Source organism: Trachypithecus francoisi, unplaced genomic scaffold (assembly GCF_009764315.1).
Source record: "Trachypithecus francoisi isolate TF-2019V2 unplaced genomic scaffold, Tfra_2.0 Lachesis_group11, whole genome shotgun sequence".
NCBI classification, from domain to species: domain Eukaryota; kingdom Metazoa; phylum Chordata; class Mammalia; order Primates; family Cercopithecidae; genus Trachypithecus; species Trachypithecus francoisi.
In genome coordinates, this window is record NW_022681456.1 from 51622941 (window position 1) to 51695029 (window position 72089).

Sequence of the window (72089 nt, forward strand, 5' to 3'; positions counted from 1 at the left end):
AATAACACTCTGACAAGCAATATCCATTAAAACCCATATATATGGTTATTTTATATATATAGATATATATATATACACACATTTATTTTGAGACAGGATCTAGCTCTGTTGCCTAGGTGAGAGTGCAATGGCACATCATAGCTCACTGCATCTGTAACCTCCCCAGGCTCAAGTGATTCTCCCACTTCAATCTCCCAAGTAGCTGGAACTACAGGTGCATACCACCATGCCCAGCTAATTTTGCTGATTTCTAGTAGAGACAAGATCTCCCTATGTCACCTAGGCTGATCTCAAACTCCTGAGCTCAAGTGATCCTCCTGCCTAGGTGTCCCGAAGTGCTGGGATTCAAACATTTATAATTTAAAATGACCTTATATCATAGATGTTCATAATTATAATATTGTTCAAAACTGCTATCTGAACTATGGAGAACATTAATGTGTTTATTAATGATGAAAGAAAACATCACAGACATGCTGTTCTTGGAAAATCAGCTTTAACCAAGACAGCAAGGGAAAAACATGTGACCTCTCCTCTGCAATTCTTCTGTTACTCCTAAATTTAAACCAGAGCCCACAAACTTAAATGGCTGAAAAACTGTACCATTAACATACAAGCATAAAGAGAGATGGGTATCAGTCAATAAGTATATTTTGAGTGCCATCCATATTATCTGCTTAATTTCAGTGCTGCTTATAACAACCAAACAAGTCACATCTCGGTTTAGAGCAGTGTATGAAACTTGGCTTAGACCGCATCCTCATTCTGGCTCACTTGTAGCACACAGTGTCTTTGTCTTTCATCTCCAATAACTCCAGTACATCCTACACACCTCTATATTGATCTTCTAAATATTAGGTTGCCAGTATTTTTAATGGCAAAAACATCAATTACTTTTGTGCCAACCTAATACCTAAACTGATTATGTCGTTTTTCTGTTTAAAATGTTCTTTGTTACTTGATGCAAACACATCACTTTCCAATATCATCATCTTCTACCTCTCATTTCACTGTGCAGCCTATGCTCTGGCCATACTAAATGTCTCACTGTGACTCTTCAGTGTCTCAAGTTTTTTCCATGACCAACATCTATCCCCTAATATCCTTCATTTCCCTAAGTTTACATAATTTGTGAATCTTTCCTTTAAAATCGCATTTTTTTTTTTTTTTTTTTTTTTTGAGACGGAGTCTCCCTCTGTCGCCCAGACTGGAGTACAGTGACGTGATCTTCGTTCACTGCAATTTCTGCTTCCCGGAAGCAATTCTCCTGCCTCAGCCTCCTGAGTAGCTGAGATTACAGGCATGCACCACCACACCTGGGTAAATTTTGTATTTTTAGTAGAGAGTGGGTTTCACCATGTTGGTCAGGCTGATCTCAAACTCCTGGTCTTGTAATCCACCCACCTCAGCCTCCCAAAGTGCTGGGATTACAGGTATGAGCCACTGCACCTGGCCAAAATCAGCTATTTTTAAAATCTAGGACCCTGGTTCTATCTATACCTATTCTACTTCTCATATAGTACTTCAATATGTATGTACTACATACATGTTGCCAATACATTCAATATGTATGTATTCTGCTACTTACAAGGCAAAGAAAAATGCTCACTTATCTCTACATCAAACCTCACAAGATCTAGTACTCAAGAGGTTTTCAATTAATGTGTATGTGTGTGTGTGTGCTAGACAATTTCAAAAGGCTTGCTTCCCCTATTTTCATGTTAACTGAGATTATTCGTTACACAATTCATATATTTACCATTATTTTCTAGCCTTGACATAAGTATCTTCCATATCTGTGATTATGATTTGCTGCCTTTCTGTAGAGCTTTCATCTACTTTTTATTCAAGTAACAGAATAACGGTCCTTGAAAATTTGAATGTTTTTAAAGCAACTGAAACTGTTTAGCTGTCTGCTTTTCACCTAGCAGATTTTTCTATGACATCATGTATCTGGGTCTCAATTAGACTTCATAAGACAAAATGAAAAAAGCACAATAAACTTACACTTGGTGTGTGCATGTGTGCGAGTATGTGTGTTTTTAAATAGCAAGGACTGGAGCTAGTGATTTGAAAAATTCATGCTGTGGTATTCCGGAACATATGTTATCATTTATATATCCATAAAATCTCTATTTTCTTTATTGGACTTACAGTATTGTTAATACCTGTCTTTGTGATGATTCTGCTATTATTGTAATACTCTTTTAATTAGACTTCCTTAAAATTGATTTCAAAAACTGATGGAAGAGCATATAGTCATTATGTACCTTCTTGAAGAAAGAAAATTATATATATACAAAATGGAGTTTAAGGATTTATTTTCTCAGATTTGGGTATTTTCCCTGATCTCTTTAAAAGCATCACCTACATTTTTATTAAGACATTCTTTTTTACTAATAAATGTTATAATTTCTTATTGGTTAATTATTTTAATATTGCTCTGTCCTCTTCCATTTATCTGGCATAGTACAAAGTTCTAAAATTGTTCTCTGATTTCCACATTCATCTGAGAATTCAGGTTATGAATTCAGGCTTTGATGACAAATGTAGTTTGAAGAACATTTTTGCCAGTTATTACTTCCATCTTGATCAAGATTCTTAACCTTTCTAAGCCACAGAGAAAATGGAAATAATACTGAAATCCAGGCCACAGAGTTGGAAAATTTAAATAAGAAAATGCATGTAAAACAAGCTGCAAATTTTTTAGAATATAATAAGCATTCAATAAATGTTAGTTGTCATGATAATGATGATGATAATATTTTCTCCGTGTCCATTTACACCATGCCCTTTTCAGTCTAGCTTCCACACATGTTGCTTCATACCATAACAATTGCCTCTCTGTAATGATGATGATTCATTAATTCATTCAATAAGATCTTCTATGATGTACCAGACACTGTTCTAGTGGTTGGAGATACAGCAGTATATGAATAAAAATCCAAGTCCTTTTAAACTTATATTTGTGTTAGGGAAAGAGGTAATACACACATAAGTGAATTATGTTGTGCTTTAGGTGATAATAAGCACAATGGAGAAAAATAAAGCAGAAATTAAATACAGATAACCAGGAAACAATGATGTTTTAATGAAGGCATATTTGAATGATGTTTGAATAAAGGCAAAAGAGGTGGTAAGGCACTTGTGCCAATATCTTGGGAAAGAGCATTTCAAGTACAGGGCAAATGTTTACTATGTGTGGCAACTAGAATAGATCAGAAAGCTATAGAGGTTAGAGTGTGCTAGAGATCAGTTCCATTTTGATGGTATAAGCCATTATCATACTTTGCTTTTCCTCAAGTCAGTGGAGGTCTTGAACCTTTTGATAATCATACCTTTCTCATTTTAAGATAGCTGTATATGTCTGTTCACAGTAAGAATAGGGCAAAGGTGTGTTGTATGAAAGGAGAGAAGGTTAGCACTCCCCTTGACAAGAGTAGGGCGAAGGTGTACCACAAGGTGCCTAAGTGGAACACCTGTTTTCCACACATACTATTCCCTGTCCTTATTGTGCAAAAGCAGCTCTACCTTCTGCTGATCAGGGTCACCACTACTCCTCTTCCCAGGTGGTCCCTTGTAGTGTATCCTGACAAGAATGTTTCTTGTTTGGGCACTGGGATCCCTGGCACTAAAATATTCAGAGTGATGGGGCCAGGAAGCACAAGATCTTTCAATGGCTGTTTGGAAGGATTGATAAGTGGAGTCACTCATGCTTCTACCCTTTAAAAGAATGACCTGTGTACCTATATATCTTCCCTACTGCGGGTGCAGCACTATACCATGGTCTTTGATTTAGTGAATATACTATGTCCTGAAGGACAATGCATCATCTCTCCAGGGTGCTTCTTTTAGTTCCACCTTTAGAAGACTGCTATAGCATTGTATGAAGCTAGCTGCTTCTGGAAAGTGTTGTACAGGATTTGGCCAGTAGATTCTATGGACATGGGCTCACCCTCATACCTTCTATATTGTAAGAAGAATCTCCTGGCCAGATTTTATGCTGTGTGGGATTCCGTACCTACGCATTAGGCATTGCATAAGCTCTTCAGTGGTAACAATGACTGATGATCTGCAAAGAAGAAAAGAAAACCCACCCCACAGTAAGTATGTTTCCCTATGAGAACAAACCACTGGCCCTTCCAGGACTGAAGCTGGTGGATGTAGCAACTTGCCACAAACTTGCTGGACAATTTTCTTAAAGAAAAGTGCCATATCTGGAGCTAGTTTTGGTCTGTTGTTAACAAGTTGGCCAATCAGAAGTAGATTTACCCAGGTAAATGGGGTCTATAATTTTGATGTTCATATGTCTCTATCTGCCAGTGTGGCCCCTCTGGTCCAGCCTTAGGCTTGATTTCAGATGTGTTATTTCCATCTTGTGATGGACTGCTGATAGGGCTGTTTTATAACTCTATTATTTGGCAGGTCTGAGATAAGCTAACTCATAATGAGTAGTTCTGGACATATATTCACTTGAAGCCACATTGGTTAAACACGCAGTTTCTACCAGTTCCCAAAAGCATGCCAAGTGTTGCTTCTCAGCTTATCAAAACATATAATTATCTCCTCTGGATACTTGGCCTTGCTCCAGAATTCCAGTGGCCTGCATCTGATTCTTATGAATTTGCTGTAAGCTCCACATTGCATCTTTTCCCATCATTGACAGCTCCGGGACCATAATGTCTGCCAGATTGCATAATACAAGTTACAAGGCTGATTGCATCAAGACATGCACCTCCTACAGCATCCTTTCCTTCTCCAGGCCCTATTCAATGTTGGAAGCCTTAGTTTCACCTGGTACGTGTGCCAGAGCAAAACTCCTAAATGTGGAATGTGTTGGCTCTACAGCTTAAAGAGGTCTACCAGACACTATGGCTTCATTCTTTTTGGTAAGAAACGCAATGTCTTTTTATTTGTGGAGAAACTCAGCATGCCTTTGACCACTAGACCCCTAATAATTTCACTGGAGTGAAACGTCTCTGAAGCTGCCTAGGATTGGTTTCCTATACTCTGGAGTACATGTGTCTCCCCACAGTTTCTTGTCATCTCATGCTCATCCTGTCCAATCAACATGATATCTATCAGTATAAGACAGGAGTGAGATGTTCTATGCAATGTCCAGGTGGTACAGGTCTCTTCAGACTAGATTATAACAGAGAACAGAAGAGTTAACATAGCCCTGAGGCAAACACATAAATGAAAATTGTTGTCCCTTCTGTATGAATGTTAACTATTTCTTATTCTTTTTCCTAATTGGAATGGTAAAAAACATGTCCACCAAATTAATGGCTTCAAATCTTATACCTGAGGGTTTAATAATGTGTTCAGCAATGATAACACGTCAAGAGCGGCAGCTGCTATTGTTGCTATGACTTCATTAAATCCGATATATAGTCTGTAGCTATTCTCCATAACTATCCATTTATTCAGGGGCCAGGCTTGTGAATTAAATAGAGATTTAACATGAAGCATCTCCCTTGTATCCTTAGTCTTTAATTGTACTGCTAAACCTCTGACATAACCTCATAACCTTTGGGATATGCTGTTGGTTTTTATTTTACTACTTGGCTGAAGGTGGATGAGTGCAGGGTGGAGAGTTTCAGAAATTTCCATTTGGCCTTTCCTGATATGATAGCTCTTACTCTCCAAACTAAGGACTTCTATAGCCAGTATGCCAAATAGAAATATTCCGTAGGGACTGGGGAACTGACCACTGGATTGGGTTCCTAGGCACCATGGGCACACTGTGAGTTGGAATTTAGCCTAGACTCCATTCTTTACTTGCTCTCTGTAGATTCCTATTCTAATAAGAGGATGTGGTGGAACTTTGGGCCTAGTTTGTTCTAGCAAATTTGTGCTAGAAAATTCCTTAAATATTCAGTGAACAGTGTTTTTCTGGGCTCTCTAGTGGATCTTCTGCTCTTACATAACATATCCATTTTAGCATACCCCCTTTTTTTAGCCTCTTAATTCATTTCTCTACCATCTACTAGGCTAACACAGTGTACGTCACTACTTGTTGGCTAAAATTCCTTAGCCCGCTACAAGCTTCTAAGAGCTACTCAAGAAACAATTTTGCTTCCACTGATGGTGTCCTTGGTTGAGTATTTAATCCCAAATTCCAAGAAAATATAATACTTCCTCAGTCAATGAATTCTTGCTTATCTATACTTAAATTCTGGCACTCTTAATCAAGCACTCTTAAAATTCTATCTCAGGAGAGCTCTCCTGGATCCTGTTCATTAATGACAAGAATTCTTGCAATTCCTTATTGCATACTGTCTTTATCTTCCCTTAAAAGACTCAGCACATCCCCCACTGGCTTATGTTGGGATTTAACACTGGTCACCAGCTTGGTGGCCAGTAAAGGAGGTGGAAGGACACCTGATGCTTCATGTGAGGGAGGCTCCTGCAACGTATTTCAGCACAGTGAAGTGCTAATTCTTACCAGAGAAGAATGGGTCCCTCCTTTGCTAGACCATAATCCGACCAAGTAAGTAGTCTCCATCCAGATGTACTCGAGCCATATTTAACTTCTCAGGTTTTCTCTACCAGGGCCCTTTGTATAACAGACACCTTGATTTAACATTCAAACATTTCCCCTGAGCTTTGTGGCTTCAACAATTAAATCACTCTGTTGACCCATTGTTTCTGCCCTTCCACTGTAGGTCATAAGCATCTCTATCACAGGGCTCTCTGGCTATCCCACTTAGACATGAACTAGTTGTTAATAGCCCTTAATCACTCATTATCTTTCTTCTGGAAATCAATACAATTTAGCAGTACTCAGCCAACTCCACTGTCTTTGTAGGCATTTCTGCCAATATTTTTCAAATGCTTACATTATTTCACCTGCCAAGGAACTCCTTTCTATTGAGACTTCCTCCCCTCCTCCTTCCCTCCTTCCCTCTTTCTCTCCTTCCCTCCTTCTCTCCTTCCCTCCTTCTCTCCTTCCCTCCTTCTCTCCTTCCCTCCTTCTCTCCTTCCCTCCTTCTCTCCTTCCCTCCTCCTTCCTTCTTTCCTTCTTTCCTTCCCTATCTTTCTGTCATTACAGGTAACATCACTGGCAATGTGCTAACACTTTGCGCCAAGGAGTATCCATTTCTCATTTATAAGGGAGAATCATGTCCTCTCCAACTGTTGGATGGTGAGTGAGTCAGTCTCTTTGCACATTTAACGGCCTGTTTTTTTTTTTTTTTTGAATCACCCAACTTATATACCTCTCATATTTGTCTAGGTCCAACAAGAGGTAGACATTAAGGTAACCAGGCAAGGCTTTTATTAGAAAAAAATGCCTCTGTGACAGAAATGGGGAGTGAGCTGGATAAAACTGGGGGATGAAAATCTGACCCCTTATAAAAGAAGGTTGAAAGGAAACAGTTTGCTCTGCAATGTGAGAAGGTTCAGCATGATCATCAGAGTCCTAGAGCCAAAGCTGGGTATAAGAAGAGACCTATGTTCTTCAGGAATAATCTTGTTTCAGGATCCTCGTGTGCTCAGTCATTGGCTCAGAGAAGACAGTAAGAAGCACACCCTTGGTGAAAATATGGTAGATTCAGAGTGCAGCAGCCTTTGGCTAGTTAAGGTCCTTAGAGTTGAAAGTCTGAGGTGTACCTCATGCCTGCCACAATTGGTGAATAAAAATAATATGTTAGTCCAGGGTTTGGGGCGGGCTAGGTTAGAAACTCAAATAACTATAGGAATGAGGCAGGTAACATCAATGAACTAGGCAGCCTGGCTAGTGGAAAGAAACATTGCTCAAGCTTGAAGATAATCTCGCCTCAGTGCTGGAAAAACAACAGAGTTTGGTGCTGTGAGGGTATGACTGTTGCTAGAAAACTCAGAGTCTAGCATTTCCAGATCTTCTGATTTTATTTTTAAGAAGCACGAAATGTAGGAATTTACATAATGTATACATTTCAAATAATGAGAAATAATTTTTAAAAACTTACTGTAAGCCTGGCGCTGTGGCTCACGCCTGTTATCCCAGCACTTTGGGAGGCTGAGACAGGTGGATCATGAGGTCAGGAGATCCAGACCATCCTGGCTAACACGGTGAAACCCCATTGCTACTAAAATACAAAAAAGATTAGCCGGGCATGGTGGTGGGCGCCTGTAGTCTCAGCTACTCGGGAGGCTGAGACAGGAGAATGGTGGAAACCCGGGAGGCGGAGCTTGCAGTGAGCCGACATCGCACCACTGCACTCCAGCCTGGGCAACAGAGCAAGACTCTGTCTCAAAAAAAAAAAAAAAAAAAATTATTGTATTGGCCGACTGTATTAAGTTGATTTTGGTCTACAGACTTGAGTTTGCACTTCTCAATTTAACTCTTAGTAGAATATTTGTCCTTCTTACTTTCCTTTCTGTTTACATATTGCAGGAAGAATGCTAGGTCTCAGATTATTCACTCTGTACTTCCAAACTCAAGATCTAGTACCTTCATCCCCTATCCTTTCTTCTCTGTACTTGAATTCTTCCCAGTATTTGAATTCTTGGCATTGCTGCATAAAAGCAAAGGATTGAGATAGCCTTGTGGGGCAAATTCTGTCTCCTTGTGATGTGCCAATGTCATACATAGTCTTTGATAAAGATGCCTCAAACCCTTCTTGACCAGCTGCCTTTGATACACTTGCCAATATCCTTAGTAGACCCATTGCTGCTATAGCATAGCCATTACCATTTCAATTCACCTTCCACACATAGGCATCTGCCATTTGCCAGCTCTCTTATTTTTCAGATTGGCAAAGCAAGAAATAAGTTTTCAGAATTTTTTTCCTTGCTGTAAAACCTCAGCATCAACATTTTTCTAAAACCAGGGTGGGCTGAGAGCTAAGGTTTGCCACATTTAATCAGTCAATGGATGTGTAGTAGTTTTCATCTGAATCTTAGAGGAGTCCTTGACCCAGGTAATAATATGAACATTTGTGTTCTTTATTTTTTTTTTTTTGTATTTAGAATCTCTTCTGTGAAGGAAGTGGAGTTGGCCTTCCCAAGCACCCTTTACAGCACGTTTCTATGCTTTCTATTTCAGAGTCATCATTTCCCATTCACTAATAATAGAAACTTACAGAAGTAAATCTCTCTCCCACACTCCACTCCACGCTGTGATCATTCCTTTCTTTGAATTAGTCTCATTAAATATATTGTTGTATGTTTTTACCTTTGCTGAAGTGTCCTTCCTAGTAAAGATCATTTCAAGAGACTGGGGCCCATTCACAGACATTATTTTCAACCCCATGTAGCCCCAAGAACTGTTTGTTTATTCTTAATGCTAAAAAGCAGTTTAAAATAAGAAATGAAATATGTTATTATTTACTTCAGCCTGGGCGACAGAGTGAGATCCTGTCTCAAAAAAAAAAAAAAAAAAGAAAAGAAAACAAATATGTTATTATTGGAGCGTGTATAGATATAGAAGACTTATTCATCCATCTTCTTATAAAAACAATGCCATGAAGCTTACATGTGCTGTAAGAATGTTATTGAGAATGTCATTCAGTGCATTAAAAAGGATCTTTTATGAGAGTCTGCAGGATGCATTTTGTTCTCATCTCAGAAAAGTTATTGTTCCCCTTGGGAAACTGTTACCAGAAAGGGGTCCTGATTCAGATCCCAAGAGAGGGAAGAGAAGGTCTTTAGATCTTGCACAAGAAAGAATGAAGGAGAAGTCCAAACAGTACAGCGAAAGCAAGTATTTTAAGACAGTAGAGGAATAAAAGAATGACTACTCTATAGGCCACTCTATAGAAGGCTGCTGGATCCCCATTTTTATGGTTATTTCTTGATTATATGCTAAACAAGGTATGGATTATTCATGCCTTCCTTTTTTAGACCACATGGAGTAACTTCCTGATGTTGCGATGGCATTTGTAAATTGTCATGGTGCTGGTGGGAGTGTACCAGTGAGGATAACCAGAGGTCACTTTATCACCATCTTGGTTTTGGTGGGTCTTAGCTGACTTCTATACTGCAGCTTGTTTTATCAGCAAGGTCTTTATGACCTGTATCTTGTGCGAACCTTCCATTTCATCCTGTGACTTAGAATGCCTATCCTTCTGGGAACGCAGCCCAGTAGGTCTCCACCTTATTCTACCCAGCCCCTATTTAAGATGGGATTGCTCTGGTTCAAACGCCTCTGACAAAGCTAGGTTTTTTTTTTTTTTTTTTTCTTTTTGTCTTAAGACAGTAACAATTATGTAGCTGAATAAATATCATTCTTCTGGAAAGCTTGGAGCCAATTCGTGAACTCTCCACAAAGGTTAAGGCCCTATATTTTGTGTTAAGCTCGTGCTGGCTCCATTTTACTTCCTTGTCCTTATTTTCTCTTTACTTTGCTTTTCTTCTCTTTTTAAAAGACTAGCTTTATCTTGCTGTATGGCCTGTGCCTTTTACAGTATATCTTCTTTCAAGTTCTTTATGGACCAAAGCAATATATAAACAAATTATACATAAAGTCAGCACCCCTCCAACTAACAAGTTCCAAATGGCACAGAATGGCTACATTTGAGATGTAAATACCATGTAAGAGTCCATGGGAACATTTAGTCTGTCTGACTCAAAGATACATTACCATAGGTGAGATTCATTTTAGAGTTGTTTCCTGAGTATATGGTGACATTTTTTGAAAGAACATTGCAGAATGAATGTATTTTGTGTCAATTAGAAGAAAACTTAGGAAGTATGGCTGCAAATGTTACAGACGTTAACCTTCTTTTTTTTTTTTTTTGAGACAGTCTCACTCTGTCACCCAGGCTAGAGTGCAATAGTGCAATCTCTGCTCACTGCAACCTCCACCTGCTGGGTTCAAGTGATTCTGCTGCCTCAGCCTCCCGAGTAGCTAGGACTACAGGCACCTGCCACTGTGCCCAGCTAATTTTTGTATTTTTTTTTGTTTTTAGTAGAGATGGGATTTCACCATGTTGGCCAGACTGGTCTTGAACTCCTGGCCTCAAATGATCTGCCTGCCTTGGCCTCCCAAAGTGCTGGGATTACAGGCATGAGCCACCGCGTCTGGCCTGATGTTGATACTCTTAAATTCTTGTTTCTCACAAGCATCAGGATAATCCTGTGAAATGTGACTTTCCAAAAAAAAAAAAAAAAGGAAAGCAAACAAACAAACTGGACCTTCTAAACCTAGACATTTCTAAAGTAGACAATACTTTCTACTCTGCTCTTCTATCCGGATAGAGGTAAGAAGAATGTTATGAGCAGGACGGGGTTTCATTTAACATCTGAGGCTTATGGCTTCTTTTAAAGGCCTGTTTTAGATCGATAACTTCTCAAAAGCAAACTCAAAAGTCTATCTCAGTTGATGTTGTCTTTAATATTTTTTCGTGCAATAAGATCATTGAATTCTATATTTGATCATTTGCAAACTTTGCAAAGCTTTGTTTTGATGGTACATAAATTTATCCTTATTATTTATATACTAAAATTTAAAATACTGGTCTCGTAACTTAAGTTTTGTCAAACTGCTAAAGAGTTAAAGTGTTGTGGGGGAACTAACTTCTCCAAAATGGTGGATAAACCATTTCCACTGCCTAGAACCCTCCAATAGCTTCCCAATGTATTTAGAGAATAAACTCTAACTCAGTGTCATGACTTGTAATTCTTCCCTGGCTTGATGCCTACCTCCTCCTCTGACCTCACCTCCTGCCACTAAGTCCCTTGTTATCTGGGTCAAATAGAATTCTTCCTTCTATTCTTCTAATAACCCATATTGGTTATTATGTGCACTAATTCCTCCCTTCCATGAAACTTTCCCCTTGAATCTTTAAAAGGCTAGTTCTTTCTCCTTATTCAAATTTGACTTAAATACACCTTTTAAGAGGGCTTTGCTGAACATTTAGTCTATGTTAGACTACTTTCCTGTGACCTCATGCAATCATTCTCCATCGCATTTTTTTATTTATGTTATAAAACTGATTACAACAACTAGTTTATTTCTTAGTTTACCTATTGACTGTTTGGTTTCCTCTGATGAATGTAAACTCCTTGAAGGAGTGAGCTAGTTTGTCTTTTGATTGCCTCATCTCCTGTTTCTATGACAGACCTGTTCTGTTATAATCAGTTCTCAATCAACATTGCTTATTTTAATGAATGGAAAAAAAAAAAAAGTGCACTGACTTACAGAGACAATTCCAGATATGAATCTCAGTGGTGCTTTACCAAGGTGGTGAGTGGCCATCCTGGGAATGTCTTCTTCCTCTACTCTTCAGCAGCTGGGATAATGAGAACTGAGAGTGCCAAAAGTTTCTTCACTCAGTGATAGTGGGTTTTTTCCCATGGAAAATTGGAATCCTGGAAATATATCACTCTTAGTTTTAGAAGGCTCTATATGTAGCACAGTGGGGCATTCTGTAAGTTTTACTTTTCACTTTGTCAAATCTCAACAGTTACACTTGAAAACCTTGCATACTTTCCACTTGAATCTCCTAATTGAAAATTATATAGATTTTGCTTGTCTATGTTATTTTAAAGTTTGTCTCAAAACCATCAAACCCTGAAACCTGGAGTTACACAATGTGATTATATAAACCAGAAAATCATTAGAATGAAATTGCCTTCCAAACTCAGTAATATTGTCTTTTTTTTTCCTGTTTTACCACGTGTTTGATGGAAACCTACTTCATAATTTAACCTCATATTTTATTCAAAGTATGTAAGAGATAATTTGTGAAAAACCACGATGAGAAAATGATCATATGAATTGAGTTTATATTGTGTGCTAGGCACTTTTCTAAGCTCATTGATCTTATTTATTGCCAAAACAAATTTCTTTGGCAGTGCAGCTATGGTTCCGTTTTACAAACAAGGAGACTGAGGAAAAGAATGTAGCGATAGTTAATGTGGAACAAGGATTTGAATCCAGGTCATATGATAGGTGGCCTTTGTAGCTTTCATCTGGGAGAAAGAAGAGTGTTTTCTACCCTCTTAGCAGGGGACCCAGGTGGACATTGCTCTATCTATTGTTTGCCTGAATCATAGTCTGGGCAGATTGGAAAGTATTTTGCCCTAGGGGTGTCCCCCAGAATCTTCCTTCTCCTCACCTAAAATTCTCTTGCCCACGGGTCTTTGGACATGCTGTTCAATCTTTCTATAAACATTTCTATAAACATGGATTTATTTAGTTACAAAATATTTGCTCACCCTAGACAATTTTACAAGGAGTAAAAATATACAACAGTATAAAAATCCCTTATAATCTCTATTGTTAATCATTGTTCCTTTCCTTCCAGTCTCTTATTATCTTCATTTTATGACTAGATACTTTGTGTCAACATCTCCTTATGTGTTTGCACACATCTCTCTCTCCATGCATGTTCCAGGAGCAGCTCCTTCATGGTTCTTGTACACCTGTCATCCCTCAATCTTTTAGATTTTAGAGACATCTAAAATAAGAAAGTTAGTAGTTTGAACAATAGGCTGTATCCCTGCTACTGATCTAGAGGCAATAATTAGTCAACTTCTCCCTCCTCCACTGTTCATTCTGAATCCCCATCCCCTCAGATACTACCTCATCAGGCCTTGGTGGCTTACTGGATTTGTGTGACTCAAACCTTCATTTCTGAGGGGTCTGAGTTATTGATAATTATACCCTCCCTAGGCTGGAGTTACATATATGTTTGATCACAGTTATTAAGGGGCTAGGGAATACCAGAGATAAATGGGTTCCATATGTATCCCAGTTTGTCCCCATTGTGTAACAGCATCCCTACCTCCTTCTGCTGAACACAATTATCCTTGCTGCAACAATGACTTCTCTTCTTATTTGCTTGTTCTTGGGCATAAGAAATCCAAAGTTCCTTGATAGCAGGCATAACTTGTAGTTCAATGAGACCTTTACTGTGTCGTTTGGCAGGACCTTTGTGGACCAGAACAGCAAACAATACAGATTTCAGAGTGGGTTTCAACAGGAATAAAATTTCTCCAAGGAGTCATTGGTAGTGATGGTAAGGGTTATGGTAAGATAGGCCAGTCATGTTTGCACCCCTTGGTTCCCAGACCCATGCAATCTTCCTATTAATGGCACAGTACCATATAGCATTTCCTGATTTCATGCATGTACAACATCATGAAAGATGCCCCCCCGCCCCCAACACACACACACATCAAATGTTGCCTCCACGCTAGAGCTTCAGTCATTCCATTGTTCTATGAAACTTGTTATTTCTGGATGATGAGGGATGTGTTATGACTACTCAATCCCATGGGCATGGTACTCCTCCCATATCTCCATGCTGTGAAGTGGATCTGCTGGTTGGATGCTGATATGCTTTGGCTGTATCCCCACCCAAATACACTGACATAATACATTAACATTTACATAATATATTTAGAATCACATGGTTTCCAGTGATTAGATTTAGTCATGCCTCAAAAGGAACAGAAGACAGTGACTAGGCTGCACATTCCTTATAAAGGATACAGTAATGGTGTACTTAGGATGACTAATATTAAGAATTTAAACAGTGATTTTTTTTTCCTCAGAGGAAGCAATTTTATTTTCTAAAAAGCATTTACCTCTGACATATCAATTCCTGATTTCAGTGGCTGCAGACTTAAGTACCCCTGTGCCACACTTAGGACAAGTAAAGTGCATGTCAAGTAATAAACTACTTTTAGCACAGAAATAACAGAAGATATGCTCACATCCTGTGGTGTGAGGCATAGTGGGACAATCTCCACATAGAGATCATTCTTTGCCACTAGTGGCTAATGTATTGTCACTACTGGGAGCACCAGTGAGAGGGATACACCATGAAGATAACTTGGCTTTCAACTTCTGGACATTGATAAGTGGTAGAGGAAAATCAGAAATTCAGCAAAACCATGCCAGAGAATAGCATCTCTGAATTCCTACATGTTGTGGGAGGGACCCAGTGGGAGGTAATTGAATTATGGGGGCAGGTCTTTCCCGTGCTATTCTCATTATAGTGAATAAGTCTCATGAGATCTAATGGTTTTAGAAGGAGGAATTTCCCTGTACAAGCTCTCTCTGTTTGCTTGCTGCCATCCAAGTAAGACGTGGCTTACTCTTCCTTGCCTTCTGCCATAATTGTGAGGTCTCCCCAGCCATGTGGAACTGTAAGTCCATCAAACCGCTTTTTTGTGTGTGTAAATTTCCCAGTCTTGGTTGTGTCTTTATCAGTAGTGTGAAAATTGACTAATACAGTAAATTGGTACCAGTAGAGTGAGGTACTGCTGTAAAGATAACCAAAAATGTTGAAGGAACTTTGGAACTGGGCAGCAGGCAGAGGTTGGAACAGTTTAGAGGGCTCAGAAGACAGGAAGATGTGGAAAAGTTTGGAACTCCCTAGAGACTTGTTGAATGGCTTTGACCTAAATGCTGATAATGATATGTACAATGAAATCCAGGCTGAGGTGGTCTCAGATGAAGATGATGAACTGTTTGGGGACTGGAACAAAGGTGACTCTTGTTATGTTTTGGCAAAGAGACTGGCAGCATTTTTTCCCTGCCCTAGAAATCTGTGGAACTTTGAACTTGAAAGACATGATTTAGGGTATCTGGCAGAAGAAATTGCTAAGCAGCAAAGCATTCAAGAGGTGACTTGAGTGCTGTTAAGGGCATTCGGTTTTAAAAGGGAAACAGGGCATAAAAGTTTGGAAAATGTGCATCCTGACAATATGATAGAAAAAAAAATCCCACTTTTTTTTAGGAGAAATTCTAGGCAGCTGCAGAAATTTGCATAAGTAACAAGGAGCCAAATGTTAGGTGTCCAAGGCATGTTAGAGACCTTTGTGGTAGCACCTTTCATCACAGGCCTGGAGGTTTAGGAGGAAAAAATGGTTTCATGGGCTGGGCCAAGGGCCTCTCTTCTGTGTACAGTCTAGGGATTTGGTGCTGTGTCCCAGTTGCTCTAGCCATGACTAAAAGGTTCCAAGGTACAGTTTGGGTTGTTGCTTCAGAGGGTGGAAACCTGAAGCCTTGGCAGTGTCCATGTGGTGTTGAGACTGAAAGTACATGGAAGTCAAGAATTGAGGTTTGGGAACCTCCACATAGATTTCAGAGGATGTATGGAAATGCCTGGATTCCCAGGCAGAATTTTGCCGCAGGGGTGGGGCTTTTAGGGAGAATTGCCTTCCACCATGATTGTGAGGCCTCCCCAGACATGTGGAACTGTAAGTCAATTAAACCTGTATTTTTTTTTTTTTTTTTTTGCCAAGTCTCCGGTATGTTTTTATCAATAGTGTGAAAATGGACTAATACAGATGCCATGTTACAGGGTTTGAATGCCCGTGGATCAGGCATTCTCTAAGTCTCAGGCTGGTGGTGGCAACTGAGTCACAGCAAGCAGGAACGGCAAATGCACATCCTAAGTAGGTGTCTAACCCTTTGAGAATGAACCACTGCCCCTCTCAGGATGGAAAGAGCCCAGTGCTGTTTATTTCCACCATGTGGTCAGTTGGTCCCTTGAGGAATAGTGCCACACTGGGATGTCTGGAGCTGTTATAGACTGAATTGTGCCTTTCCAAAATTCATATTTAGAAACCCTAACTCTCGATGTGACTGTATTTAGAGATAGGGATTTTCAGAATATAATTACATTTTAATAAAATCTTAAGGCAAGGCCCTAATATGAGAGGACTGTTGTCCTCATATGCAGAGGAAGAGACATCAGAGTTCTGTTTCTCTCCCTGTACATCCCACAAAAGAAAAGCCACGTGAGAACACAGTGAGACGGTGCAGTGTGCAAGTGAATGAGGGAGGCCACACCAGAAACCAACCCTGTTGGCACCTTAATCTTGGACTTCCAGGCTCCAGAACTGTGAAAAAATAAATCTGTGTTGTTTAAACTACCCAGTCTGTAGTATTTTGTTATGCAGCCCTAGCAGATGAATATAGTGGCTGACTGGATAGAAATTCAAAGACGTAGTAGCTGAATGTGTGTGTCAATTATGCTCTCTCCAGAGGAGGCTCTGAGTGAGTGACTGTCACACCTTATTATTTTATTAATCAATTGGCAGACAATTTTTTAAAGTTGGAATTGTTTTAAATATAAGAATTAACTACAAAATTTTAATAAAATGCCTTCTCCATTCAAATCACTTTTTTGTTTTTAATTTTCTTAAATTGAGATAAAATTAATATAACAAAGTTCAACACATTAACAATATTAAAGTGTAAAATCAGTGCTTTTTGTTGTATTCACAATATTTTGCAATCATCACCACTAAGTAATTCCAGAATGATATAAACACCCCCTAAAAACCCTACTCTTATAGAGCACCTGAATATTTCAGTTACGAGTGCTAGGGAAGAGATAACTAATACTATATGTTAGCCCTTAGAGCTTTCAGCAATCTGTGAAAAATTCAAATAACATGTATTTCTGCAAGAAGGTATATTTTGCCTTCAGTTTCAAAAGGCATGTTATTGAAATTGCTAAAAATAGAAAGTAGAATTGTCTTAAACATCTTTTTATAGTCCATTCATTAAGTCTTTTGCATGAATAAAAGTGAATTTGATATTTTTAAAATCTCAAAATAAATCCATAAAAAAATCATTTCCCACTTATTTGGAGTTGACATCTCTGAACCACTGCATACATTTATAAGTAATGTGGCATATTTTTATTGTGCATCTGCTGTGTTTTACCCAACTAGGTGGTCAGGATAAAACAATCAAAAAGACAGGTGCTCATTCATGCTCATCCTACTCTTAAGGAAATTATACAGTAATGTGTTCCTTATCAGACCTTCACTTAAGATGTTAAGATCAAAGAGATTTTACATCTTTTGATGAAACTTTGGAGGCCTGTGTATCTGTTTTACCTCTATTACCATTTGTATGGTCAAGTAGAGCATAATGAGAGGAAACACTGGGCAGAGTATCTGTCATTTTATTCAGTTGATACACACTGTGAAGATAAATGTTTCTAATAAGGTAAGCAAAAATGAGCATTGTCATACAGTGCATAGCAAATGAAAGTAAAAACATTAAATGCAAATGAAGGAAACCCAGTCCAAATCAAATTTATGAGCTATAGAATTGAGACCTGGGTATGTTTTAAAAATTGTTTTATGTATTAAGAAAATATGTATTAATATTTTCTTAAATTGTATGTTACAGACCACGAGTGTCCAACCTTTTGGCTTCCCTGGGCCACACTAGAGGAAGAATTGTTTTGGACCACACTAAAATACACTAACATTAACAGTAGCTGATGACCTTTAGAAAATGGCAAAAAAACAACCTCATAATGTTTTAAGAAAGTTTATGAATTTGTGTTGCATCACATTCAAATTTGTTCTGGGCCACATGCAACTCACAGCCTAGGGGTTGGACAAGCTTCTTATAGACCATTTCTATAATGTGTTCTATAAAATAATAATTTCCGGTGATGAAATTATTTTCTTCATTATTTACCAAAGATATTTTAATCTTTTAAGGTGTTTAAGGTATCTACTATTTTTGCAGTGAACAAAATTCTGTTGTTGAAAAGTAGTCTACAGTGTGTGGGTGTGTGTCTTTATATGTATGTGTGTGTGTGCATGTGGGTGTGTGTCTGTGTGCACACTGTTTGGTATAATCCTTATATTGCTTTCTACCTCATCTAGTTCTTTATTTACACTACATATATTCTGGAGTTTATGCTAAATTACTCTTCTATATTAAATTACAAATCCCCTCATGAGGAAATGTCTCTTCATTCCTTTAGAAGTTAAATTTAATATAGTCATAGTAAAGTTTATTCTCAAGACTTTTAGCTATGTATAATAAATATGTCTAAGTAAGAACATGCATTATTTTTATATCATCAAACTCAAGGACAGTATCACTGGAGTAACTTTATAGCATTTTATAAAGTTAAATACATACAATTCTTTGGTTGCAGTTGCCTGGGAACACATTACATTTGAAAATACTTCCAAGAATCACAGTAAGGTAGAAGGAGTAGATTGGAGCCAAGCAGAAGATTTTCCTTTATAAATACAGTTTACACTAAACGCCTGTCAAGGAATACAACTGGAGTTGTGGTGATAAGTTTGCTTCTGAGTTAGATAGAAAATGTCTACCTCTTAATTAGTCATATTTGTTAAAATATAAAAAATTGTCCTATCTTCTCTCATGGGATTTGGTCACTAGACTACATAATTAATGATGTATAATTTATGAAGGTGTAACTACTCCCTTCGTAACGCGAGGAAACATTTTAGTCGCCTTATTCCTCCTAATAATTTAGTTTCAATTTTGAATGTGTTTCCAGTTTATGAATCACAAAAGGGTTATGAATAAAATAATCTTTGTGATGTCATTTTGCTTTCTGAGTAAGGAAATATTTGGGTCTGGAAACAGCAAAAGCAAAATAATACCCAGTGTTAGGGAAGGCATGAAGAAGGCAAGTTGTGCTGTTCAAAAGTGGGCTGCTCTGGCTTTTTGCAAAATATAAATGTGTTCTTTCTTTCTTGATTATTACTTTTTGCCATGGGTATAAGCTTATTATTTTATTATAATTCACTAAACACCACTTCAATTGGTTTATATTTTCTATAAAGTACCCTATTAACTAGTACTCCAATTACAGGTATAAAACACAATCTGAATGTGACCTTAATGTAATTCAAGAATTGCATAATCATGTAATTAGAGTTCTGATTGGTTTTATTTGAACAGGCAGCAATCCGCATCTCAAAGATGTAGGAAGCACAAGTCATTCCTGCAGCAAAGATATTATTGCCTGTGTTTTATGTCTCTATAATATGTGACAACTTATGTTTGTTCTACGTATGTATCTAAAATGGCAGTTCAACAAATACTGTGGATAAAATAACCCAAAACATCAAACTTATTTATATTACAGGTTGAACATTCCTAATCTGAAAATTCAAAATCTGAAATGCTCCGAAATCCAAAACTTTTTTGTGCTGACGTGATGCCATAAGTGAAAAATTCCATGAAGACCTCATGTCATAGTCATGGTCAAAATTTTGCTTCATGCATAAACTTATTTAAAATATCACATAAAATTACTTCAGGCTATGTGTATGAGGTATATATGAAACATAAATAAATGTTATGTTTTGGTTTGGCTACCATCTCCAAGTAGTCTCATTATGTATGTATAAATATTTAAAATTCGCCAAAAAAAAAATCTGAAATCTGAAACACTTCTGGTCCCAAGCATTTCAGATAAGGCATATTCAACCTTTATATCAATATGCTAGATATTCTCTGGGTAGAGTCTCATGCTCCTTTGAAGTCACTTGAGATAGGTTCAAACCTCCAATTCCATGATCTGTGGAAATATAAGCCCCTTTTCCAAGTGCTACATGAATTTATTGGGGCTTCTGTGGTTACCATTTCTCTACCCTTGAGCTCAGGTTTCTGCACATGCCGTGTCTCACCCTGCCCAACTTACCCCATTCGCAAGACTTACAGGGAAATATCCCACAGGAAAACACTCATAACTAAAGTAGTTCCATAGAAGATTGATTGGGAAGGATATCATAATGAGGTGCTGGATTTGTGGGAGGTAAGGTTGAAGTAATAGAAATAACTAGAAAGGAGACAGTTGCTATTGGATGCTTCTTAAAAGCCTCCTGTTACACACCATCTCTCTGGTTTTTCTGACTTTCTTGCTGTTCCGTCTTTGTCTTCATACATTTATCTCTCAGGAGCGGAACAAATTCCTTTCCTTGTCTCCTAGAGAAAAATTTACTCACAATTGTTTGTTTCTTGGTTTTTCCTGATCCTAATGTCTACAGCACTTAACCTCTGCAGAAAGTAGCTTAGCACGGTAATTAACCAAAGACATTTTTTTTTCCTTAGGTAAGTTCTTATTTTGTCTTGTCCATATCACTTTTGTGAAGGAAATGTTCTTATGTGAATGAAGCAGAAATGGTTTACTTGCAATAGCTGAGTTTTACATTCCCAAGTTAGGACTGCAGGGGGTGTCCTGAGGCTGGTGTATGTACCCAGCTCTTCACAGTGATGGCCATATCAGTTGCCACATTCACTCTATGATACAGCTACCTCTGCAAAAGTAGGGCAGCGTTTTCATAGGCAAGGGCATCTTTCTCTCATTTCAAAAGAGCATATTTACTACTTACAACTTTATATGAAAAGTGGGTCTTTTCCTTTAGTTTAAGAAGTGACAAATATAACCTCCAAAAGCACTGAAAAAGAAAGAAAGAAGTGACAATTGTGTTACTGGTTTTTGCAGTATTAGCAAAACCTGACATTTTTTATATAATACATTACTGAATTTTTACTGCTGTACTTTCATAATAAAATTACATTTACTACACAATAATTTATAAATTGAAATACATGTTATCAAGTCAGAGGATAGCTTCTTAACATATTTTTCCAGAAATATTGTCTGTAAAAGACCTTATTTCCAGAACAGGGCCATTAATCCAGAATATCTGAATAGTTGTCTTAGAAATGCTTCATGAGTTACAACAAAGAAACCAAAAGTAATTAAAAACATTTTATATCTTGGCAGGTGAACAGGGCCAAAATGGAACTGAAAAATTAAAATTAACCCAATAGTGGTTGAGATTTTGCTTTCCATTTCATCCTCAATCCATCCACTTTCTCTGAATACACCAGCTGACACACACCTAACCATTTTTGAAAGATAATATAGAAATATTTATTTTTGCAAATAATATGAGCCAAGTCCACAAAATGCCAGACTTACCATAGGCCTTACATGCTTATACTTTAGACATGTCTCCATATCTAAGAATTGTTTTACACTGTTGCTTAGCAACAATCTGGTCATTTAATTCAAAAGCTATTTCTAAACTACAAAGCCTTTTGTGTAAAAGAAATCAAATAATCTGATTTTTTGTGTGTATAGAAAAAATGCAGGGAAGGTCTTCTGTTTTTCATAAAGGGACTATAGTATTAAATCTGGAAAATAACACTCTGATTGAAATGTTTGTTATAATTTTTAAGTCTTTTTATTTAAAATATTGAAAATAATGAAGTCAAGTGTCCTTTGCTCTGCTTATTCAGTTGCTGGTTAATGTGACATCCAATTTATATCCTAAGTTAAATGTGTCTGGGAGCTAATCTTTTGAGGAAAGCCAGTTGAAAAGGTGGTCCTTTGGGTTTTGTTTGTTTTGTTTTGCCTAAAGAAGAAAAGATTAAGGAGATACTTAATATTTAAAACACATAAACATGTATTTAACCATTGTACTTATGCATCTATTATAGAAACTTGCTACATTCTACCTGGTATTAGAGTTTTCTACATATTTTTTCTCTCACACTATTGATTGTACTATTTATAATCAGGTATCCTTTCTTATTTCAGTTTTCTATAATCTATTATTATCTTATATAAAACAGGCTCTTCATAGATATATATCAAGTTTAATATATTAATAATAGTTATAACAATAATAACAATGCCATTTTTGACCAGTTATCTATGTACCATGCATTTTACTAATGATCTATTTTAAAGGTAAGAAAAATTATGGCTATTTTTTCTGTTTCTATGAAGGACAGAGAAGACAGAAATCTTAAATTATAGCTACTGTAAAGGTTGGGAAACACTAAAATAGGTGACCAAGAACTTGCATTTTTCCACATTGTGATAATAAGGTAAAGTTAAATGCTTATATTTTTGGATACTAATGGGTTTCAATAATTGTTTTTTACAAACTTAGATCTTAGGCCACATCAGGAATAATAATTTATATCATAGTGCAGTGGATATTTGTTGATTTGATCTGTGTCAAATTTTGTATCACTATTTTTGGTGTTTTCTTTTTAACCTAAGAAGTCTTCTCTCCATTCTCATTTTGTGTGGTTTCAGTGCGACAACCCCAGCCCCCAACTCGAGAAAGAGGAACATAAGCCAGGCCTTGTCTATGACAGTGGCCTTCCCTTTGGCTATGGCAACCAAGTTAGCACTGTATAGTACATGCCCCCACAAAGGAAACCATTGGTAGTACTATTGTAACTGGGGAAAAAGGTGCGATCTTTTTATTGGGATTGCTAAGCTGATTAAACTAAAGTCTAGAGCTACTTTCCGTCACTGTTTCTTCAGCAATGTCTTTCTGAAAATGAATCTAGGGCAGAAAAAACATTGCTGAGGCAAACATCACAGAATAATTGTTGCAGTTTTGAAAGGAAAATAAAAACATGGGAAATAATTCACTATGCCTAAAGGAAAAAATTAAGCTAAAAACTGAGTCACACAAGAAACTGCTTTTTCTTTTGTTGCTAAGCAGATAGCTCCAGGTTAAAGGTTAAATCTCTCCACAGGTAACTACTCTGTGTTGTCCTATCTTATGTAAAGTACCAATTTACTGAGGAAGAGAGGAATATATAATTGACTATTCCCCGGCCTGCTCCCTTTCTATTGCACTTGTGGATTACCATACACTCCCTCCTTCCCCTCCAGCCCACTTTTCCTCTTTAAATATTGACGTTCTCAAATTCATCTTTGGAGAAAGTCACAGACCACAGACTTTCTGTGATTTTGTGTTCTTTTCTTCCAGGCATGTCTTTAACCTTGGCAAAATAAACTTCTAAATTGATTGAGTCACAGACCACAGACTGTTTCTGTGATTTTGTGTTCTTTTCTTCCAGGGATGTCTTTAACCTTGGCAAAATAAACTTCTAAATTGATTGATTCCTGTCTCAGATGCTTTTTGGTTTACACTGTCAATATTCACCAATAGATGTTAAAATCATTGAGTGAAAGTTTGAGGAGAAAAATGATATTAACATAGTCTCAAAGTGTCTCCCTGTAGTTATTTATTAACTACAAAGGGGAAAATATTAATTTTACAATGGAAAAACTTGTTAGAGAAACCTTAACCAAGTAATCAAGGTTAATATTGACAGAAATAATATATATTGGCACAATGTTCCCCCAATAATACGTACTTAGAGGGGAAAAATAATTACTTCTGTAATTTGTGCCAAAAGAGCAAAACCTCAATCTAGTCGTAAAGAAACATCAGACAAAGTCAAATTGAGGCACATCTACAGAATAATGGACCAGTACTTATAAAAAGTACCAAGATAATGAAAGGTGAGAAAAGATTGTGGAATTGTTACAAATAGAAAGAGACTAAAAAGACACAACATTAAATGCAATGTGGCAGCTTTGATTGGATCTTAGAAAAGAAAAAAAAAGACTTTCAGGAAAAAAACTACCTGATGAAATTCAAATAAGATCTGTAGTTTAATAGTAGTATAGTAACAATGTTAATTTCCTGGTTTTAAAATTACAGCTATCTAAATTTTTAACAGTAGAGAAAACTGAGGAAAGAATATATATGAACTCTTTGTAATCTATTCCTGACATGGTTTGGCTGTGTCCCCACCCAAATCTCACCTTGAATTGTAATAATCCCCACATGTCAAAGGTGGGGCCAGTTGGAGATAATTGAATCATGGGGGCAGATTCCCCCATACTGTTCTCCTGGTAGTGAATAAATCTCATGAGATCTGATGGTTTTATAAATCAGAGTTCCCTTGCACACACTCTTTTCTCTGCCACCGTGTATTATGAGGCCTCCTTAGACATGTGGAACTGTAAGTCCATTAAACCTCTTTTTCTTTATAAACCACCCAGTCTCGGGTATTAGCAATGTGAGAACGGACTAATAATTCCCAACATTCCTGTAACTTCTAAATGAATTTTGAAATAAAAAGTTAAAGAAACTGAGTCAAGAGATTAACAAAAATAGACTCCTGATAATTCTACCTACCTCTGTCCAGCCATATTTGAACAGAAACCTACCACTATACTTTTCAGGTATGTGGGTCAAAAATTATTTAATCATTTTATTTGGGTTTCTTCTCACTTCCATGCAAAAGAGATATGACTAATATATATTTCTTTTTTCCTCTGGTGAATTTACTATGGCCTGTGTAGAAAATACCTCATTACCAATGAGGTGCTTCACATAAGGGAATTTTCCAGATAATTCTATACTTAAGGCAATAATTTTTTCAGTTTAATAATCTTGCATGGAGCCTTTTCTATAATGTACTTTTCACTTTCCTGGCTTTGCTGTGGAGTACACAGAAGATGATTTTTTATTCATTCGATGACTGAGTCATCACCCTGAACATAAATCATCTTGTATAATAATAGCATGTGATGGTATCATGATTGATTGAGGTGTGGAAATGTACGTTTCTATTCTATATTAATTGGCCTCTGATAAGATTTTTTGTCTATATTCATAATTTTTGTGAATCTTTCTCAGCTTATATGGTTTTATACACATTTTTCTGCTCTAAACTATATTTATCAGTTCTTCCCCCTGTAGAACTTGCTGCTACGTATCTGCCTTAGAGAACACAATATTAATAAAATCACATCTAAAATAATAGTCGTGCTCTGGATGAAGATCTTTCATGTAATCAAAGTTCTTGTATTTTGTGCTATTGATTTTGGCTAAATAGATTGGTTGGTTTCCTTTTCTTCATACTAATAAGTATGGACTGTGATCTAGAAGGGTGAATTTGGTGAATATATGACCTCGGAATATGAGGGTATGGCTGTATTAGAAATTAAAGTCTGTAGCTTATATTATTATTAACTTTTCTTAGCATTTGTTTTCTCAATAAGTCATCACTATCCTGTTCACTATGATAACTTTTCCAAAATGACCTATGAAAAATGAACATCATATATAACAAGAACTAAAAGTAATTCCCTTGGGCAGATTAAATGTTTCTCCATGTGCCAGGGACTGTGATTACTTTGATTACTTCTTCCTGCTTACAGAACTATTCGTGATATGTCTGTTATGACAGGTCTTTTGTCTTTGCTGATGTGAATTTAGAGGCTTTTCTTTTTCTTTCTTTTTTTTTTGGTATAAATTTGTCCATTCCCTACAGCCAACTTAAATGCTTATCCCTTTTTATCTCAATCTCCTTCGGAATGTGTCCCTTGCACATGTACTGAACTTGTAATTAATCTGAGCTGATTGCACTTTTCTTCACTGCCCATATGCATCTATTATTATCCATTCTTCTTTTTTTTTCCTTCCTTCAAGTCAGCACCAGCTATACTGTGCTGTCATTTCCTTGGCTTGGAACCAATTCTCTTTTGCTGCCAAGTGCCATAGATCCTATAAAGTACTTCTGTTGCAGTAGTAATTTTGTTACCTAATATAAATGAACAGCAAAGCTTCAGAGCCGTTACTATAAATAGCATAGAGCTTCTCAAAAGTCTCCCACTGATTGTTCATTAGACTGATTTAATCTCTACTAATAGTTTTAATTCATAAATTGACATTTTAGCAATTCATTCTGGATTTTTTCCCACCACAGTGCACATTAATTTTTCTTATTGTATGTAGAGAAATAGTTCTTCATTGTTTGTTTGTTCATTTTCAAATATTTATATGTAAATATGTCTAATCTCAAAGAGAAAAAAAGGAATTAAAAAGAAAATCCATGATTTCCCATTATTTCTTATCCTTGTGAACTATTTGCCCCTCAACCTTTTGAACAGAGTATAATTTGGAGGGCCTCCTTTGGTACATTTTGTCAATTAGGATCATCAGTTGGTAAGCAAATATAGGGACCATTGACTATGGATTAGGGTGTGGTGTTTAGCAAAAGGGAAATGATGCACTGATGTAATGGAGACAATCCTGGGCTGGGAGCCAGAGAGGTGAGTTTTAGTTCCAACTATGCCAATATATTTATGTGTACTCTTGTGAGTTTACTGTGGCCTGTCTAGAAAATCCTATCTTCCGAACATGGCAAGGTATGCATGACTATGTGAACTTAAGTTGCTTTCATCTCTAATAGTTTATGAGTCTAGAATACTGTGTTCCTTTAGAAATTCACAATTTGAGATGGAGACTGATGAGTTCTGTTGTCTGCAATTCCTATGAGAATTTGAAGTAAAAGAACCATGTCTTATCTTGTGTATGGGTTCATCTTCAAGCATAGTCTGAAACAGGTTCCAGTTCCTTCACTCCAACATGCAAATGACAGATGGCATTCATATTCAAGACAAATGCTCATAAGTCTACATGATATTATGAACTGTTCCATGATGATAACTTTCACCATTTTTTCTGTCGTATTAAAATCCAATGATACTATTGAGTCTGTTTTTAAAAATGTATGAAAACATCTTTTTCAGATATTATTGAAACACAATATGTCTTTCACATATTTAAAGTGTAAAATTTAGTAAGTGTTGACATATGTGTATTGCTAAAGAATTATCACCACAATCAGGATAATGAACACATCTATCAACTCTAATTATTTCTCTGTGCTTCTTTATAATCTGTCTCATCTGCTCCTCCATCATCTTTCTTCATCAATAAGCAAATACTGATCTTGCTTCTCCCATTAGAGATTATTTTGTATCTTCTAGAAGTTTAAACAAATTGAATCAGTAAACAAGAAGATATTAGCACTATGGCAGGGATTGGTCTGGCTTTTTAAGCTGCATAATTGTTTTTATATTCACCCGCCTTTTAAGAGTTCATAACTTTTTAAGAAAATAGACTTTGTTTTTATAGCGGTTTTAGGTTTACAGCAGTATTCAGCAGAAGTTACAACAATGTACCATATCCCCATCTGCCCTGACATATACATAGCCTCGCCTATTATTAAGATCACCCATCAGACTGGCACACTTATTACAACTGGTGAACCTACATTGACAAGTCATTATTACCCTAGGTGCATAGTCTACTCTAAAGCTCACTCTTGGTGTTATATATTTTATGGCTATGGATCAATTTATGTTGATATGTATTCATTATTATGATACAGAGTAGTTTCACTGCCCTGAAAACCCTCTCTGTTCTATGAATCCTTCCCTTCCCACTAACTCCTGGTAACTGATGTTCTTTTTACTGTCTCCATAGCTTGCCTTCTATAGAATGTCATCTAGACAGAATCAGACAGTATATAGTCTTTCCATATTGTCTTCTTTCACTTAGTAATAGAGACTTAAATTTATGCCATGTCTTTTCATGGCTTAGTATTTTATTTCTTTTTAGCACTAAATAATATACCATGGTCTAGATGTAATATTTTGTTTATCAATTTACCTACTGAAGGACATTTTGTTTGCTTCCAGGTTTTGGCAACTATGAATAAAGCAGCTATAAATAGTTGTGTGTAGATTTTTGTGTGAATAGGTTTTCAACTCTTTTGGGTAAATACCAAACAGTGATTGCTGGATGGTTTGGTAAAAGTATGTTTAGTTTTGTAAGAAAAAGCAAAATTGACCACATAATTGGAAGTAAAGCACTCCTCAGCAAATGTCAAAGAACAGAAATTATAACAAACTGTCTCTCAGACCACAGTGCAATCAAACTAGAACTCAGGACTAAGAAACTCAATCAAAACCGCTCAACTACATGGAAACTGAACAACCTGCTCCTGAATGACTACTGGGTACATAACGAAATGAAAGCAGAAATAAAGATGTTCTTTGAAACCAATGAGAACAAAGATACAACATACCAGAATCTCTGGGACACATTTAAAGCAGTGTGTAGAGGGAAATTTATAGCGCTAAATGCCCACAAGAGAAAGCAGGAAAGATCTAAAATGGACACTCTAACATCACAATTAAAAGAACTAGAGAGGCAAGAGCAAACACATTCAAAAGCTAGCAGAAGGCAAGAAATAACTAAGATCAGAGCAGAACTGAAGGAGATAGAGACACAAAAAACCCTCCAAAAAATCAATGAATCCAGGAGTTGGTTTTTTGAAAAGATCAACAAAATTGACAGACCGCTAGCTAGACTAATAAAGAAGAAAAGAGAGAGGAATCAAATAGACGCAATAAAAAATGATAAAGGGGATATCACCACCGACCCCACAGAAATACAAACAACCATCAGAGAATACTATAAACACCTCTACACAAATCAACTAGAAAATCTAGAAGAAATGGATAATTTCCTGGACACTTACACTCTCCCAAGACTAAACCAGGAAGAAGTTGAATCCCTGAATAGACCAATAGCAGGCTCTGAAATTGAGGCAACAATTAATAGCCTACCCACCAAAAAAAGTCCAGGACCAGATGGATTCACAGCTGAATTCTACCAGAGGTACAAGGAGGAGCTGGTACCATTCCTTCTGAAACTATTCCAATCAATAGAAAAAGAGGGAATCCTCCCGAACTCATTTTATGAGGCCAACATCATCCTGATACCAAAGCCTGGCAGAGACACAACAAACAAAGAGAATTTTAGACCAATATCCCTGATGAACATCGATGCAAAAATCCTCAATAAAATACTGGCAAACCGGATTCAGCAGCACATCAAAAAGCTTATCCACCATGATCAAGTGGGCTTCATCCCTGGGATGCAAGGCTGGTTCAACATTTGCAAATCAATAAACATAATCCAGCATATAAACAGAACCAAAGACAAGAACCACATGATTATCTCAATAGATGCAGAAAAGGCTTTTGACAAAATTCAACAGCCCTTTATGCTAAAAACGCTCAATAAATTCGGTATTGATGGAATGTACCTCAAAATAATAAGAGCTATTTATGACAAACCCACAGCTAATATCATACTGAATGGGCAAAAACTGGAAAAATTCCCTTTGAAAACTGGCACAAGACAGGGATGCCCTCTCTCACCACTCCTATTCAACATAGTGTTGGAAGTTCTGGCTAGGACAATCAGGCAAGAGAAAGAAATCAAGGGTATCCAGTTAGGAAAAGAAGAAGTCAAATTGTCCCTGTTTGCAGATGACATGATTGTATATTTAGAAAACCCCATCGTCTCAGCCCAAAATCTCCTTAAGCTGATAAGCAACTTCAGCAAAGTCTCAGGATACAAAATTAATGTGCAAAAATCCCAAGCATTCTTATACACCAGTAACAGACAAGCAGAGAGCCAAATCAGGAATGAACTTCCATTCACAATTGCTTCAAAGAGAATAAAATACCTAGGAATCCAGCTTACAAGGGATGTAAAGGACCTCTTCAAGGAGAACTACAAACCACTGCTCAGTGAAATCAAAGAGGACACAAACAAATGGAAGAACATACCATGCTCATGGATAGGAAGAATCAATATGGTGAAAATGGCCATACTGCCCAAGGTGATTTATAGATTCAATGCCATCCCCATCAAGCTACCAATGAGTTTCTTCACAGAATTGGAAAAAACTGCTTTAAAGTTCATATGGAACCAAAAAAGAGCCAGCATTGCCAAGACAATCCTAGGTCAAAAGGACAAAGCTGGAGGCGTCACGCTACCTGACTTCAAACTATACTACAAGGCTAAGGCTGCAGTAACCAAAACAGCATGGTACTGGTACCACAACAGAGAAATAGACCAATGGAACAGAACAGAGTCCTCAGAAATAATACCACACATCTACAGCCATCTGATCTTTGACAAACCTGAGAGAAACAAGAAATGGGGAAAGGATTCCCTATTTAATAAATGGTGCTGGGAAAATTGGCTAGCCATAAGTAGAAAGCTGAAACTGGATCCTTTCCTTACCCCTTATACGAAAATTAATTCAAGATGGATTAGAGACTTAAATGTTAGACCTAATACCATAAAAACCCTAGAAGAAAATCTAGGTAGTACCATACAGGACATAGGCATGGGCAAGGACTTCATGTCTAAAACACCAAAAGCAACGGCAGCAAAAGCCAAAATTGACAAATGGGATCTAATTAAACTAAAGAGCTTTTGCACAGCAAAAGAAACTACCATCAGAGTGAACAGGCAACCTACAGAATGGGAGAAAATTTTTGCAACCTACTCATCTGACAAAGGGCTAATATCCAGAATCTACAAAGAACTCAAACAAATATACAAGAAAAAAACAAACAACCCCATCCAAAAGTGGGGAAAGGATATGAACAGACATTTCTCAAAAGAAGACATCCATACAGCCAACAGACACATGAAAAAATGCTCATCATCACTCGCCATCAGAGAAATGCAAATCAAAACCACAATGAGATACCATCTCACACCAGTTAGAATGGCAATCATTAAGAAGTCAGGAAACAACAGATGTTGGAGAGGATGTGGAGAAATAGGAACACTTTTACACTGTTGGTGGGATTGTAAACTAGTTCAACCATTATGGAAAACAGTATGGCGATTCCTCAAGGATCTAGAACTAGATGTACCATATGACCCAGCCATCCCACTACTGGGTATATACCCAAAGGATTATAAATTACTCTACTACAAGACACATGCACACGTATGTTTATTGCGGCACTATTCACAATAGCAAAGACCTGGAATCAACCCAAATGTCCATCTGTGACATACTGGATTAAGAAAATGTGGCACATATACACCATGGAATACTATGCAGCCATAAAAAAGGATGAGTTTGCGTCCTTTGTAGGGACATGGATACAGCTGGAAACCATCATTCTTAGCAAACTATCACAAGAACAGAAAACCAAACACCGCATGTTCTCACTTATGGGTGGGAACTGATCAGTGGGATCACTTGGACTCGGGAGGGGGAACGTCACACACTGGGGCCTAACATGGGGAGGGGGGAGGAGGGAGGGATTGCATTGGGGAGTTATACATGATATAAACGTTATGCATATGTACCCTAGAACTTAAAGTATAATAAAAAAAAAAAAAAGAAAAGAAAAAACCAAACCATCTTCCAAAGTGTATTTTGGAACCATTTTGCTTTCCCACCAGAAATAAATGAGAGTTATGACTGCTCCACATCCTCACCAGCATTTGGTAGTGTCAGCGTTCTGGAAATTGCCATTTTGATAGGCGTGTTGTGGTATTTCATTGTTGTTCTAATTTGCGTTTTCTGATCATATATGATGTGAAGCCTCCTTTCATATGCTTATTTTCCATCTGCATATGTTCTTTAGTGAAGTTTCTGTTACGGGCTTTGGGCCATTTTTTAATCTGGTTTTCTGTTTTCTTATTTTTCAGTTTTAAGAATTCTTCATATATGTTAGATAACAGTCCTTTATCAGATATGTCTTTTGCAAATACGTTCTTCCTATCTGTGGCACATCTTTTCATTCTCTCAAAAATGTCTTGCAGAGAAGAAATTTTTAATACTAAGAAAGTGCAGCTTATCACCTTTTTCCTTTTATGGATTATAACTTTGGTGTTGTATCTAAAAGGTCATCACCAAACACATGGTCATTTAGATTTTCACCAATGATATCTTCTAGGAGTTTTTGCCTTTTATATTTAGTTCTGTGATCTATTTAATTGTTTTTTGTATAGATTCAATTTTTTGTATATGTATATCCAGTTGTTTATCAAAAAGGTTATATTTTCTCCATTGTGATGCATTTGCTCTTTTGTGAAAGATCAGTTGACTATTTGCATAAGTCTATTTCTGTTTACTTCCATATTTGGTGTTGGAATCTTCAATATGATCCAATTAAATAGAATTTTAAATGAAAGTGTTCTTTAAAATGTAATATAATATGTGATATAATTTGGATATTTATCCCCACCCAAATCTTATGGTGAAATGCAACCTCCACTGTTGGAGTTGGGACTTGGTGAAAGGTGTTTGAATATTGGGGGCAGATCCCTCAGGAATGGCTTGGACCATGCTCTTGGTGATAAGTGAGTTCTCGCTCTGAGTGCACATGAGATCTAGTGGTTTAAATTTGTGTGGCACCTCCCACCCCACTGTTTCTCTCTTTCTCCTGCTTTTGCCATGTGATGTTTCCGCCTCCCCTTTCACCTTGTGCCATGACTGGAAGCTTCCTGAAGCCTCCCCAAAAGCAGATGCTGCTATACTTCCTGTATAGCCTTCAGAAGCATGAGCCAATTGAACTTTTTTCTTATAAATTACATAGTCTCAGGTAGTTCCTTATAGAAATGCAAGGATTGTCTGGTATAATACATAGTCCTTGAATATGTAGTATAATATAACACCTTTACATTATATAATAGAAGTTAATTTAATCTAAGTGTTTTCTAATACCTATATCAAACCTGACCATTAAGGCGATAGTAAATTGGAGGGGTGTGACAAAGAAAGAAGTAATTTTTTGATACATTGAATACATTGAAAATAAGTGAATAAAAACACAATAGTTTACTAAGTAGTAGGAAGATATGGCACAGAACTTACGACAAATACTAGAAACCCAACAGTATCTCTTCATTACCTCATTCTTTAGTATTCGGGCTTCCAGGTTCTAGCTGGCCATATGGTTGTCATATACAGGCTACATTCCCAGCTTTCTCTGTAGTTGATGTAGCTGTGTGATTAAGTGCTGGCCAATAATCAGTTTGGACTTCTATAACAAATTATCATAGACTGGAAGGCTTAAACAACAGAAAAGTATGCTTCATAGTTCTAGGTTCTGGGAAGTCCAAGATCAAGGCACCCACATATCCAGTGTTTGGTGAGATCAACTGTGCAAACCACACTGAGTTTAGTTTGCAGAAATGCTTGGAAATCAGAGGTGATTTAGTTTTGTTCCAGCTATGAACGTGAAAATCTCTGGATTTTTGTTTTATTTGTGATTAAAAGACATTGCAGGACTTGAGCAGAGAAATGTCATGATCTGACTGATGTTTTGAAAAGATGGCTCAGAATGCCACTTAAAATCAATTACAGAGGGAAGCCTGAGTGGAAACATGGTAAACCATTAGAAGATGGTTATAGTGGTGCTATTTAAAGATCATATTGGCTGCAATTGGGTGGTCAAGGTGGAGGTGGTCAGAAATAAGATTTGTGGTATATTTTATAAAGAGGTTGATAAAATTTGCTAATTGATTGAGATCTAGTTTTAGGATATAATCAAAAGAGAAGAATGGAGAATTACTTCTAGTTTTCTTACCAAACCTACTTAGTGAATGATACCATCATTTTCTGATATGGAAAATTCAGGGTCAGGAGATTCCATGGGTAATCAAGAATGCTGTCTGGAACATGTTAAGTTTGAAATGCCTCACTGGCAGCCAAGTAGAGTTGTCCAGTAGGGGTGTAGATTTGTGCAAAAGATTGGGACTGGAGACTTAGATGTTGGAGTTATCAGCATTATGGATGGTATTTACACTTATCCCATATACTTTCTCATCTCTGACATTTGTTAAATGTTTTCCCTTTCTGAGTAGTTATTCCTTATGTTGTTTTGTGCATTTTGACTGATTGTATACGTTGCTCTTATTAGTGGTCTATTTTGGTTCACATACTTTGGTAATTCAGTCTTACAATGTTGTGGTAACACCATCTGGAGTCCCTGAGTTTGCAGTGCTGTGATGTGTCACAGATATATTGTGTCTGGAGCAGAGGAGAATTCATTGTGGTATCTCTTTAGAAACATTGCACACAAGATATATGATTAGGCACTAATTGGATTAAGTATGTAGGGAATGCACTTCTCTTATACTGGCTAACTGTAAGGACCATGAATTGAAAAAACATTAAAGTTCATTTCTGTGGTTGCTCTGCAATCAACATAATTGTAGCAGCCTGCTTCTTAAATAACTGGATGATCTTGAAGTCAAACTATGTCCAATAAGAGAAGGTAGTGGGAATAGAATTAGAAGTCAATACTCTTAAATTCCAACACTCTTTCTTCCTCATTTTTGACCCTTCATATTCGTGTCTTTTTTCTCAAAGTATTTTGGTCACATCTCCCTTTAGCACCTATATTTTGTCTATATGATTGTTTTGTGGGATATATTTTACTGTCTTTACTAACTTTTGAACTCTGTTTAAGTTACACTATCACTTTGTTTTTTTAAAATCCAGTATGCCTATAGCAATGATTTATGTAAAATAGATGTAAGAAAATGTTTCTTTCCATCTCAAATCAATTTATCAGTGATATTTGCTTTTGTATTTGTTGGTATTGTCAGACAATTTCTTAAGGCTACTGAACAATCTAAATCTAAATAAGATGATACCATCTTTTGGAAAGTAATAGGATCAAATGAAAGACATAAAATCTTGATACCAATATTAGGAAGACTTAAACATGAATTTATAATGCCATAACTTTAAAGGATTTTAAAAGTGAGTTCCAGAATAATTGAGGATATAATAAGTGTTTTACTCCTGTAACATTAGCTATTGCTTTTTAACTGACTTATCAATAAATTCTTTTCCTCCATTTTGTTTATTTTTGAGTTCCTTGATATTAAATTCAAAATAAATATTTTAAAAATCCTTGCTCCTTACATAATAAATTCAATAATAAATCACAAAATTATTAACCAAATAGAGATTTTTGTTTATATTACATAAGATCCAGTACAAACTGCAGAAATTTGAGCAGCAAAATAAATACAGCATTATTAGATTGTAACTCACAGTATAAAATAAATATATGAGTTCATATTGACAAAAATGAATGATTAATAAATTCTTAAGTGGGGAAGAGAAGACAAATCTTCTATGGTGAAGAACTGCAAATTAATTATATAGATATTTCAGTCTTAAGGGGGGAAACAACTCCCTACTCATTAAGTATAGGTTGCACATGGGAGGCTTAATACCAAAGACTAAGGTATGAGAAAAGGAGGAAAAGAGTAACTTACAGTGGAAGCACCTAACAAGTGCAGCCTCAGCCATGAGATCAAGGTTAACATGAATAGCCATAAATCATGTTGATAGCATCTTTTCTTGTTATGATATAATTAAAAATGGTATGTTAGCACTGTGGTATTCTCTGCTAAAACCCACAACACCAGTAAAATCACAAGAAAAATGTGAGACAAATTCTGATAGAAGTGCATCTTACAATGCAGCTAACCAAAACTCCCTGAACTTATCAAGGTAATCAAAAATAAGGAATGTCTGAGAAACTATCACAGCCAACAGGAGCCTAAACTGACACATTATTATTAACTAAAGTCCATAGATTATTCAGGTTTTCTTAGATTTTCCGTTCCAGGATTCTATACAGGTTATCACAATAGATTTAATTGTCACATATATATTGAGGATTGTGATATTTTCCTGTTGGACAAGGCCTTTTATCATTACATAATGTTCCTCTTTGTCTTTTTAAGCTGCTGTTTCTTTATAGCTTGTTTTGTCTGATATAAGAATAGCTATTCCTGCTTGCCTTTGGTGTCCATTTGCATGGAATGCCTTTTTCTATCCCTTTACCTTAAGTTTATGTGAGTCCTTATGTGTTAGGTGAGTCTTTTGAAGGCAGCAGATAATTGGTTGGTGAATTCTTTTTTTTTTTTTTTTTTTTTTTTTTTTTGAGACGGAGTCTCGCTCTGTCACCCGGACTGGAGTGCAGTGGCCGGATCTCAGCTCACTGCAAGCTCCGCCTCCCGGGTTCCCGCCATTCTCCTGCCTCAGCCTCCCGAGTAGCTGGGACTACAGGTGCCGCCACCTCGCCCGGCTAGTTTTTTGTATTTTTATTTTTAGTAGAGACGGGGTTTCACAGTGTTAGCCAGGATGGTCTCGATCTCCTGACCTCGTGATCCGCCCGTCTCGGCCTCCCAAAGTGCTGGGATTACAGGCTTGAGCCACCGCGCCCGGCCGGTGAATTCTTATCCATTCTTCAATTCTGTGTCTTTTAAGTGGAGCATTTAGGCCATTTACATTCAATGTTCGTATTTAGATATGAGGTACTACTGTCCCACTCAATGTGCTATTTGTTGCTCGAATACCTTGGTTTTTTTTTTTTTTAATTGTTTATTGTATTTCAGTTGTAGAAGTCTATGAGATTCATGCTTTAAAGAGATTCTGTTGTGATGCGTTTCCAGAGTTTGTTTTGGGATTTAGAGCTCCTTTTAGCAGTTCTTGTAGTGCTGGTTTGGTAGTGTCAAATTCTCTCAGAATTTTTTTGTCTAAAAAAGACTGTATCTTTTCTTCATTTATAAAGCTTAGTTTCACTGACTACTAAATTTCTGGCTGATAATTGTTTTGTTTAAGGAGGCTGAAGGTATGGTTCATATTCCTTCTAGTTTGTGGCATTTCTGCTGAGATATCTGCTGTTAATCGGTAGGTTTTCCTTCATACAGTACCTGGTGCTTTTGCCTCATGGCTCTGAAGTTTCTTTCCTTCATCTTGACTTTAGATAACCTGATGACTATGTGCCTAGGTGATTGTCTTTTTACAATGAATTTCCCAGGTGTTCTTTGACCTTCTTATATTTGGATATCTAGATCTCTAGAAAGGCTGGGGAAGTTTTCCTCAATTCTTCCCCCAAATATGTTTTCCAGGCTTTTAGATTTCTCTTATTCCTCAGAGTGGGAGAAAATCTTCACAATCTACACATTTGACAAAGGATTAATACCCAGAATCTACAATGAACTCAAACAAATTAACAAGAAAGAAAACAAACAATCCCATCAAAAAGTGAGCTAAGGGCATGAATAGACACTTCTCAAAAGAAGATATACAAATGACAAATGAGCATATGAAAAATGCTCAACATCACTAATGATCAGGGGAATGCAAATAAAAAACACAATGTGATACCACCTTACTCCTGCAAGAATGGCCACAATCAAAAACAAAAAAATAATAGATGTTTGCGTGGTTATGGTGAAACAGGAACACTTCTACACTGCTGGTGGTAATGTAATAGTATAACTGATATAGGAGATGTAAATTATTTAGGCAGAGAGTGAGGGTAAAAAAGTCCTCAGTGGAATTTCCCTTTTAACAAAAAAAAGTAGTGCCAGAATCATTTATTTTCTATCAAAGAGAAGTCTGAAAAATTGAGTTGCAAACATAGATAAGCAAGCTGGAAGCTTGCCTGGGTGACCAGCAACCATGCTAACAGAAAAGAGCTACCTGATGGCCAGGCATGTATGATATGGAGGTTCCATCTTCCTTTTTTTTTTTTTTTTTTTGTCACCACGCGTTCAGTAAAGGAACATGCAGCATCATGCTTCTCAGGCAGAAAAGTGATCTGCATAATAAAAAATTAGGGTGGATATGGCCAGCTTTTTGCATACTATGCAAGTGACATGCCTGGTCTGACCAATCTTTTGTACCCTATGTAAATCAGACACTGCCTCCTCAAGCATTTATTTATAAAACCTTCTGCATTTCACCATGGAATTGGCAACTCATTTCTCCAGTACTTCTCTCTCTGCAACAGAGAGAGCTCTTCTCTTTCTTTTGCCTATTAAACTTCCGCTCTGAACCTCACTCTTTGTGTGTCTGCATCCTAGTTTTCCATGATCATGAGACAATGAATCTTGGGCATTTACTCCGGACACTTCACAACCACTAGGGAAAACTGTGTGGAGATTCCTTAAAGAACTAAAAGTAGATCTACCATTTGATCCAGCAATCCCACCACTGGATATCTACCCAGAGGAAAGGAAGTCATTATATGGAAAAGATACTTGCACATGTATGTTTATAGCAGCACAATTTGCAATTGCAAAAATATGGAACCAGCCCAAATGCCTATCAATCAATGAGTGGATGAAAAAATTGTGTGATACACACACACACACACACACACACACACGATAGAATACTACTCTGCCATAAAAAGGAATGAATTAATGGCATTTGCAACAACCTGGATGGAACTGGAGACTATTATTTGAAGTGAAGTAACTCAGGAATGGAAAACTAAACACCCTATGTTCTCCCTCATAACTGGGAACTAAGCTATGAGAATGCAAAAACATAAGAATTATACAATGTGCTTTGGCAACTCGGGGAACGGGTGGGAGGGAGGTGAGGGACGAAAACTACAAATTGGGTTCAGTGTATACTGTTCGGGTGATGGGAGCACCAAAATCACATAAATCACCACTGAAAAACCTAATCATGTAACCAAATACTACTTGTTCCCCAAAAACCTATGGAAATAAAAAATTTTTTAAAAACGTAAATTAAATGTCCGACATGCCAAAAGGACTATGTTTGGCATTGGAGGAAATATTAATTATGTTATTTAGCCTAACAGTGAGTTTCTGTAGAGGTCAATTTAAAATCTAATGGATGTTCTACTAAAATGGTAAATAAGGTATCTGGCCTCATGATTAGAAGTTATTGCTTGATTTCATATGCTGTGGTTATTCTCCTCCTAAAGAGTTTGCTAAAACCTACTTACACACACACACACACACACACACACGATAGAATACTACTCTGCCATAAAAAGGAATGAATTAATGGCATTTGCAACAACCTGGATGGAACTGGAGACTATTATTTGAAGTGAAGTAACTCAGGAATGGAAAACTAAACACCCTATGTTCTCCCTCATAACTGGGAACTAAGCTATGAGAATGCAAAAACATAAGAATTATACAATGTGCTTTGGCAACTCCGGGGAACGGGTGGGAGGGAGGTGAGGGACGAAAACTACAAATTGGGTTCAGTGTATACTGTTCGGGTGATGGGAGCACCAAAATCACATAAATCACCACTGAAAAACCTAATCATGTAACCAAATACTACTTGTTCCCCAAAAACCTATGGAAATAAAAAATTTTTTAAAAACGTAAATTAAATGTCCGACATGCCAAAAGGACTATGTTTGGCATTGGAGGAAATATTAATTATGTTATTTAGCCTAACAGTGAGTTTCTGTAGAGGTCAATTTAAAATCTAATGGATGTTCTACTAAAATGGTAAATAAGGTATCTGGCCTCATGATTAGAAGTTATTGCTTGATTTCATATGCTGTGGTTATTCTCCTCCTAAAGAGTTTGCTAAAACCTACTTACACACACACACACACACACACACGGACACACACAAACACACATGCCACGCACTTATAAATGAAAGTAATCATGGTTAAAATGGACATTTTGATCTTTAAGAATTTTATACATCTGTTATCTGATTGTATTAGTAGGCCTGAGAATTTCTACATGTCCCAAAGACTGGAAATCTTCAGGTTAGGCTTTGATGGCTCTTTTAAGTCTTAGGTTAGCAAGTGGGACCTGTCGTAGCTTTTGACTTTGATTTTTCAGCAGCCTTATATGTTTCTTAAAGTTTGCGTTTCTGGTTTTGCAGTTGACTTTTTTACTATGAAGCCTGGGGAGTTTGTTTTGAATTTTGACTTTTATAAGGGCTGGGGAAATAGGCTTATGAGCATGCCAGTTTACCCTGCTTTATGAAGGCTTTGTTTATAGGCTTGTGGCAGTTTGTATTTAGGTGAGTTATTTTTATGCAGGCAAGGGGATCTTTTTACATGTGTAGGACTACAGCAGCAGCCTTAACAAATGCAGGCGGACAATGCTGCAATACTGCCCTTAGCAATCTGGCACCACAGAAACAAGGATTCAGTTATGGAGAAGAGAGTGGATCAGTTTTATATTGCTGTGTAACATATTTCCACAAGCTTAATAGCAAAAAAAAAAAAAAATACAAATTTACTATCTTACAGTTTCTGTGGGTCAGTAGTCATGGCACAGATTGGCTGGATTTTCTGCTCAGTTCTCACACAGCTGAAATAAAACTGTTAGGAGTCAAAGTGTTATCTGGGGCTGTATTCTTATCTTCAACTTGAGGACCTCTTGAAATTTATTTAGTTTGTTGGCAGAATTCATTTTCTTGTAGCTGTAGAACTCCTGACAAATTCCTTTTTCTCCTAGGCCAGCAGAAGAGCATGTCTCTCATACTTCACCTTATATTTTAAAATGAATGTTATTGTGTATATTTGAGATTTACAACATTATGTTATGAAATATGTAGAGAAAGTAAGATGGTTACTATAGTAAAGTGGATTAACATATCTATCATCTCATATAACTACTGTTTTTAAATGATGAGAGAAGTTAAAATCTATTTAACAAAAATCTCCAATGAAATAATCTTATTAACTTTAGTCTTCATTTTATTAGTCCTCATTTTATACATTAGATCTGTAGATTTGTTCATCCTACATACCTGCTATTTTGTTTGTTTTTTTTTTAATTTGCATGTCTCTATTTCCTTCCCCATGCCCAGCCCGTGATAAAAACTGTTTCATTTTCTATCTACTTCTGTATCTCCATATATTTGAGCTCATATATATATGGCACATATAAGTGAGATTATGTGATATTTTTCTTTCTCTGTCTGGCTTACTTCACTTAGTATAATGTCCTCCAAGTATATTCATGTTGTGACAAATGGCATAATCTCTTTTTTTTGAAGGCTGCATAATATCAGGTTACACACAGACCCACCCAGACACACATATGCGTACACACACACACCATTTTCTTTATTGATCTGTCAATGGGCATTTAGATTATTTCTATATCTAGGCTATTGTGAATAATGTGATGAACATGAGAATGCAGGTAGCTTTACAAGATAGCAATTTAATCATCTTTTAGAAGACAAGACGTCATATGGTAATTTTATTTTTATTTTACTTTTTAGAAGCCTCTATACTGTTGTTCATAATGGCTGTACCACACTTCATCTTATTTTGTTGTATTTACTTGCATATTTATCTATTTAATTGTAGTAAGAACATTTAGCATGAGATCTACCTACACAACAAATTTTTAAGTGCCCAATGAAATATCATTAATTATAAGCAAAATGTCAAACAACATATCTCTAGAAATGATTCATCTTGCATATCTTAAACTATATACCTGTGAAATAGCAATTCCTCATTTTCCCTTTCCCTAACTCCTGGAAAAAAATATTCTACTCTCTGTTTCTGAGAGTATGACTATTTTAGATACTTCATAGGCATGGAACCTTGCAGTATTTGTCCTTCTGTGACTGACTTATTTCACTTAGCATAATGATCTCCAAGTTTCATTCATGTTGTTGCATGCTGTTGGGAAAAGTGGATATCCACAATGGAAAGAATGAAATTGAACGTTTTTCTTACACAGTACCCCAAAACTAATTCAAAGTCAATTAAAGACTTAATGTAAAACCTGAAACTATAAATCTCTTGGAAGAAAACTTTGGGAAAAATTGTATGGCATTGTTATTGGCAATGATTTAGATATGAATCCCACAGCACAAGCAATAAAATAAAATTAGACAAGTGGGAATATATCAAACTAAAAGGCTTCTAACAGTAAAGGAAATACTCAGTAGAGTAAAAAGACAGCCTATGCAATGGATACAATATTGGAAAACCATATATCTATATCTGATAAGGGATTAATATCCAAAATATATAAGGCTCTCCTATAACTCAACAGCAAGAACAAAACAACCAAACAAAAAGCCCACACAACTAAACTAAAAAATAAACAAAGGGCTTCAATAGACAATTCTCCAAAGACTTACAAATTACCGACAGATATATGAATAAATATTCAACATCACTAATTACCAGTGTGATTCAAACTACAATGAAATATTACTTTACAACTATTGAAACGGCTATTAGTCAAAATCAAAAGATAACAAATGTTGGTGAGGATGTGGAGAAATTGGAACCCTTGTATACTATTCATCGGAATATAAAAATGGTACAACCACTATTAAAAACACTATGGTGGCTTCTCAAAATATTATAAAAAAGAATTGCCATATGCTCCAGCCATCTCACTTCTGGTTATGTTGAAGTCAGGATCTTAAAGAGATATTAGTACTCTCCTGTTCATTGAACTATTATTTACTATTGTCAAGATAAACAATCTAAGTGTCTATTGATAGATAAATGGATACAGAAAACGTGCCATAAACATACCATAAAATATTATTCATTTTTTTTTGAGGCGGAGTCTCTTTCAGCCACCCAGGCTGGAGTACAGTGGCACAATCTCGGTTCACTGCAACCACCATCTCTCGAGTTCAAGCGATTCTCCTGTCTCAGCCTCCTGAGTAGCTGAGATTACAGGTACCTGCCATTATGCCTGGCTAAGGTTTTTTTTTTTTTTTTTTTTTTTGTATTTTAGTAGAGATGGGTTTCACCATGTTGGCCAGGCCGATCTTGAACTCCTCACCTCAGGTGATCTGCCTGCTTCGGCCTCCCAAAGTGTTGGGATTACAGGCATGAGCCAGAGTGCCAGGCCTATTCATTCTTTAAAAAGGAAATTCTAGCACTTCTATTATTTTAATTATTTACCTGATTAGGTCACACTTACCTAGGATAATTTTCCTAATTTAAGCCAATTGAATAAAGATTTTAATTACCTCTGCAAAATCTTTTATAGCAACACATATATTAGTGTTCGAATAACTGGGAGAAAGTGTGTACACCAGGGCCTAGAAATCTGAGGTGGAGGCGGTCTTAGAATCCTGCCTACCTCGGGATTTCTTTAAAAGGTTTTTAGGCATTAAGATGATAAATTATTTTTCACCTGCTTAAATTGTCTTTCTCAACCAAATTTACACACTAAGGCTTAGGCTTTTATTCACAAAGATAATTTCCTTCCAGATGGCACCAGAGAGCCATTTTAGATTAAAATTTAATTTTAGATTGATAGCCATTGTGACTGGTGTGAGATGGTGTCTCATTGTGGTTTTGATTTGCATTTTTTTGATGATTGGTGATGATAAGTACTTTTTCATGTTTGCTGGCCACTTGTATATCTCCTTTTGAGAAGTGTCTGTTCGCGTCCTTTGCCAACATTTTAATGGGGTTATTTGGTTTTTGTTTGGTGGTTTGTTTAAGTGCCTTTCAGATTCTGAATATTAGACCTCTGTCTGATATTGCACAGATTGCAAATATTTACTGCCATTCTGTAAGATTGTCTATTTACTTTTGATAAGTGTTTTGCTGTGCGGAAGCTCTTTAGTTTAACTAGTTCCCACTTACAAATTTTTGTTTCTGTTGCAGTTGTTTTGGGAGACTGAGCCAAAAATTCCTTGCCAACGTTGATGTTGAGAAGGGTATTTCCTAGGTTTTCTTCTTGGACTTTTTTTTTTTTTTTTTTTTTTTGGAGGCAGAATCTTGCTCTGTTCCCGATCTCGGCTCACTGCAAGCTCTGCCTCCTGGGCTCACGACATTCTCCTGCCTCAGCCTCCTGAGTAGCTGGGACTACAGGCGCCCGCCACCATGCCCGACTAATTTTTTTTTTGTATTTTTAGTAGAGACAGGGTTTCACCGTGTTAGCCAGGATGGTCTCCATCTCCTGACCTCGTGATCCGCCCGTCTCCGCCTCCCAAAGTGCTGGGATGGCAGGCATGAGCCACTGCACCCGGCCTCTTCTTGGATTTTTATACTTTGAGGCCTTACATTTATATATTTAATTTGTATATGGTGAAAGGTAGGGGTCCAGTTTCATTATTCTGCATATGGTTAGCTAGTTATCCCAGCACCACTTAATGACTAAGGAGTCCTTTCCCCACTGCTTGTATTTGTCAGCCACGTTGAAAATCAGATGGTTGCAGGTGCACGACTTTATTTCTGAATTTTTGATTCTGTTCCATTGATCTATGTGTCTGTTGTACTAGTAAGATGATGTTTTTGTCATTGTAGCCTTATAGTACAGTGAGAAGTTGGGTAGTCTGATGCCTCTGGCTTTGTTCATTTTGCTTAGAATTGCTTCGGCTATTCAGGTTCTTTTTTGGTGCCATATGCATTTTAGAATAGTTTTTTTTTTTTTTTTTTTTTTTCTAACTCTGTAAAAAATGACTTTGGTAGTTTGAGAGTAATAGTGTTAAATTTGTAAATTGCTTTTGGCAGTGTGGGTCATTTCAACAATATTGATTCTTCTAATCCATAAGCATGGAATGATTTTCCATTTATTTGTGTTGTCCCTGATTTCTTTCAGCAGTGTTTTGTGGTTCTCATTGCAGAGATCTTTCCTCTTTGTGAGCTGTATTCCTTGGTATTTTATTTTCTTTGTGGCTATTTTAAATGGGACTGCATTCCTGATTTGGCTCTCAGCTTGAGCATTATTAGTGTAAAAATGCTACTAATTTTTGTACATTTATTCTGTAACCTGAAACTTTGCTGAAGTTATTTCTCAGTTCTTGGAGACTTTTGGTGGTGTCTTTCAGATTTTCAAGGCACAGAATCATATCATCTGTGAGGAGAGATACTTTAACTCATTTTCCTATTTAGAAACCTTTTATCTCTTTTGCTTGCCTGATAACTCTGTTTAGCCCTTCCAGTATTATGTTAAATAAGAGTGGTAAGAGTGAGAATTCTTGTCTTCTTCTATCTCTCAAAGGAATTGCTTCCAGTTTTTGCCCATTCAATATGACATAGCTGTGGGTTTGTCATAGATGGCTCTAATTATTTTGAAATATGATCCTCTGATTTAGTTTCTTGTTTTTTATCATGAAGGGCTACTGAATTTTATCAAAAGTTTTTTCTCTGTCTATTGTGGTGATCATGTGGTTTTTGGTTTTAATTCTGTTTAGCTGGTGAATCACATTTATTGTTCTGTGTGTGTTGAACCAACTTTGCATCCCAGTAATGAAACCTACTTGAACATGGTGATTTAACTTTTTGATGTGCTGTTGAATTAAATTTGCTAGTATTTTGTTCAGGAGTTTTGTACCTATGTTTATCAGGGATATTGGCCTGGGATTTTTCACTGTGTCTTAGCCACGTTTTGGTATCAGGGTGATGTGGGTTCACAGAATGAATTAGGGAGGAGTCCCTCCTCTTCAATTGTTTGAAATAGTTTTAGTGGAAATGGTACCAGCTCTTCTTCATACGTCAGGTAGAATTCAGCTGTGAGTCCATCTAGTTTGAGACTTTTTTTAATTGGTAGGTTTTTCTTATTACTGATTCAATTTCAGAACTCAACATTGGTCTGTTCGTTGTTTCTGCATTTACATGTTCATCACAGCACTATTTATAATAGCAAAGATATGGACTCAAGCTAGGTGCCTATCAATGGTGGATTGGATGAAGAAAATGTGGTACATATACACCATGGAATACTATGCAACCATAAAAAACAGTGAAGTCATATCTTTTGTAGCAATGTGAATGCAGCTGGAATTAATAAATTAATTATTATTATTACTATATAATAATCATTATCATTATTAGTGAATTAATGCAGGAACAGAAAACCAATACTGCATGTTCTCACTTATAAGTGAGCTAAACATTATGTACTCATGGACATGAAGATGACAGCAATAGACACTGGAAAACACTAGAGTGGAGAGAGAGAGGAAATGGGGCAAGTGTTGCAAAATGAACTGTACAGATACTAAGGTCTGTACTTGAGTGACAAGATTATTCATACCCCCCAAAAAAAGAAAAAAAAAGGAAAAAATAAATGTTAACATTACACTTGTCAATGGATATTCAGTCTTTGATGACATTATGAGGTTGATGTTTCACTATTACAGACTGAATATTTGTGTCTTCCTCAAGATCATATGTTGAAATCCTAATCTCCAGTGTTACTAAATTTGGAGAGGGGGACCTTGGAAGAAACAATTAGGGGTAAATGAAGTCATAAGGATGGGACTTTGTTCCCTAAGGATTAATGACCTTGCAAGAAGAGATACCCAAGAACTCACTTCCTCTCTCTGTGCAAATGAACCAAGAAAAGACTCATGTGAGGACACAGAAAGAAGGGACTAAGCAAGAAGATGGCCATGTACAAGCTAGTGAAAGAGTCCTTGCCAGAAACCAAATCAGCTAAACCTTGATCTTGAACTTCTAGCCTCCAGGGATATGAGAAAATAAATTTCTGCTGTTTAATCAAAAAGAAAAAAGTGGTATTTATTAAACTAATATGGGAATATAAAATGATGTACCATGTCTGTTGCAAAACAGAATTTTATTTATCAAGCTAAGCAATTTAGAGAAAAACATTATACCTTCATTCATTTAAAAAACTAATAATAAAAATAAAAATTATACCTTTTTAGAAAAAAAGAAAAGAAAAGAAAATGTAGTACATATAGGTCATGGAATACTATGCAGCCAGAAAAAAATGAAGTAATGTTCTTTGCAGCAACATGGACACAGCTAGAGGTTATAAATCTAAGTGAATCAATGCAGGAACAGGAAACCAAATGCTGCATTTTCTCACTTTTAAGTAGGAGATAAATACTGAACACACAGGGACATAAACATGGCAACAACAGATACTGTAGACTATTAGAAAGGGGAGGGAAGAAGATAGACGTGGCTTAAAAGCCTAACTATTGGGTACTGTGTTCACTACCTTGGGTATAGGATCCATACCCCAAACCTCAGCATTACACAAACTACCCATGTAACAATCCTGCACCTTTACCCCTTGTACCCTGTGTATCTTTTTTTTTCCTTTTTGTTTTTGAGACAGGTTCTCACTCTGTCACACAGGTTGGAGCACTGTGGCGTAATCATAGCTTGCTGCAATCTCAACTCCTGGGCTCAAGTGATCCTCCCACCTTAGTTCCTGAGTAGCTGGGACTACAGGCACATACCAATGTGCCTGGCTAATTTTTTTTTTACTTTTTTGTAGAGATGAGGGTCTTACTTTGTTGCCCAGGCTGGTCTCTAACTCCTGGGCCCAAAGTGATACTCTTACCTCAGTTTGCCAGAGTACTAGGATTACAGGTGTGAGCCACTCTGCCTGGCTATGCCATGTCTAAAATTAAAGTTGAAAATGTTTAAAAACAACAAAATAGTTCATGCCAGGTATAAAGGGCTAAATAAGCTTCCTCAAAGTCAACTTCAACTCACCCTCTCAAATTGTATCTGGAAGTGTTAATTAGAAATTTCCGAATGTAGCTTTACATATCCGAGCCTTAATGGGGCATCTCACTCACAAAGGAGGAGTAGGTATTATTAGTAAAAAACAAAAGGAAAGAATAATCCATCTTTTGGAGTTGTGATAATGAAAAAAACACAATGACATCATTTTAAGTCCCAAAGCTTAGACACTGGTAGGTCTGATACAAACAAAATGGCAGAGTAGCCAGAAGCTTACCAGAGACAATCAGAGAAAAAGACAGCAAATAAAAGCCCATCTATGATGTAGACAATTCTAGAGGAGGCCTGTGCCTGTATAATAGGTTTACCCAGACAGAAACATGAAATCTACATGTGGGGGTATATTTAAAAACATCTCCCAAGACTCACACAAGTCAACGTGTCTGAAGCTTCACTGGCAAATGGGCTTACACACAACCTCCGACTGAACATTGACAGAAAAATAAGCTACTCTGACCCAGACGTGACTCCTAACCAGTATTCTAAATAATATCATAGTCATTCCTGGCATTCTCAAAAAAATCACGCCTGTAATCCCAGCACTTTGGGAGGGCGAGACGGCGGATCACAAGGTCAGGAGATCGAGACCATCCTGACTAACACGGTGAAACCCCGTCTCTACTAAAAATACAAAAAAATTAGCGGGGCGTGGTGGCGGGCACCTGTAGTCCCAGCTACTCAGGAGGCTGAGGCAGGAGAATGGTGGGAACCCGGGAGGCGGAGCTTGTAGTGAGCCGAGATCGCGCCACTGCACTCCAGCCTGGGTGACAGAGCGAGACTCCACCTCAAAAACAAAAAAAGAAAAGAAAAGAAAAAAAGAAAACACATGTGCGTGCCCAAGACTGCACATTCTCAGTAGTGACCAGAGAGAGATCCTCTAAGCTATTGTTCCTGGCTGAATATGCAGAAACATGTAAATTTCCTGAACTGTGCTAGCAGTTTCCAAACCACAAACACACACTAATGGTAAAGAGTAAAAATCTAACTGGCTAAAGAGATTTACATATAACATTTGACAAATTAGTAGCTACACTGACCAGGGTGGCCAAAGAAAAAACAAGGGGGAGTATGTGAGCAATGACATCAGAATCTTCTCCCTGTAAGCGAAATATATGGCATAGAATTATTTCAGTCAGGCACTAAGCAAATTTTTTTTTTTTTTTTTTTTTTTTGAGGCGGAGTCTCGCTCTGTCGCCCAGGCTGGAGTGCAGTGGCCGGATCTCAGCTCACTGCAAGCTCCGCCTCCCGGGTTTACGCCATTCTCCTGCCTCAGCCTCCCGAGTAGCTGGGACTACAGGCGCCCGCCACGTCGCCCGGCTAGTTTTTGTATTTTTAGTAGAGACGGGGTTTCACCGTGTTCGCCAGGATGGTCTCGATCTCCTGACCTCGTGATCCGCCCGTCTCGGCCTCCCAAAGTGCTGGGATTACAGGCTTGAGCCACCGCGCCCGGCACTAAGCAAATTTTAAAAGACCAAATAAACAATACAACCCCAGGAATTATCAGTATCCAGGACTGGTAAAATAGATTATCTGAAATGTTCAGTTTTCAACAATATAATGGGACATACCAAGAAACAGGAAAGTGTGACTTATAAATAAGGAAAAAAATGGCTATAGAATATGTCTTTAAAGTGACCCTGATAGTGGAGTTAGTGGATAGAAACTTCAAAGTAGCAATTACAAATACTTTCAAAGAACAGAAAGAAATCAAGCTTAAATAACTAAATGAAGGTATGATGACAATATATGATCAAGTATAGAATACCAATAAGGAGACAGATATTATGAAAAAGTAACCAAATTAAAATTCTATAGTTTAAAAGTAAAATAACTAAAATGAAAAAATAATTAGAAGAGTAGAAATGAGCTAGCAGAAGAAAAGAATAGTGAACTTGAAGACAGATCAGCAGAGATCAGGCAATCTGAAACAGAATAAAGAATAAATAAAAATTGACAGAGTCTCAGAGAAATGTAGAACACCATTAAACACACCAACATACATTCCATGGGACTAACAATGGAGAAGAAAACAAAGCACAAAATAAATAAGCAAAGAAATAAAAGTTGAAGACTTATTAAATTTGATGAAAAATATTCACGTCAAGAACCTCAGCAAATTCCAAATACAATAAGTACAAAGAGAAAAACACCCAGACATATCACAGTCAAAATGCTAACAGACAAAGAGAAAATCTTGAAAGGTGCAAGAGTAAAAGGAATCATCACATCAAGCTGACAGCTCATCGGAAAGAAGGGGCCAGAAGGTAGTGGGATGACATATTCAAAAAGCTAAAAGTAAAAACAGTGAAAAATAAATTTATATCTAGCAAGACTATCTTTCAAAAATGAGGGTAAGAAAAGACATTCCCAAGGAAACAAAAATTGAGAGAATTTGTTGCCAGTAAACTGCCTTAAAATAAATAGTAAAAGAACTTCAGGTTGAAAGCAAGTGACAATAGACAGTAGTTCAAAGCTATGAGAAAAACAAAGAGTGGCCATAAAGGTAATTATGTAGCTAACTGAAAAATAGAGCATAATTGCATGCTCTTGTCTGTTCTTCTTTTGACTGATTCAAAAAGCAATTGCATAATACAACACTCTGGCATATAACACAAAGATATGTCATATATTTGACAATCACCATTCAAGGAACTGGGTGAGAACGAAATTATGTTGGACTAAGGAAATGATACTAAGTGTTATCTCACACCACTAGACAGAATAAAAAGAAACAGAAAGGGTAAATAAGAATGTTAATATAACAGGCTCTATACATATATATTTGCTTCTATTTCTTTAGTTCTTTAAAAAATTAAGATTATATAAAGTAATAATTATAAAAATGTATTGTTCAGTTTGTAACCTTTATAGAAGTAGTATGTATGACAGTAATAGGACAAAATGTAGGGAGGAAATGTAGCTGTATAGGAATAAAGTTTCTGTATTTTATGGGTATTAAATCAGTATCAATTTAAATTAGGCTTTCATAAGTTAAGACATACATTGTAAGTCCTAGAAGAACCACCAATAAATATTTCAAAATGTGATTTAAAATTTACTAAAAATTAAACTGTTACATTAAACATAAACTGCTTAGTATAAAAAACACAAATAGATACAGAAAAAAGACATGTGACACATAGAAAACAAAAGGCAAAATGGCAGATAAAATTCTAAACATATCAATAATATTAAAGGCACATGGGTTATACAATCTCACCAAAAAACAAGGACTTTTGAATTGGATTTTAAAGACTGTGATCCAATAATACTTTGTCTGGAAAAGACATAAATAGTTTGAAAGTAATAGGATGGAAAAAGATATACCACACAACTATAAATGAAAGGAAAGCAGGAGTAGCTATTTCATACTTTTAAAAATATCAAAAACCTGACAAAATTTTAGCTGGACTAACCAAGAATAAAAAACTAAGAGAAGTCTGAAATTACTAAAATCAAGAATGAAAAGGGAATGTTACTATTTATTGTGTTGAAATAAAAAGATTATAAGGGAATATAATTACAAACAACTATAAACCAACAAGATGAGTTGCATGAAAAGAATTAATTTCTTGGAAGACACAAAGTACTAACTCTTACTCTAGTATAAATAGAAATTCCAGATAGATCTATAATAAGCAAAAGATTGAATTGATCATTTTAAAACTTCCTGAAAGAAAAGCCAAGTACCATATGTTTTCACTGGTGAAATCTATCAAACATTCAAAGAAAAACTACTATAAATACTTCACAAATTCTTTTAATAAATAGAAGAGTTGGAAACAGTTTCCAACTCATCCTATGAGGGCAATAGTATCCTGGTACTAAAACTAGAAGAAAAAAGCTATGACCTAATATTGCTTATGAATATATTTGCAAAATTACTCATCAAAATACTAGCAAACCAAATCCAAGGTTTGCAAATCCAAGGATTATACACCATGAACAAGTAGGATTTATCCTAGGAACACAAGGTTGATTTAACATCCAAAAATTAATTAATGTAATAAGCCATTTTGACAGAATAAAAGAAAAAAATATTATACAGTCATTTTGAAAACATTTGATGTACTACAACTACATTTCATGATAAAAATACTCATTTATACCTAGTAAAGACCATCTACAAAAAATCAATAGTTAACGTAGTACTTAATAGTGAAAGAATGGGTATTTTCACCCTAATATCAAGAATGAGGCACAGATGTTTGACTTCATCACCTTAATTTAACATTGTGTTGGAGTTTCCAGCCCAGGCAACTAGGTAAGAAGAGGGAATAAAAGACATCTAAATTGGAAAGAAGGAAGTAAAACTATCTCTATTTGCAGATCACGTTATTTTGTATACAGAAAATCCTAAGGATTACACTAAAAACGTGTGAAAGCTGAAAAATAAAAGATCAATATCTAAAAATCAATTATTTCTATAGGTTAGCAATGAAAATTATGCATTTGAAATTAAAACATTTCCAACCAAAATGGCATGAAAAAGAACAAAATATTTAAGTATAACAAAAAGGTTTATAAGATGTGTACACTAGAATATACAAAACATTGCTTAAAGATATTTTTTTAAAAACCCTTAAATAAATAGGAAGACATCTCATGTTCATGGATTGAAAGACTAATAATGTTAAGATGGCCATTACTTCCTAAATGGGTGGAAATATTCAATGCAATCCCTGTCAGAATTCTTGCTGGCTTTTTTGAAGAAATTGACAAATTGAAGTTAAAATTCATGAGGAAATGCAAGGGACCCAGAATAGTCAAACGATCTTGGCTCATATTTCCTGATTTCAACCCTTACTGCATAGCTACAGTAATCAAGACAGTGTGGTACTGGCATAATTACAAACATATGGTCAATTTATTTTTGACAAATGTACCAAGAAAATTAAATAGTGAAAAAATAGTCATTTCAACAAACACTGCTGGGGAAACTGAATGACCACATTCAAAAGAAAAAAGTTGGAACCTTACCTCAAATCATATGCAAAACAAAAAACAAATAAAAACAAAGAAATAAACAAACAAAAACATGAAAACTCAGAATGGATCATAGACTTAAACATAAGGGATTAAACTATAAATTCCTGCCAAAAATGTAGGAGTAAATCCTAATGATCATGGGTTTAGAAACTTGTGTAGGTAACACATTGAAAACATAAGCAGAAAAAAAAAAAAAAAAAATTAAACTGTATTATTTAAAAACTTTTATGCTTCAAATTATATCCTGAAGGAAAAAAAAAAACACAGAATGAGAGAACATATGTCTCATAAATAACTTATATCCAGATATTTAAATGAATCTTACCGTTCAATGAAAAAGACAGTAACTCAATTTTAAAATGGTGAAAGGAATTGAATAGGTATTTTATCTGAGAAGATATACATGTGACCAATAAGTATATGAAAAGTTGTTCTACATCATTAGTGAAAATCAAATCAAAACCACAATGAGGTGCTATTTACACTTACAGGATGGCTATGATAAAAAGGACGACAACAGCAATTTTAGCAAAGATGTGGAGAAATTGGAATGTGTGTATGCTGCTGGTGGGAATGTAAGATGGTGCAGTCACTTTGAAAAATAGTCTGGCAGTTTCTCAAAAGTTAAACGTAGTGTTATCATATGACCCACAATTCCATTCCAATGTATATATCCAAATGAAATGAAAATCTATATCCATACAAAACCTTGTTTATGATTATTCGTAACAATACTATTCATAGTAGCCCAAGAGTGGAAACAACCCAAATGTCTATCAACTGAAAAATGTGTCCATACAATCTGGCATATCCATACAATGGAATATTATTTAGCAATAAAAAGAAATGAAGTATTATTTCATGCTACGGCACAACGACTCTTAAAAACATTATGCTAAGTTAAAGAATCTAGCCACAAAAGAACATATTTGTATTAAATGGCCAGAATAATGAAGCATATTAGTAAGTTGCTTAGGGTTGGTATAGAATAGGGATTGACTGTTAATGGGAACAAGGAATTTTTTGGGGGGGGATGTTGAAATGTTCTAAAATTTAATTGTGCTGATGGCCATGCAACACAGTGAGTAGACTGAAAAATGTTAGATGGTATACTCTAAATGAATAGGTTGTATGGCATGTGAATTATTTTCAAGAAAGCTGTTTGAAAACAAAAACAACAAAAACAAGTGATTCACAAGATCTGGGATTTTCAAAAGCTGAGCAAGAATGTATTGAGGAGCATATGACAAAAGCTGGTACATCTTAGGCTTCTGGGGTCATAAGTTACAGAAAAAGAAAAAAAAAAACACAAACAAACAGAGCAAGTTTACCTTAGAAATATGCTGAAGGTGATTCTCCAATTCAAATAAATGAGAGGACTAGGGGAATTCTTTTCTGTGCCACAGATTTCAAAAATTTCTAAGCTTACCCTTATTAAATGACCGAATTAAAGCACAGGACTAAAATGCTTGCTCACAAGGAAGTGTGAAAGCACGGAGCTCAAAAAATAAATGGAATTAAGAGGGATTAAATTAAATTTAGAGGTGAGATAGGGAGGGAGTAAAACAGCATATGGTGACTGGAGCTGCTACCAGTGTAAATTTCTAGACTTTGCAAGAAGGCAGCAGTAGCTCAAATGGCAGCATGAGAAGACAGTTTGAGTAGGTGGCTTCCCTCTGAAATGACAGGTGCTTATTCAAAAATATTAACCCCGTAATGAGAACTTTCACTCACTTGTGTTTCACCTAAGTGTTTATGCACTGAAATTGACTGCCTGACAGCTCATTATGGCTAAAATAGAGATTTTCCCCATTTCCTCTTCCTTCAGATACTATTGAGTTTCTGCTATGGTCTATGGCAGAGGTTAACTCTGACTGAACATTAAAATACCCTGGGTTGAGATGTCCCTAAATAGACGAATGGATAAATAAACTGTGGTTCACCCAGACACTGGAATATTATTCAGTAATAAGAAGAAATGAGCTTTCAAGCCATGAAAAGACATGAAGAAAACTGAGATATATACTGCTAAGTGAAAGAAGTCAATCTGAAAAGGCTACATACAGAATGATTTCAACTAGGTAATTTATCTGGAAAAGGCAAAACTGTGAAGAAAGAACAAAAGAAAACAGCAATAGTTGAGAGCCAGGGGTTCCAGTGGAGGGAAAAAAGAACGAATTGTTGGAGCATAGGGGAATTTAAGGCCAGTGAAACTATTTTGAATCATAAGTAATACTGTGTATATGCCATCCATTTGTTAAGACCTATAGAATGTACAACACAGAGTGAATGTTAGTGTCAACCACAGACTTTAGTTAATAATTATTCATCAAAATTATGTCATCAGTGTAGCAAAGGTACCACACTGGTGCAATATGGGAACTCCCTGTACTTTCCACTCAACGTCTGTAAACTTAGAACTGCTTTTATTGTGGTTACTAAAAAATAATAAAAACGTTGGGAGATTTAAAAAATACATCTTTACACAGTCCTCATTCAAAGATGCTGATTTAACTATTATTGGGTAAGATATTAGTATTTTTTTAAAGTATACAAGACAATGATAGTGTACATTTGGGAATGAGAACTACTGGTTAATGACAACAGTATGTTATTATAATAAAATTTTATGAAGAAATTTCTAGGTATTGGAGTTTGGCTAGTTATCTACATTTGTCAGAAATGGACCCAAGCTATGAAGCTATGATATATTTTATTAATTATTTGACTTTTTATGGCTTTTTTTTTTTTTTTTAATGAGATGGAGTCTCACTCTGTCACCCAGGCTGGAGTGCAGTGGCATAATCTCAGCTCACTGCAACCTCTGCCTCCTGGGTTCAAGTGATTTTCCTGCCTCAGTCATCCGAGTAGCTGGGATTACAGGTATGCACCCCCACGCCCAGCTAATTTTTGTATTTTTAGTAGAGACAATGTTTCCCCATGTTGGCCGGACTGATCTTGAACTCCGGATATCAGGTGATCCACCTGCCTCAGTCTCTCAAAGTGCTGGGATTATAGGCATTAGCCTCTGTACCCCACCAGAATATTTTGATTTATTTTTTTAACGAGATACGTGAAAGACTTTGGCTAAGTTCAACTTTACTAGTGCTATGGCATTCGTAGCTTTTACAATAGGTGAAACATAGTATAGCTTCAAGTATCAAGACTTCTTGCAGAGATTAAATGGAATGAGAAATTGAGAAGAACTTTAAATTTTTAGGCTTCAAATTATTTTACTTAAATAAAATATTGATATCTTAAATGTAAAATTTCTTTGAACATTCTTAAATCTTTCTGTGAAACTCATAATGGAAGGGGATTCATATCAAATATGGAGTATATTTTAGCTGTTATTTTATCTTTGGTACATCACAAAGTTATTTAATCTTATTGCAGAAAATTTGATGAGATATAACTAAATATAGGTTGACATAATTTTAGCTGGGAAATAGTAAAGAATATATAATTTGGACTGAGCAAATCTTAGAGTTATTTATTTTTTTTTTTTCTGATGGGCTGTGGAGCTTTTTGTGGGATATACCTTATGAGTTAGAGCATCACAGATAATCCAGGGAGAAGTCATTGGTATTTTGATTGGAGCCTCTTGGGTATGGAAGCAAACTAGTCCTGACAAAAATGCTAACATGCTTACCTGAGAGGGACAATCATAACCTAAGATGACCTTACGTAAGATGTTCAAATCCAATAGGTAAGAGTGCAAAAGGCTTGAAGGATTGATGATGGCTACTTCTATCTCTACTAAGTCTTCCCTGGAGAGGATATTCTCATGACAGGCTGCACAATAGAAACACTTGAGACGTTTTCAAAAATCCTAATGTCCAGGTGACAAGTAGACTAGTTAAATAAGAATATCTTGGAGGAGATCTAGCATCAAAAAGAGAGGCAGCACTTATTCTTTCGTAATTTGGAAGAACACACTGCATATGTATAAATCACCTATTTCTTTCTTCTCTCACTTTGAAATTGGCCTGACTGCAGAGAGATGCATTATCTATCTTTGCATCTATGCTGTGATTATTACTGGGCTTGTGACTAGGTAGGTAAATCTGACAAATCTGTTGTGAATTATTAGCAGTTTGCCCTTCTCCAACTTAGCTTTTATCCCCAATTAAAGCTGACAGCTTGATCCCTGTCATACTTCCAAATATATCTCTCAATTTGTTCCAAAATAAGGACCTAATTTACTAGCCCATTATGTCTGTGAAGCACTTATGAACCAGAGAAATTTCAAGGAACCCAGTTGCTCGAAATACATCTGGCTTCTAATAAGATTCTATTCTCCTGTTCTCTCTCACTCTTTCTTTGGGGCTGGAGGCTGCATGTTCCGCTTTATTCTCTTTTTCTCCGGATACGTCTGTCTTTGAGTCCCTTGATGACTCATGGTGAATCTAGGTTTCTATGACACTGGTTCTAACAGCAGTTGAACAATACCTTATAACTCCAGGAACCAATGCCAACAAGTTGTATTCCTGAATCTCAAAACGTAAATTTCCAAGAGAAGATAAGATTATCTTATCTTGAAATATATGCTAACTTCTCTTCTCATCAACTGTGCTAGCTGGAAAGTCACAAGTTGCACAGAAGGCTGCCCACTCCTTCATCAGTCTGGGTCTGAGGATGTTTCCCAGAAAGGTGTTGGCTGGAAGGGCATCCCACAGTATAGCTACTGAATCACCAGCTTTGTTCTGTTTTTATATTTATTCCAAGTTTCCCGTGTAACTTTGAAAAAGTTCTTGAAAACTTTTATCCCTTCATTGTAAAAATTACCAAAACCTCCATTGTGAGAATGAGACAATTAGATGCACAATTTAGAGAACTTTAGAAAAAATTGGAGATATTTTTAGGTAGCTCAAATGTATTTCTTAAACTGCAGGTTAAATAAGCGTTATTGTTTAAACTTCTGAAGTTGTTACTATTATTTAAGGATAAAATGATTATTGGAGATTATCTTACCCGGGGAAAGAGAAAGATCACAATCATTTTACTTCTAATGTTTCTTTTTCAGACATTAATTGTACCTCTACAACATTTTTTAAAAGAACTTCTTCAAAGTGTTTAAACCCTATTATTGAATGTTTAATTTTGCTTAAAAATAGTCTCAACTGAATTTTACCTCACTAGTGAACTATCTACAAATTGATTTTTGCTTTTTGAGAAAAGTGTTGAAATGTGGCTTGTTAAGGAAATACTGTTTCATTTTTTAAAATATATTCTCTTATACTTTTGTTGTTTAGATTCCTTTCATTTAGTTTTACTTTAATGTTGTAGGATATGAAATTTCCTAGGGAGACGAAAGTGTCCATTTTGATTTTCCCTGCTATTAACCAATTATTCACTACTAGTTTTAAGTTGCAGTGGCATTAGTCAGAGTTTTTAGAAGACCTGTATTTGATTCCATCTTTCTAACTAATGAATTGTATGACCTTGGGCTGGTGACAATATTTCTGAACTTCAGTTTTCTCATCTTTGAAAGAACAGAGTTAGAATATATTTTCTTTAGTTCCCCTTCTAGTTCTGATGTATTATTCCATGAATGGCTCCATAGAGCAGAACTCTTGGCTCATGATTATTATGGTAAACTATTACAAGGCTATAGAATTACATTTATAGATTTCTATGAAACACCATCAGAGGTTCACTACTTGTGCCCCAAGAACTTAACAGAGGATCCTAAAAGGTACCGATATTCCTTGATTTATTCATGTACCTTAGCATTTGCTCCTGATCCAAATGGGCAATCAGTTTTCCTGAGGCATTAAGGTGTCATGATGGTAAAGGTAGGGAGTGATGTCTACCGAGAAACAGAGAATATGTGATTTAAAACTTGTGTAAGTAGTAGGGTCTTTTCTGAGGAACCTGAAAAGTTTTACAAAATTTAGGAAATCCTTATGCATGAGGTTCATTCCAGGTTTTATTTCGTGATCTTGTTATCGCTTATACTTGCTCTGCATAATGGGGATACAACAGAAGAAGGGCCCAAGAGACAGGGCTAGACTAAGCTGGTAGAATGTCATTCCTGTTGTGTTCTATTGATCAAAGCAAGCCACAAGACCAAGCCTTGTAGGGAAGTAGGCTCCATCTCTTGATGGGAGAATCTGCAAAGTGTTGCAATCATTTTTGCAATCTATCACATCCTCAGATTCTGATAAAATTGACAACTAATATATACTCTGCAGAGTTTCCATAAGCATTCAGTAAAATAGAGTGCTTGTTTCAGTACTTGGTATAGAATGTCCACTCAGTAGGTGAAACCTCTTTATCAGCTACATAGTTATTATTAGAATATCACATCTGGGTTTTGGTCATCAGAATGACTAAATCTTGTTATGTCTACTCCTATCTTAAAAAAAAAATGCATCCTTTATTTTCCACTTCTGCTACCACTGCCTCAATTGTGACCCTCCTCACTTCTTACCATGATCATTGAAATAGACTCCCAACTGGTCTCCTTCAGTAATAAACAATTGATTACCTGTCTCTATTGGGGAACTGTAAACTCCATGAGGGTAGGGACCCTGACTTTACTGCTTATTGCTGCATTTTCCTTTCCTGCACATTTCTTATAGTAAATATTAATAAATATTTGTTGAATATATGAATAGATTAAACTCTGCATATAAAGAAAATTTTATAACATGCAAATCTTGTTACTCTACTTCTTTACATTCTGCCAACGACTCCCCATAGTGCCCAAGATGAAATTTAAGCTTCTCAGCTTAACCTACAAGGCTCTCAATGATCTGACCCCTTCCTTGTTAACTTCTTCTCTCACTCTTCTTATACATGTAACCTATATTCCAGTAGTTGCCTGAAACTATCATTCAGAAATGGTATCCTCTTCCCAAGAATGGCCTGGGCTCCCTTCTTCATGTGGTTTAACTCCTATATGTTTTAAGACTTTAGCGAAAAATTTCCTCCTCTGGGACACTCACCTTGATGGTTCTGAATTTGGCCAGACATTACTCCCTTGTCTGTTAGCACTCTATGCGTAACTTTGTCACAACAATTTTCAACCTTCCAAAGTAGGTACTTCATCCTCCACATGACCAGCAAGCACTGGCATGTAGTAGAAGATTTGTAATTTTATGTGAATGAATGAAGGCAGCATAGCAGGAGTGGAAAAAGGTAGCTTTAAAACTTCATTGCCAGAGCCAGGTGCAGTGGATCATACCTGTAATCCCAGCATTTTGGGAGGCAAAGGTGGGTGGATAACTTGAGACCAGGAGTTTGAGACTAGCCTGGCCAACACAGTGAAAACCCATCTCTACAAAAAATACAAAATTTAGCTGGACATGGTGGCAGGTGCCTGTAATCCCAGCTACTTGGGAGGCTGAGGCAGGAGAATCGCTTGAACCCTGGGAGGCAGAGGTTGCAGAGGGCCGAGATTGCACCACTGCACTTCAGCCTGGGTGGCAGAGAGAGATTCTGTCTCAAAAAAAAAAAAAAAAAAATGTTATTACCAGAAGTTTGATGGAGTAACACCCTGCTTCAGCACTTAAGTCAAGGTATGTTTATTTATTCCATTATTGAAGTCTCGCTAGAGTGTTCTTCCACTAAATAGACTAAATTGTGTTTCTTTCTTCTTAAAATAATTATCAATAGTGAGTTTGGTGTTATTCTATCCCCAAATGACTATTGTCCTAACCTTTATTTACATTGAAGCCTGACTTCATTTTTCTTTGATTGCTTTTGTTGATTGAGCAAGTGGCTTATATTTTATTTCTGAACAATCTCAAAAGATTCAGACTAGTCCAAGCAAAGCCATGTTTGTAAAATGCTAAACTATTCATTTGGCAATGACTAAATTATTTTGGCATCTTGAGCACAGAGCTAGTCTCAGCTTCTTTGACAATAATAATGATATTGTGCTAGTATAACTGCCTTCAGGAAAGAAGAGAAATCCAGCATCGATTTGACAAGACTAATGTTTAAGTGGATCCTGCTGCATCTGCCTTTGAGTAGAAAGAGAAAAATAAATGATAGTTAGACAAAGCACCACGTGAATCCTGTGCCTGCCATTGGTGCATCAGTTAAAGTAGCCGCAGGCAACATTTTTAGTTACTCTTCTTTGATTTACTGTCGTTCTTACAATAGAACATGAATGCATACTAAACAATTTTAGGTCACCTAGTGCTTTTCATTATTTCCCAACTATAGCCCAGTTCTCTAAATTTTTAACGATTTAAAGGAATTGACAAGACATAATTTAGTAAAAGAAAAATACAGCAGAACATTACAAGCTACAATCTGAATAGCCACAATTTCCTCTTTCTTAAGAATAAACTGGAGTAACCCTTCCATAAATATATTTGATAATTTCAGAGGATGGGTGAATTTCTCTTTGGAAAAAAAAATATATATATCCTTTACTTTTCATTGTAATGTTGTCTAAGGTTGAGCATGTGCCTTCATTACGTATCAGTTAATTCCTCTCCTGGCAGCACTAAATAATAAATGACATGCTTACAATAAAATACAAAGAATGAATTGGAGTTTACTTTATGAAAGCCAACATCCCCTTTATCCTGCTAAGAAGACTGAAGCCAAGGGAACGCAGGTGACTAGGACAAGGTTATTCAGCTATCTAATAGAAAAACTAAACCAGGGATTAAGACTTCACTCTCTTTTCTTTATATTCTTTCTCCTGAGCCTCTAATTTTCATATTATTTTGTTTGTTAGTCTTTTCCTTCTGAATACTTATATGTAACAAATTGTTTCAAAGGTAGCGTTATAACATTGTTTCATTGAAGATTGTTTGGTTGTAATATCGAGAAAAAAATGTATTCCAGCTGGAGCCAAGGTTTGCATGGAATTTGCTAGCTTCTCCCCATACTTGTGTGGGTTTTCTCTGGGTACCCCTGTTTCCTACCACATCCCGAGGATGTACACATCAGTGAATTGGAGTGTCTAAGTGGTCCTGGTCTGAGTGCTTGTGGGTGTGCCTGTGAGTGCACCCTGCAATGGAATGGCATCCTGTCGGGGCAGGGGGCAGGGAGGTTGTTCCTCACCTTCTCCCTAAACTTTGGAGATAGGCTGTGGCCATCCTCAACTCTGAACTGGAATAATTAAGGAAATAATTGTCTTACCTGTTTTCATGAATCTTTCTTAAATGTTCACATTTACTTTTATTTCAGTGTTTAATATTAGAAGTGTTTGAGGTATTTATTTTGAAGTTTGATGATGCTTTTGTGACCAGAAATATGCCATAGATACTTAACTGTTTTTTGTATCAATTAGCCTATGTAAAATTGATTTTGATATATGTCGTTTTGCTTAAAGGCACAATTTTCAGGAAATTATTGAGGACATTAAGAAAGGATTTATTGTGCATTTTAAACAGAGTGAGATTTTTAACTTAAATAAATTGGTTTTGAGAAGGATTTGTTTATGGAGGCAAGAAAATTATTATCCTGTCCAAATTATAAAGCTGTCTTTTTTATATAAGATTTTACATTAACAAAAAAGAAATTAATATTTAATTACAATTGCTATGAAGATTGCAAGTCTTCTCCAGGATTTTTTGAGATACATGCTACATGTATATATTCAAGGTAAAATATATCATTTACATTTAATTCAAATTAAATTTAATTTTTACTGGATGTTCTAGGAATTGCTAGTGTATATTCTACAACATTGTCTGAGCCTGTATACATATTTCTTGTTGTATTCAGTCTTTAATATAAATCTACCTACAAAAACACGGGTATATTTATGAGCAGTCCAACTTTTTATTTCAGGCTATATTAGTACTCATGCACCTAAGATGCAAATATGTCTGGATAATATTGAAAAAATGGCTAGATTCCTTAAATTAAATCCTTTGTACATATGTCAAGGTGCCATAACATATATGTATTCCATGTAGTTTGCTGTTTTGTAAATATATGAAAATAATTTATAAAGATTTTTTACAAACTTATGGTCTGTATGAGCAGGAATACAGTTATTCCTGTACATGCCAAGATAAAAATGGCATATATATATTTATGTTTGTTTACTTTAAGATCTCATTTATTTAATATTACCTAATTTTCCTTCACTTTATTATATGTATCTATCTCTTATAAGATTTGATTGTCAAAGAGTGGTTTCTCATTTTTAAAGCATTTCATAGATCTTGCAAATTAGACTTTTCTAACAATACTGTGAACCATCCGCAGTGGCTCATGCCTTTAATCCCAGCACTTAGGGAGGCAAAGGTGGGAGGATCACTGGAGCCCAGGAGGTCGAGGCTGCAGTGAGTCATAAACATGCCCTTCACTCCAACCTGGGTGATAGAGTGAGACTTTGTCTCCATTTTTTTTTTTTTTTTTTAATTTTTAAAACTTAGCAAGGCACAGTGGCTCACGCCTGTAATCCTAGCACTTTGGGAAGCCGAGGCGGGTGGATTGCCTGAGCTGAGGACTTGGAGACCAGCCTGGGCAACATGGCTAAACCCTGTCACTAGTGAAAATACAAATAATTATCTAGGTGTGGTACTGCGTGCCTGTAATCCCAGCTGCTCAGGAGACTGAGACAGGAGAATCACTTGAACCCAGGAGGTGGAGGTTGTAGTGAGCCAATATTGCGCCACTTCACTCCAGCCTGTGTGAAAGAGCGAAACTCCATCTAAAAATAATAATAATAATAAAATAACAACACAACTAGGAAAAGATTATATAGTTTTTATTAAGGAAGAAATATAAATTCAGAAATTTTTTTTGTACTTGTGTTTTCCCAGCTAGTTTTCTTGTCAAAATAGGCGGGACTAGATCTCAGATTTCTTGGGTTATTATTTTACTACAGGTCATGTTAAAACCTTATCTCTTTCTCTCGTGACAACAGAGGACTGAATTTGGATGAACTCTAATGACTACACACTCTAAAGTTAACAAGTTATTAAGAATAAAATGGTTACTGACACTTCGAGTTTATTTTGCAGTCTGTGTGTGTGTGTGTCGGTTTGGGAAATGAGGATGGCAGTGGGGATGGTGATAATGATGAGAATGATTATGAAAATGTTTTGTGGAGTTGACATTAGACTGACTTTGGGAGAAAAGGAGAGAGGTAACCAAGAAAGGAAGTGTGAACAAATGGAAAAAGAAAACACTGAGTAAGAAACCCCCTTAAAAAAAAATCCCTTAATCTGTCAAATATGCTTTTGGTTGCAAGTCACAGAAGCCCAGCTCAATCTGGCTTAAGCAAAAAGAATTCTTATTTAAAAATATCATAGAGTAGATTTAGTTTCAGGCCAGCTAAACCCATGATTTTGACACTTGTGATGTAAAACTTTTTTTCTCGTCATCTCTCAGCTCTTTTATCTGTGACATTTTACAAGCTTGTAATTTAGGAGTCAGATCCGTATAAGGAGTACAGATTTAGGAGTCATCACCAGGTAACTGTTAATTGTTTTCTTGGTAAAAGATGAAATCATTCATGAGACGGTCCAAGAAAGAAGAGAAGAGGACCTTGAAGAGAATCCCAAAAAACACCAGCATTTAGGAGGAAGAGAAGCCTAACAAGAACAGAAAGAACTACTGGAAAACGAAGAGTACAAGGAGCACAGAGGCCATGGGGAAAACTGCATGTGCCATAGACATGCACTGTCTGGCTATTTGACTTATAGCAGTTTCCTCTTTTCTAGAAATAGTCTCTGTACTCAGGAATGGCCATTTGGACCATAGGATGCTGACTCCTGGCCATAGATGCATGTTTTAGGTGGCTCCAATTGAGCCAGGCTGGCTCCATCAAATTCCCATTTCTTTTGTTGCTGTTGTATTTATTTATTTATTTATTCATTTAGAGACAGAGCCTCGCTCTGTCACCCAGGCTGGAGTGCAGTGGTGTGATCTCAGCTCCCTGCAACCTCCGCCTCCCAGGTTCACGCCATTCCCCTGCCTCAGCCTCCGGTGTAGCTGGGACCACTGGTGCCTGCCACCACACCCGGCTAATTTTTTGTATTTTTAGTAGAGAAGGGGTTTCACTGTGTTAGCCAGGATGGTCTTGATCTCCTGATCTCGTGATCTGCCCACCTTGGCCTCCCAAAGTCCTGGGATTACAGGCCTGAGCCACCACCCCTGGCCCAGATTCCCATTTCTAAGACATTAAAATTTAGAACTGAGAGACACAGAAGCCATATATGACAGGCTTAGTTAAAACAAACAAAACACACTAAATAGAAATGATATCATGGACAATTCAGGAAGTAAAGACAATTGGAGTCATAACAGCAGATGAGAAAGACAGTATCTGTTGGGGAGTGGTAAGGAGGAGAATGGAATAATTTTGCTTTACTTTGCATTGATTTAAAGTCTTAATGATTTGAGTATGTATTAATGTATTTACCTCCCCATTCTTGTAAGATAAACTGTCTTCCTAATTCGCGGAGAAAATAAAAATTCACGAGGCAGAAAATTCCACAGTTCCTTGCCACCAACACGACTCCTTTTTCCTTCTTTGCATTGTGTCACAATGTGAAAAAAAAAGAACTTAGGCTCCAACAATTAAATAACCTAATATGTAGGGTTACTTTATTGCAAAACTAGTGAGATGCAGTCTGAGTCTTCAGCTACCGATACTGAATTCCAGGAGTCTGTCTGCAAGGCCCCAATCCGTCTTATTCTTGCTGCAGTTTGGCATCGTCTAGTAGTGGCTCTTCACCCTGGTGTAAATATGTTCGAAAATGATTCTAGGACCTAAAACTAGCTGTGACTTCTAGGACAGCACTTGTGATTCCAAGGCTGCTCCTGGTTATTTTGCCCTTCACCTATTGGGACTAGCAAATTCTAATAAAACAAAAATCTCTTCCACTGTCTGCAGTTTTCTTGCCTGTTTACAACCCCCTTCTATTGTATTCCCTTCCTTCCAGAAAATGAAAGCTTTAATACGTTCCAGTTTGAGAATGGGAGCTGGAATGGAAGCCAGGGGCTGATGACCGTGTGTGTTACACTATATGTCAGGTTTCTCCTGTCTTCTCAAATGTATTCCTTAGGATTACCATATCCTCAATGCTTATTTAGCACAGTGCTGAGTACATTGTAGGATGTTGATTCAATTTTGTAAATTATGTGAATGGATGGATACATAAATGAATACATGGACAATCTGTACAAATTGGAGGAGGCCAGGATCCAGAGTACAAGAGGACAGATAACTTTTAGGGAAGAGGAACTTATTTTTCTATTGAAACATTTCTATTCTTCAGGGAAGGAAACAATATGCCTTGGCATGGATTGTAGTATATATGTCAGATACTATAAAGAAAAAAAGAAAATCAGATAACAGGAATTTAGTGTTCTTTTTTAAAAAATATATTTTTGAGCAATTTTAGGTTCACAGTAATAATGAAGAGGAGGTACAGAAATTCTCCATCTGTTCTTGCCCACACTCAGGCAAAAATCTCCCCTACCATCAAAATCCCCACCGGTGTGCTTTAATTGTTATAGTTGAGGAACATACATTGTTAAGATTCCTTTAAATTTTCAGAATGGTGTCCTGGGTGAATAAAGAATTATAATAATTGGGAATATGTTTAAATGTGTACTTCCTATGTTCATTTCCATGTGAATTAATTGAAGAAGTTTGATATAATTTTCTTATTTTGGAAAAACCAGCATTATTAAAGTAAGTTATCATGGATTGAATGGATTGAACAGCTGTGAGTTTTAAATTGAACATGACTATTAAAGCAATGTCTCTTAGGCTTAAAAACATAGTGCTTTATTTACATTGCTATTATTTAAAACGGGGCTCTCTTTGCTCAATAACCTAATATGTAGGGTTACTTTATTGCAAAACTAGTGTTTACTTTGTCACAACAAGTTTGGGATTTTTTTAAGTGTTAGTCTTTGACTTCTGCATCTTTCTTTCTTAAAACAAGCAGAGAACAACAAGCAGAGAACAATTCCTATTTTCTGATTCTTTTGGAAACCCAGAAGCAACTCTCTAAAATAGGCATTTTATTATATGTCTGATAGATTACCTAGTTCACAGCAATTTTTTTCATGCTGTCTGCTTTTATCCCTGTTATTCTTGAAATATCCTGTAACCCTCCCTGTTTCTGTTTGATAGGTTCTTTTTAATGGATGGGGAAAAAAACAAGAAAAAGAAAAACTCCTTGAAATGTGTTTTCAGATTGTCAAGGGTTGGAGATACTTTGATATTTAGGTAAATTGATGAAAAGAAGTTTAGCTTTGTTATGTTAATTGTACTCGGCCTCTATATATATCAAGACAAAGTTATTCTAGGTAATATTGTTTTGTTTACCTGTATCTTTCTAAGAGGAAAAGATGGCGATAAGGAAAGAAGCTTGTAATTTTAAAAATTTAATAATATTGGAGCCTCTCTAGAGGCTCACATGATCCTCCCACCTTTGCCTCCCTAAGTGCTGGGATTAAAGGCATGAGCCACTGCAACTGGTCCACAGTGTTGTTAGGAAAGTCTAATCTGCAAGATCTTTGAAATACTTTAAAAATGATTAACTGCTCTTTGACAGTAAGATCTTAAAAGAGGTAGATACCTATGATAAATTGAAGGAAATTAGGCAATATTAAATGAATGTTGTTTTAATATTAAGTTTTAGTGTGATTTAATATTTAATATGATTTGTGGGGATTTTCTTCTAGTTGCAAAATTAGATTAGGCTAATATGATGACATCTAGTGCTATTTATCAGTATTTCTGGTTCTCCTTTTTCTGGATACAAGGAAAGATTGCATCTTTCAGCTGTTTTGAAGATAGGCATGACCATGTCACTTTCTTTGGCAAATAAAGTGTGAGCAGAAATGGCACATATCACCTTTGAATGGAAGTCTTTGAGGAATGAAACATAATTTGTCATGTTCTTTTCTTCCTGTAGTGGCAAACCACAATATTTCAGGAGGTGGAATCTCCAGCAGCCTACAACCCTAAAAGTGGTTAATGTACAGAAAAACTGCTTGCTGACCCAAGATGAATGTGTAGCATGAGTGAAAAATAAACCTTTGCTTTAAATTACTCTGATTTGGGCTTCATGTAAAAATTAGTCGATTTTCACATACACAGGAATTAACACAAGGAAGTAGAGATCCTCCATAAAAGCTAAAAAGTAATATATGATGTTCACTTATGAGCTGGTGGCTGGATAAAAGGCAATACATTTTATACAGTAACTGTGATGGCTAATACTGAGTGTCAACTGGATTGGATTGAAGGATACAAAGCATGGATTCTGGGTGTGTCTGTGAGGGTTTTGCCAAAGGAAATTAACATTTGAGTCAGTGGGCCGGGAAAAACAAGCCTACCCTTAATCTGGGTGGACACCATCTAATCAGCTGCTAGCATGACTAGAATATAAGCAGGCAGAAAAATGTGAAAAAAACTAGATAGACTTAGCCTCCCAGCCTACATCTTTCTACTGTGCTGGATGCATTCTGCCCTTGAACATCATAATCCAAGTTCTTCAGGTTTGGATCTCAGACTGGCTCTCTTTCCTCTTCAGCTTGTAGACGACCTATTGTGGGAACATATGATTGTGTGAGTTAATACTGAATAAACTCTCTTTTGTATATGTATCTATCCTATTAGTTCTGTTTCTCTAGAGAATCCTAACTAATACAGGTTTTGGTACCAGGAGTTGTTCCAGAGGAACAGAATATTAAGGATAGAGTTCCTTTGTTGGTTTTGGGTTTTCTGGAGTTGGCTGCTAAATATGATTAGATCCCAAAATGCTAAGGACTCTACTTCTAATAGTATGGAGAACACTGATAGTTCTTGGCTTTAATTGTTTAGAGAGTTATGCAATATAAATGCATTTAACACTCCTGATTCACTGCTCATGAGAGGCAAGGAGTTTTGTGACTCTATACATAATACTTTTGACCATATGTGGAGTACCAAGGAACATAATGAAGCTGATTGGTTGCTCCTAAATTCAGTGGACAAAGTGATGAAAGGAAATGATGAACTTAGGGATTCTAACTCCTGACTTTAGAAGCAGATACTGAGCCTCAAATCTATTAAGATTGCTCTGAGTGAAAGTCTCATCTCCTGTAGAGAAAGAGCTGAAATTGTGGAAAAACAGACACACATTCTTATCATGCGAGTGGCTGACCTGCAAGAAAAGGTGCATGCACAGCCTTGCCAGGTGTCTACTGTTAAGAAAAGTGAGGGCATTGATTGGAAAAGAATAGGACCCTGCAACTTGGAATGGGGATATGTGGGAGGACCCTGATGAAGCTGGAGACACTGAGCTTGTAAACTCTAATGAATGTCTTTTGCCAGAAAAACAGCTTCCCCATCCCCAGTAGTGGCAACATCCCCTCCTCGACCCATGCTACCATCAGCCTCGCCACCTTTGTCTGAGGAGATAAACCCTGCATTGACTGAGGCAACAGTGGTGGCCTCTCCTGAGGCAGTTGCCAGTCAAGATAATGTCGATTCTCCTCAGGAACCATCCCCAACATACCTGTTTGCTTCTAGACCTATAAATGAACTAAAGTCCCAGTGGGCCTTTAGAGGTGAAGTTAAGAGCATGACCCATGAGGCGGTACAGTACACTCAAAAAGAGCTCCATGAGTTTTCTAATTGATATAAGCAGAAATCTGGAGAAACAGGTATGTGGATAGATATTAAGGGTGTGGGATAATCGTGGAAGGAACACAAAGTTAAATAAGGCTGAATTTATTGATTTGGGCCCACTAAGTAGAGACTCTGCATTTAATGTTGCAGTTCAGGGAATTACAAAAAGTTTCTAATAGTTTGTTTGCTTGGTTAGCTGAAATATGGATTAAAAGATGGCCCACTGTGAGCGAGCTGGAAATGCCTAATCTCCCTTGGTTTAATGTAGAGGAAGGGATCCAAAAGTTTAGAGGGATTGGGATGGTGGACTGGATTAGTCACTTTAGACCTACTCATCCCAGCCAGGAGGGTCCAGAAGATATACCCTTGACCAATGCCTTGCAAAATAGAGTGCAGCACCTGTATCTTTGAAGAGCCTTGTGATAGCCCTTGACTCTATGTCAGATCTAACAGTGGGAACCACAGTCACTCAACTACAGAATTTAGATACACTGGGAATAACTGGATCCCAAGAAGTCAGGGGCCAAGTTGCAGCACTCCACTGTCAAAAGCAAGGTGGACACAGCTACCATAATGGACAGCAGAGGCAAAGTGGCATCAGCATAGTCTGACTAGTGGACTAGTGTAGAGCTTTGGCATTGGCTAATTAGTCATGGTGTTCCTAGAAGCAAAATTGATAGGAAGCCTACTGCATTCCTACTTAATATATGTAAGCAGAATATTTCCAGGTCAAATGGACAAAAGACTAATTTGAATTATAAAAACAGGAGGCTGTGTCCTTTGAGGAAGGACCCCACTACACTACCTACAATTTATGCTGCTAATCTTTGTCTCACCCTTCCCCAAGGAAAGCTATACCCTTTTACCAGGGTAACTGTCCATTGGGGAAAGGGAAACGTAAGGGTGCATTAAATCCTTTTTTCCTGTATAAGTTACCCAGTCTTGGGTATGTCTTTAACAGCAATGTGAAAATGGACTAATACAGTAAATTGATAGAGTGGGATGTTGTGAAAAGATACCTGAAATGTGGAAGTGACTTTGGAACTGGGTAACAAGTAGAGATTGGAGCAGTTTGCAGGAATGAGAAGGAGACAGGAAAATGTGGGAAAGTTTGGAACTTTCTAAAGGCTTGTTAAATGGCTTTGCCCAAAATGCTGATAGTGATATGGACAATGAAGTCCAGGCTGAGGTGGTCTCAGATGAAAATGAGGAACTTCTTGGGAACTGGAGTAAAGGTGACTGTTGTTATGTTTTATCAAAGAGACTGGCAGCATTTTGTCCCAGTTCTGGAGACTTGTGGAATTTTGAACTTGCGAGAGATGGTTTAGGGTATCTGGCAGAAGAAATTTCTAAGTAGCAAAGTATTCAAGAGGTGACTTGGGTGTTATTAATGGCATTTAGTTTTGTAAGCAAAGCAGAGCATAAAAGTTTGAAAAATTTGCAGCCTGATAATGTGAAAGAAAAGAAAATCCCATTTTCTGAGGAGAAATTCAAGCCAGCTGCAGAAATTTGCAACAGTAATGAGGAACTGAATGTTCCTCACCAAGATAGTGGGGAAAATATCTCCAGGGCATGCCAGAGGTCTTCAAAGAAGCCCCTCTCATCACAGACCCAAAGGCCTAGGAGAGAAAAGTGGTTTCATGGGCCAGACCCAGGGTCCTCGTATTGTGTACAGGCTAGGGATTTGGTGCTCTGCATCCTATCTGCTCTAGCCATGGCTGAAAGGGGCCTGTGAAGAGCTCGGGCGATGGCTTTAGAGGGTACAAGCCTCAAGGATTGGTAGTTTTCATGTGGTGTTGAGTCTGCCAGGGCAAAAAGTCAAGAATTGAAGGTTGGGAACCTGACTTCAGAGGATGTATAGAAATGCCTGGATGGCCAGGCAGAAGTTTGTTGCAGGGGTGGGACTCTCATGGAGAACCTCTGTTAGGGCAGTGTGGAAGGGAAATGTGGGGTCAGAGTCCCCACATGGAGTTCCTTCTGGTGCACTGCCTAATGAAGCTGTGACAATATGGCCACTGTCCTCCAGACCCTAGAATTGTAGATCCACTGACAGCTTGCAGAGCACAAATGGAAAATCTGCAGACACTCAACACCAGCCTGTGAAAGCAGCTGGGTGGGAGGCTGTACCCTGCAAAGCCACAGGGGTGGAGCTACCCAAGACCATGGGAACCCACCTCTTGCATTAGCATGACCTGGATGTGAGACATGGAGTCAAAGGAGATCATTTTGGAGCTCTAAGATTTGACTGCCCAGCTGGATTTCAGACTTGCATGGGGCCTGTAGCCTCTTTGTTTTGGCCAATTTCTTCCATTTGAAATGGTTGGATTTATCCAATGCCTGTACCCCCACTGTATCTAGGAAGTAATTAACTTGCTTTTGATTTTACAGACTCATATGCAGAAGGGACTTGCCTTGTCTTGAATGAGATTTGGGGCTGTGGGCTTTTGAGTTAATGCTGAAATGAGTTAATACTTTGTGGGACCATTGGGAAGGCATGATTGGTTTTGAAAGGTAAGGACATGAGATTTGGGAGTGGCCAGGGGTGGAATGATATGGTTTGATTGTGTCCCAACCCAAGTATCATCTTATATTCCCATGTGTTGTGGAAGGTACCTGGTAGGAGGTTATTGAATCATGGGGACAGACCTTTCCCGTGCTGTTCTTGTGATAGTGAATAGGTCTCAGGAGATCTGATGGTTCTCCAAGCAGTAGTTTCCCTATACAAGCTCTCTCTTTGCTTGCTGCCATGCATGCAAGACGTGACTTGCTCCACCTTGCCTTCTGCCATGATTGTGAGGCTTCTGCAGCCATGTAGAATATTAAGTCCATTAAAACTTTTTTTCCTGTATAAATTACTCAGTCTTGGCTATGTCTTTATCAGCAATGTGAAAACAGACTAATACAGGAGGTCAAGTAATTAATGGAGCTTTAGCTCAGGTCCAACTTACAGTGGGTCCAGTGGGTCCCCAGACTCATCCTGTGGTCATTTCCCTAGTGCCAGAATGCATAATTGGCATAGATATGCTTAGCAGCTGGCAGAACCACCATACTGGCTCCCTGACTGG

General features: G+C 36.8%; 1 long non-coding RNA gene and 1 other non-coding gene across 2 annotated transcripts; one reads left to right on the forward strand and one right to left on the reverse strand.

The window, feature by feature from the left end:
* The first annotated feature begins 3395 nt into the window (after nucleotides 1-3395).
* LOC117091247 lies at nucleotides 3396-3515 on the forward strand. The gene has a single exon (XR_004440354.1). It is a non-coding gene; the product is annotated as a U6atac minor spliceosomal RNA (small nuclear RNA).
* Nucleotides 3516-20436: 16921 nt separating this feature from the next.
* LOC117091007 lies at nucleotides 20437-56881 on the reverse strand. Its single transcript, XR_004440206.1, has 3 exons — nucleotides 56441-56881; nucleotides 56116-56348; nucleotides 20437-21138 (listed from the first exon to the last, which is right to left on the reverse strand). It is a non-coding gene; the product is annotated as an uncharacterized LOC117091007 (long non-coding RNA).
* Between the last annotated feature and the right edge of the window lie 15208 nt (nucleotides 56882-72089).